The sequence below is a fragment of the Rhodamnia argentea genome, chromosome 6 (assembly GCF_020921035.1).
Source record: "Rhodamnia argentea isolate NSW1041297 chromosome 6, ASM2092103v1, whole genome shotgun sequence".
Classification (NCBI taxonomy): domain Eukaryota; kingdom Viridiplantae; phylum Streptophyta; class Magnoliopsida; order Myrtales; family Myrtaceae; genus Rhodamnia; species Rhodamnia argentea.
Window position 1 is genome coordinate 30,221,115 of NC_063155.1, and position 69,874 is coordinate 30,290,988.

Below are 69,874 nucleotides of genomic sequence, written 5' to 3' on the forward strand. Positions count from 1 at the left end.
AGGTAAGTAATTTATTTTTTTCTTCCTAAATTGCCCCCACATATAATTTTTTGTTCCACTTTTGCCCCGAAAAACTATTCATCTTCTTCCCAACGCCTAGACGTTTTCCTGTGCTCACTGGTTCTCGTTCAAGGCGAGGTCACTTGTTGCCAAGGTTGAGATCGAGGGTCACGACGGCCGTCAAGCCGTTGTCTTCGCCGGAGCTATTGCCTTGGTTTGATTTGGTGCGAGTCGAGGTTGAGATCGAGCATCGAGCGACCCAAATCTGGTTCTTTAACCGCAGATCCGCAAACCCCAGCTTCACCTCACTCCGCATCGCGCATCCGCGACGCCACCTCACCCGAGGTCGCGTGACTCCGGCATCTCATCCCTTAAGGTCAATCTACCCCGACGGCCCCGACACGGGGTCGTGATGTCGTTGATGGGCCTTGCCTAGGTTTTGTGAAACTTCATTGACCTTCGTCGCCCGGGCTTCCCCGAGCTTCAACGGGAGTTGCGACAACCTCTGTCGCCTCGCTTGGCAGGCGGTGGCCTACGGTCGGCGATCTCCTCCGGCGGCGATCACTTCTGGCCGACGGATCTCCTTTGGCTGCCTTCGTGCCTCCTCTGCCATGTGCTTTGCAGAATATTCATGAAAATGGGTTATCCAAACACCATTAGCTTTCACCAAACGCACCTTCGCTAAAAGATCCTTGGAAAAATGACTATGCATTTTCCAAAAGTGGAACCAAACGCAGCCATCATACACTTGCAAAGTGGAAATTTTACCTACTATGACTGACGAAGGTCTTTCGAGTTCCAAGCCAAAAGTATCATGCGACACTTTGTATTATTGCACGACTTCTTGTCAGTTCTGTCGTACTTAAGACCAATCATCGCATATTCTTTTTAATATTATTTGACATTTTGCCAAAGAAAGTCGATACTTACGCATCTTTCTTTGTCAAAAAAGAAAAATGGCATGCAATTGAATTAACCAGCCTATCATGTAGTCGCCAACCGAAATTGACTTGAAGTCTACCTTCCTCAACTACCACCCCTTAGTTCCTTATGAATTTTTTTCTTCCCCAGAGAGAGGGAATACAGAGAGAACTTACATGGACATCCCTCCATCATACCGAGGAGTTGCTTCCCCTGTCTTTCTTTAAGCCTTTTAAGGTCTTGCTCGGGAACCACGTAGCTTTCTTTGTCAAAAAAGAAAAATGGCATGCAATTGAATTACCCATACTTCGTCCGTATTTAGCATTGGTTCCTATGTACGCGCTACGCTGACGTTTCTATTATTTTTAATTTTTGGTGGATTAATAATTTTGACGAACTACGAATAAATGGAAAATGAACAACAAATTAAAAGACCTAGGTGCGAGCATGGTCCGAATTGGTCCGGTTGCCTCGGGAGCCGTGGATAGGAACCATGATCTCGATTCTCAATTTTCGAAATTGGAGATCGGATCGGAGGTCGCTGGAATCGGACCGGTCCGGTCCCATTTTCGGGCGGTTCAATGGATCCGGTAAAATGAAAATTAAAAGTAAAGCATCACAAGACTCGGTAAAATTAAAATAAAATTAAAAATTAAAAATTTATTGGTCCGAGTAGGCGGTCTATTGTTCCGGTTCCCCCTACAATAAGGAGCCGAATCACCCGAATACCGATTCCACCTTAAGAAATCGGGGACCGGACCGCTTACATTCCGAACAAAATCAAACCCGTGGGTCCAGTCTGGGCGGTTTTCGATCTGGTGGATCCATTTAGCTCACACCTAAAAAGAACTGCTCGAATTCAGTCAAAACTCCGCGTACTCATGGATGGAAAATTTTTTTTTTTCCAAATGATAAAAGAAAATCAACAAAACAAAAATTCGAGTTGAAGGAAACTTTCGCCAAACAATCTCCCATTTGCTCTCTTCCTTCAATCCCTCCCTTATTCACCAGAGATGAACCTCCTCTCACTCGTCACCAAGAGAAATTCAGAAGTCCGCGATCAGATCGCCGTCAAAGCTCTTCTCCGGCCGCCCTGCAGCCTCCGGCGAGGGCAGTATCACGGACTCCCTCTGCGCGTGGAGCAACCGCTCCAACCTCTTGTCGCTCACGTCGAACGACGTGGCGAGCTCGGGCCCGCCCATGGCCCGGAGCACCGAGTTGCTGCCCGCCAGGAACTGCGGCCTATTCCTGTGGGCCGAGGTCGTGAAGCCGAAGAACTCGAGGGGCCCGCTCTTGGAGGAGATTTGGCAGAAGGGGAAGTATCTCGGGATCCAGAACACATCGCCTTCCTTCACCCTCGCATTCAGCGCCGACGACCCATTGGGGTACCCGATCTGGATCGTGCCGGAGCCACTCAAGACGATACCGTACTCCGTCGCGGTCGGATTCACGTGCGGCGCCATCATGGAGCCCTACGGAATTTGATTCCAGGACCAATATAAAAGTCTCGTAAGCTACGAAAAGTAATGGAAACTTGGACGGATCAATATCCAATTTTGCTCAAGACCTTCTCTTAGGTTCATTTACTTACCGCGGACAAATTAACGAGATAGATGCCGATTCCGGAGTGCCTGAGAGGCTTGTAGTCGGACTCATCAAGCGCCACGCTCCATCCGTAATCGTTCCTGAAATCGGGGCTCCGGTCGTAGAGATTGCACGAGTCCGGCGCTTGGTGATGTCCCCACTCATCTCCACTCTCCGGCCTCCGGCGTCCCAACACCAATTCGATCGACTTCCTCCACGACCACTTGGTTCGCCCTTCCTCGCCCTCGTCCTCGTTCTCTCGAACTGCTTTCTGGAGACGCCTCAGCCTGTCTTGCTCCTCCAAGTCCATGAACTTGGACCACGGGCTCGGCTGGTGCGAATCGCTCATGTGCACGATCGGACCTTCTCTTTCCCTGGACAATATCTCCTCCACTTCTCCCCTGGAAACCTGAAACAGACACCGCATTCGTAACTAAGGTTGCACGGTATCACGTAAAAACCTCGAAAAGCCGAGCAATTTCTTCAACAGGACTGGCATAATTGTCTGCTCACATTGAATGCCGTGGCCAGTGTCTGCGGATCGAATCCAGTGAGTATCGATGCAGGGTTCGGCCCTCCCCCGAGGAAGAAAGACTGCTAAATCGCAACAACAACGGGTTAGAAAACGCTAATTGAACCACGTTGTTTCGGTCTCCACGAATGACTTTCGGACAAATCACCTGGAAATTCCTCATTGGCAAGTTCTCAGATGCGTCGACGTCAATGCTGCAAAAGACATGGAGCCTCTGTGTCTCTCCGGTGTTCACCAAGTAGAACGCGGAGCCGGCTGGAAGTCTATACACGTCCCCCTTTCGTAGACTTCTCTCGACGGGGTCGGTTCTGTATGTCGTCCCGATTCTTGCTTCTCCTGCAAGCAATCGAACCGAGCCTTCCGAATCATGCCCGTCGCAATCCAAAATGACAGTGACCCCCACATGCAGTAATGAATTGACAAGAATTTCGCAATCTCATCAACGATAAAATTGCACTTAAGACTTACCTTCGCGGACAAAGAGGATCAAGCTCGAATCGGTATACTGAGGGATGAATAGAGAGCAAGGTTCCATGGCAATGAGGCCGATGCGTGTGGTCCTCTCGCCACTCCGCCGGCTTCTGAAGCTCCTCAGAACCCTCATCTCGCCGGCGTCCGTGTGCACCACTCGCTTCCAGTCCCGCAGCAGGAACATATCCTCTCCTCTCTCCTCCCTCTCTTCTCTCTCTTCCCTCTCGCTCCTCCAGTCACCTCCTCCTTCCTCCTCCTCCTTGTAGTGGTGGCGGTGGCGGAGGTGGTGGTGGTGATGACGAGCAGCTGCGCTCGTTAGGCCATAGCATAGCACGGCGATCAGGAGCAGAAGGTTCACTTTCGTTCTCATTGTTGGGTCGCTCTGTCCTCACTCGATCAGTCCACCGCTCGCTTGCCCGCTCGCGCACCAGTTCGCTCTGCGGTTTCTTGCAGTGAAACTTTTGGTAGCGAGCTGGAACGTATATATGATGGGGAGAGCGAGAAAATCAAGGTTTGTGCTGCTTGGAATGGAGACACGTCTGTCATCTGGTGAGAAATATACGACGATCGGTTTCTGACATGGACGAAGTCTTTGCTCTCCATGCGCGCATACAGTTTCCACCTTTCTCTTTCCGCTGCTCCGCTCCTCCGCTCCCTTTTCTCTCCTCTTCGCCACTCGACTTATCGACGGACGGGCCTCAAAGAATTGGGCCTGCGAATCCGTACCCGAACCCGTTTATGATACAAAAAGATTGCTGATCGGAGCGGGTAGAGACAGGCAGTTTCTCGACGAACGGGGCCAGAGCCGAGAGATTAAAAGATTCTCCGGAAGAAACACGAATTCTACTTCTGGTGACTGCGATGTCATGAAGGGCAGGCACCTTTAAACCCAAAAAGAAACAAAAGACATAAAAGAACGAAGACATCTCGAGAGCCTTTATATTTTTAGATCGTCGTATCTTTCAACCCTTTTACTCTTGAAAAGATAACATCTACCTATAGGCTGATCAACCTCTCTTCTATAGATCATCAAATAATACTAAATATGCGAAGACCCGATAATTTCTCTAAGAACGAGGCAAATCTAATTTACGGTGATTTGAGACAAATTATGCCGTTATGTCCATGCCTCTTGCCTTACAAAATTTTGATATACAAATAGCTGCAGAAAATGGTATAGTCATGCCGTAAACTAATTATGTAACAACTTACTTCCGATAAGTTAGAAAACGAATAGAAAAACTATGATTTCAGCTCACTTCATAATTTATTTAGTGGATTATTAACTGTCGAATAGATAATAGATGAGAGAACTTGGTAATAAAAAAATTTCTCCGGCATTAGAAGTGGGTGTTGTAATTGCTCAAACTTCATGCCCGGAATTTTCGTACCTTCAAAGTTAAAACCCTCGAATTGTATGTGTGAATACAGCCGCCCAGGCATGATCTAATTTTTTGTAAATGAGTTCCCCGTTTCGTCTGAAATTGGAGAAAAAGGAAAAGAACAATCGAAGTGGTCGCAACTTAACAAGTCAGCTCAAGGCGAAAAGCCGAAAGAACCCCCAACTAGTGGCCCAAACAACGGGATGCGCGTGGGGGTACAACGGGGATTTCGCCATCAAACTTCAAAACCACTTCTCCTCCTCCAGAGAAGAAGCCACGAGCTCAAACCTTTCCCGACCCCCGCACGAAACGCCCAACTTCCCGGCGATTCCAACGGTCACTCCCTCCACGACGCGGGACTCCCACTCAAGCTCGTTCGCTCGGAAAATGACCGATTCGTCATCCGAGCCCGCGCCCTATAAAGTCCACGAGAACCGCATCCACGCCACTCCTCCCGAAGAAATCCCAATCGAGATCGTGAGCGACGACGAGATGGCGCTCCTCGAAAACGCCTTAGCCGCCGCAGCCGGCGCCCGTGTTTCTCTCGCCGGAAAAGCTCTGTTCCCTCCTGGGTTTCACAGAAATGTGAGGTCCATTAAGACCATTTCGGCCCTCTCCAAGAGAAGGCCGTCCGGTGGCTCGGAAACCGACTTCGAGGACTTCGTGAATTGTCACGGTGGTTCGACGGAGAAGGATGGGAATGGAGAGGCTCGGTCGTTCTTGGACCGGTTCAGGAGAAAGAAGGGCCTGTCTGTCACTGATATTACCAGCACGGTACTTTTCGAAATGTCCCCTTTCTTTCCGATTCAGAGGTTACAATCTCGTGTCCTGTCATGTAGGCGTTCTTGTAGCTAATTTGTGCCACAGTCAAAAAAATGCCTCGGGTTTTACTTTGTATAATGTATACTTATTGGGACGAAATTCACTGGCTGTTTCTAGTTAGTTGTCTCATGTTTGTGCCAGTATGAGCACTGTCTCGACATGTTTGTGTAGTCTCTGTGTCACGGCTGTTGTTTCAATGTATTTAAGGTCATGACTGCTCGCAACTTAAAATGTCAGCGTACAGTTAATATGGCGACATGTCGGTTTAGGTTGCAGGGAGATGGATATGGATTATGAGGTTGTCCACTCTTGACTGAAAACGACAGTTGCAATCGTCTGCTTATTAGTTGTCTGCATATCCTGCCGTGCGTTGTGGCTATGAAAGGCTGAGTTGATTTCTTTTACAGTTCAAATAATGTATTGAATGGCTGGGTTTTTTATCTGACTATATCGTCGTTACATCTACTGAAGCTAAACGCATGACTCTCCTAATTATGGATGTTGAATTGTGTTGGTTTCATTGATTTCTTGTGCATAAATGGCAGGAATGGTGTGAAAAGCAGATGAAGTTTGATCTCCTTTTTGGGAAGAGGAGAACTACAAAAGCGATGAAAGCAGGTAGCGCTCGCCATGAGAAGCTTGAACAAGAGGTATGTGTCTTAGGTTGCTTCCTCTATTTGCATGCGGAAAAGATGCTTGGACTTTTGTTGATTTTTGGAACTCAGCCACAAGCAGATGCAACATCACCTCGAGTTTGATGAAATTTTATTCGATAAAATTATCCGATATTGAATTATTGTCTATTTGCAGGTTGTTAGAAAGGTTAAAGTTCACGTAATATCTGTTGAAGATAGGTGGGCTACGAGATTCATGAACTTTATAATAGGTGCACATCAACTGTTGCTCGATGGGTTAACTCGTGAACTGCCAATGTGAGTCCATGTGCCTGCATATCTCTTTCCCTCTCGGGCTCCTCTTTTTTGGTTGTTTTGACAAGCTATAGCTGCTGCATCTTTAACTAATTTAGCTACGCTGAAGAACATTGGCCTCTTTTATACACTGTCAAGAAAATGGTTTATTAGAAGAGGTAAGCGCCACAATCAGTTTGTTTGCTTATTGTACTTAGTTTTTGCAAATAGAAAAGCCTAAAAGAGGTCCAAGAATGTGCAATATCTGTTATAGAGTGAACTATGAACATCAGATATATTTCGTTGACTTTTAATTGAGTGAGTAGGCAGTGCATCGCTCTGATCACCAATTTCGACGATACCGAATGTTAAGAGTAGCCAAATTGGGTTTACCCAGATCACAACCAAGGTTGAAATGGTAGCGATGACTATGTGATAGCTTCATTAACTTCTAGGACGTCCAATATTTCATGGTTGAACTAATCTGCAGCTGTATAGTACATCTGTTTGCCTCGAAAAACAATAGTATTGCGTTGGGAGAACCCAAATGGCTTTAACTTAGTTTTACATGTTAAAATTAACGAAGATTTCTGTGTTGGGTCTTTGAATTATGATCTTGTGCATCTATCTACTCCTTGCTAATGGGTAATCGTTGCTTATATTTTCAGAATATGCTTTTTAGAAGGTATTTGGATGGTGGGAGTGATTGATGAGGTTCGAATGCCTGTCTGTGGAACTGAGAGAAACCCGATACTGGTGGACATCAAAACTCGTGTCCGAAATTCACTTCCAGCTGAACCACAGAGAAGAAATGGAAGGTGGGTATCTAGAGGAATTACGAATGAATCCATTTGAATTTTCTATGCAAGTGTGGAAAGCTCCCTTGCCTTGGTGTTTAAAGTTGAAGTCCATCAAACACCTTCTTTCTACTAATATTTGCAGGTTTCAGTTGATGTGCTACAAGCATATGTGGGATAAATCAGTGGGCAAGAAGTTCCCCACTAAACAATTCTTTGATTATTATAAATTGAACCCTCGTCATATTTTATCGGAAGATATCAGGGAGAATGCTGCTAATGCAGGTCTTCCTGCAGAGGTGAAGAATCCTTTTACCTCTATTAGTTACTTCCAATTTGCAGAAAGTTCGTCTTTATCCTTCTGACTGATGCATGATGTGCTTTTGTTAATGCTTTGTTTCTTAATACATTAAGATATTTTCCAAGTGAAATCCCATGGATATTGAGGTTCCACAAGCGATACTTCCTTTTCAGATCGAGAATTTTTTGCAGAACACTTTTCACTCTGCTTAGCCCCTCCCCTCCCCCAAAAAAAAACCTAAGGGTTCCTTTGCAAGGTTTGTCCACGGAGTGAAGATATCAAATGGGATACATCAAATTAGCATGCTCATCCTTTAACGATTTAAATGCATGTTAAGATGGTAAGAGGCGCCTTCAGTTTTTAGGGGATTCACTGACCTTGCAATGATGCAACTTTCTCTGAAAAGGTGCGGGCAGCATCCGGTTGGGTTTGTCTATTGATTTATGTTGCGGGGACAATAATCAGTAGGATGGAAACACAAAGAACTTATTCATATTAGGAACACTTCCTTTGCACAACGTGTTAAGAACTTCGACTCGATCACTTTTCCCCTTTAGAGATCATTTTCTGTTTGGTTTTCTTGCAGAACCTTGATGAGATATTGACATACTACAGGAACACATGTTCAATGCTACCCGTGGCTGACAGTCAGCTGTTACTGAGGTATGTAGGGTGTTGAATTCGTATTATTTCCCTCGCTTGATTGACGATGTATGCGTTTTGAAGTTAACACTCTAGTAAAGTCTATTAGGTTGCACTGCACTGTTAGAATTGCATAAGAGATAGACTTCAGGACTGAGAAAATGATGCCAACCTTATGCCCTGTTTAACTGATTCAGTGTGTTTCTCTGAAGTTAGTGTAATGAACTGGCAGAATTTACTTGAGTTTTCACCTTTGAATATTCTTTCTTTGCATGAGTTTTCACACTGCGCGCCCACAGTTGCCCATTGAGATTGTTTTTCCACCTTATAGAGGCCTCCGACTTTTGGATAGCTGGAAAGTTTCACTTCATGCCGAAGCCTCTATAATACTTCTCCCTGAGAGGTGCCTCGCTGCAAAGTTGAGCAGCATAGAGATGATGATCTTAGTTATTATTTCAACTCTACATACAACTAGACTTCCCTTAATCTGCATTATCAATTTTTTCCCGCACATGGCCAAGACTCTTATCTGACCTATATTAAGCAGGTATGAACTACAAAAAGATCATTCAGTGCTTGGCGAAGATCAGTTCGCGTACGATCAAGACTGGGTTGAGGATGAAATCAGGACTTGTCTCGAGTTCTGGCATGGTGAACGGGAAGCAACTTACCCTCCCGAGCAGGAGCGGTGGAAATGCAGCTTCTGTGAATATGCTTCGGTGTGTCCTGTGAGGGACATCGGTGATGCGACGACTTCTCAATCTGTAGATTCCCGTCAGGGCAGTACATAAAGCTCAAAGAAGAATTATAGTTCTGTTGTGCCAGGTTCCCTAGAGAGAGGCTGCTTTTTTCGAGCTTCTTTGTGCCATGCCTGCTTGTTGGATTCAGTCTTAAAGTCGCTTTCCGAGCTTTGTTGTTAATTTAGAAATTGCTTGTATTTATCGTGTAATGATCAGTCGATTGTTGTTGTTCAATTTTTTTAATTTGTTTATTGAGTGGTAGTTCTTTATTCGGGATACGAAGGTCATTCATTACTCTTCCCCGATCCAATTTATCGAGTATTGTTAAGGTCGAATCGAGAAAATGTTCGCCACCCGACACTTTTAGCTTTATCTCTGCACCAACTAGACCCGCCTTTTTTTTCCGTAAGCATCAACTTATTGATTTGTCTCTAAACTTCTCTGTCATGTTGAGTTTAAATTCAAAAACATGAAAGATAATATTATTAAAGAAAGTGTATTTTGTCACTCCGAAACTTTGAAATCTTATAAATCAAATATTGAAAAATATATAAATCAAACGTGTTTCTCAAATATAAAAAATTCTTTCCGCAACGAAAATCACTTAATTGTTTGAGACAATGAAGGTATTTCAAACCTTTTTTTGAAATAAAGTCGCTTCAACTTCTTATTTGAGAAAATGAAAGCATTTCGAATTTTTATTTGAAATTTCTCCTTAAAAAAAGGCATGTTCAGAAATGTTCGAATTTTTGTATACTAACCAAATTTTCAAGTAGCTAACTATGAGAAATCAATAATTTTTTTAAAGGGGATAGTAACTTTTCCAATAAAGAAGTAAGCATACGATATCAACAACTAATTAACATGTTTAAACACTACTAACCATTAATAAAAAGGATAGTTGTGACAGGTACGATAATAAGAATAATTGTAACATAATATGTATAAAGTCCAATGTTTTTATTTTTATTTTTTGGGGTCGCTTGAAAGCCGGTGGAGGATACGGCGACGCTGCTCTTCCGTCAGCAGCAATCGCGACGGCCGGAATTGTCGATCCTCGAAACCTTCTCGCGTCGCCGTCTTTGCACACCACTAGGGTTCCGGCGAAGCTCCTCTTTTACCAGGGTGAGATCCGTTCTCGCTTCAGTTGCCCCAATCAGAGTCTCGATCTCTGGTTTTTCAGTTTCACATTTGCATTTTGCTGCTAGTTCTGTCTGATGAAAGTTGATAAGCTTAGCTCTTTCTCTGTTTCGGCTGCTTCGGCTTATACTGTGGAACTGTACTGTGTTGTTCCTTAGTTTGTGCTTAACTTGTCCTCGGATTCCGCGTACACGAGACTTAGTGGCTTATGCGGTTGTGCGCGTATTGTGTGCAAACGATGTTCGGATGCGAGCGTTCTGTGTGTAATTTTCAGATTGTGCTTCTTACAGAAATCCAATCTGTGGCCCTCTGCCTAACATTGAAGCTGGCAGACGAACTCGCCTGACCGGCGTTCTCATAGTCATCCATTCAGTGATTGAATGCATGTCCGGCGCTTGAATGAGCAACCGAGGCTTCCTTGGGTAGGAAGTGGATGGAAGATGCTCTCTTGTCTTCTTTTTCTTGGGGTATGGCCTGAACAGTCGATCGAACCCTTTGCGGATTGTTTTGGTGTAAACACAGCCCTTCGGCATTGATGAAGGGTAGGATCATCCATGTACTACAAAGATCATTCAGTTGAGAAGGAAGCTGAATCCCAATGCTTATGTTTTCTGATGCCTGAAATTAAATTCGGTTTCCCCCTTTTCCTTTTCCTTTTTTTTTGTTTTTATAAATTCGTAGGCATTACTGTGTGAGACACCGTGGATAGATATCTGAGCGCTCCTTTCTGTGGCATCTGCAAAATTGTCCTTAATAAATATGACTGCCGTTGAAAAACTCTCTCGGTTAAATTTCCCTAAAACCTTGACTTACTATCTGCATCCTGTTTCGTCCCCAGCTACCCAACACTATAATGCTTCCTATCATCTATCCTCTCTCTATAATTCATCCAAGTGTATGCACAATTTGACGCAAACACACGCCAACCTTTGTTGGAGAAATTTTCTAAGTGGTTTGCATCGCACCTTTGCCCAATTTTCCTTGTACTCCTTATATTCATCTGAAACCCCGTCAAGATCTTTCAGAAGGAGAGCTAGTAAAAGATTAAAAGCCAAGAGCAGACCTAGGCTTGATGAAGCCCAATTTAGACGGGTGCTTTCCCAACTCCCACCCAGATTTTCATCTGAAGAACTTTGCAATGTCATCACTCTCCAGGAGGATCCTCTAATTTGCTTGGAGCTTTTCAACTGGGCTTCTCAACAGCCTAGGTTCAGACATGATGCTTCCACTTATCATATCACGATAAAGAAGCTCGGGGTCGCAAAAATGTACGAGGAAATGGATGATGTTGTTAATCAAGTATTAGCTGTTCGTCATATTGGGACCGAGCCTCTTTACAACTCCATCATATACTTTTTCACCGAGGCAAGGAAGCTGACTAGAGCAGTCAATATATTTAAGCATATGAAGAACTGCATGAAGTTGGATTGTAGGCCTTCAATCAGGACTTACAATCTTCTATTTGCAGCATTTTTGAGCAGGGGAAGGAATTCTTATGTTAATCATGTGTACATGGAGACCATAAGAGGCCTCTTTAAGCAAATGATCAGTGATGTTATTGAACCAGACATCTTTACTTTGAATTGCATGATAAAAGGTTATGTGCTATCCCTTCACGTGAATGATGCTTTGAGAATATTCCATCAGATGGGTGTGGTTTACAAGTGTCAGCCAAACTCCTTCTCATACAATTATTTAATTCATGGATTATGTGCCCAAGGCAGGACAATAAATGCGAGGGAGCTGTGTAATGAAATGAAGGAAAAAGGGCATACCCCTAGCAGTAAGTCGTATAATTCACTAGTGAATGCTTTGGTTTTGGGTGCTGAAATTGAGGATGCAGTGGGTTTTTTGTGGGAGATGATTGAAAAGCAGATATCAGTCGATTTTATCACCTATAGGACAATCCTTGATGAGATATGCCGACGAGGAAGGGTAGAAGAGGCTATGATGTTGCTGAAGGACCTGAAAGAGAAGGATGTTCTGGATGTGTATACTTATAGGAACCTTCAATGTCTGTTTGAAGATGATTTTGGACATTCAGATCATAGAAACGTATTCAGGTAGTAATGTCATTAGCTCTTCCATCCATCTATTTCATTTCATGATATTTATGTCATATTATCAGGGAGAAATACCTTGTCTTTCTAATGAAGGTTGATGGCTGGATAGTTCCTTAAATCACTCTTTAGTCCTAAGATGAGAAGATCTCAATTTCTTTTGGTCTCTATTGCCATTTTGTTGTACTATTCCTGGAATATTCATTTGAATGGGCATACTGCACAGCTGCACATTTACGTTTGCCCCATGTTCCTTCTGGTTTTGATTAAATAACCAAAGATAGCACTTGGATAACCAGATCAAGATGTTAACTAAATTAAGTGCAGAATTTGCTTTTAAACTATTACATCTGGTGAACCATTCAAAGACTATGACAAATCCTTTTGCACCTTTCCATCTATTCAATTATTTTGTCTTATAAAGCACGGATACGATGAAGAACAAAATAAGATCATTTCTAACCATTTCTCTGAGCCCATATATTTGGTGCATGGTGAGAGTAATTGATCTGGCAATTATCTTTAAATCAGAGCATCGCTTTCTTTCTGTATGTGCTTATCTGTGTATGTATTGATGTCTGCAGGAGTTAAATTATATATCCCGCTCTCTTCCTTCTGTGCTGATTTGTTAGAAGATTAAGCTGCAATTCACTTCCATTATCCGGGAAAAGAGCAGAGTGTGCCTATATGATCAACATGTCAATTCTTAGGCATGTTAATATTCTTTGTTCTTTGAGGTGCTTCTCATCATCTGGACCCCAAATACTGAGGACCGGAGATATCTTAAGGCAGAGTAGAATATTCTCCAGTGAAGACATTATTGATTATTCAAAAGTGAGCCACGATTCAAATCCTCTTCATTTTGATGCTGAAGTAGCTCGGAATTCAGGATTTGAAGATCGACCTGTCCATGGGATGCTTGTTGCTGCATTATTCCCACGAATTATTGCCTCTCGCTTCGTAAGCCTATTTCAATACCTTTTTTTTACTTTACTTTCTTCTTTTGATTATTCATGATACTTGTCGTTGGATACTAGAGGAATCTTTAGTCATGGAACAATATGCATATATAGTGGCAGAGTAACTGCTTCTTTAGCTCTAAAAAGCCGAGGCGGATCCATGTATTCTACTCATATGCTGATGGAGAAAATCTGGTAACAGGTGGTCATTGTGGCTTTTAAGTTGTCATTTTCACTAGATTCTCCTCAAGTAATGCTTCAGGTGCCATCTCAGTCGTTGGATGTGCCTTGTTTTTACCAAAGCCAATGGTTAAAATGCAGCGGCCCAAAGCATTTCATAGTTGTTCCGAAAGATGACTATCAAAGTAATATAGCCCAGAAGATTCTCTTCAACATCTTTGCATTGAGTACAATAATGCCTGAATTTGATGAAAGGTTTATGTGCTCTCATCTGAGATACCTTTGTTGCTTTCATGTATTGCTGATACATAGCCTGGAGCGATCTATGTGTCCCAAAGCTTGCAATTCAAGTGGCCTGTCAATGTCGGAGATGAGGTTGTGGGTGAAGTACAGGCTGTTAACATCAGAGAAACCAAGAAAAAATATTTGTATGTCAAGTTACTTTATTAAATTGCTCTATCCTTGTGAAGCCGGGAGTAACTCAGGAAAGATTACATCATGCAGGGTAAAGTTCTTGACAAAATGTTTCAAAAGCGGTGAGCTTCTAGTCATCGATGGGGAGGCCGTAGCGATTTTACCTTCACTTGCCTTGGGTTAAATCTCACTATTTTGGCTGCTATGAGGAGGTAGCTTGTAGCTGAATGATGTTGATCGGAGACATGAGCAATCAACCCGATGTTGAAACTACTTTATAGACCGCGATAACCTGCGGAGGCTTTTGTCATGGTTTTATCCGTAAAGACATTCTAGTTTTGCAATGTTAATTTTTGCAATGTTGAACAAGTCAGTCTTGTACTCCTCCCTTTCATTTTCTTTTTGCGCATGTTCACTTTCCAATGAAGACATCCTAGTTTCCCATACCCATCTACGTTTTCCATCATTTAAATGCCGGATTTATTCAGTATGGGAAATGCATAGCTCTCCATCCACGAAAAAAAACTTGTCACGGAGATCAAGATATGCGTACGCTTGAACTAATTCAGACTATTAGGTCTGATGGCACGAGGTTGATACTGCTTGAAAGAGAGTTCTGAACTATCTGAAGCAGCACGAAGAAGCAATTTTATTTCATTAATTCCAAAAGGAGACTCTAATTAAGTCGATAAATACAACGATACATTCACAGATTTACTAATTTCGTCCCCATTTGCTTCAGAATATACAAAACGAGAATATTTACCTAACAGCCGACCTGTGCAAAGTCTCTCGGGGGAGTCAAAATTTTGGTGAGAATGTCCCCTCCATCACGTAGTGAGGGAATTGAACTTGCCTACAAGAATTGGAGCGGACCAGATATGGTAACAGGAGGATCAATTTCTACTTGCGTAGCCTTCCCCTCAGAAAGCAAGGAGGGTAAAGCGTTGGCCTCCTTGGGTGGAACCCCCTCTGCTGTCCATATAGTCACATGCGGCCACTCGTTCTTCGAGGTCATGACTTCCCCGTCGACAGATCCGAGGCGAACTTCAAATGCAGCCGATCTGTTGTTGAAGAGCAAAGCTGTAAGATCCACAGGGACATCTCGATTGAGGTAGAGGCCGTAGCTAGCTACAGCTGTAACGCCATGACTTCTCTTGTGAGCAAGAGTGACATGAGCCTTCTGGAGGCTGCTGTGTAAGTGCTTGTCTCGCAGGAAGGTTTCTGCGTTAGGATACTTCTCAGCCAACTGCTTGGAGTGACCATGGAGATGACAAAAAAAAAAAAAATTAATATACAAGATTCGCGTAAGGTTAAGAAAGACGAGGCATATAGCCAAGGGTGCTTGGCAAATGCTTTGTCCCACTTACGTCATTAAGAAGATTTTGTATATGTGTTACGGGTAAAATGACAGCAGCGAAAACAATTGTTCCTAGCTTCCTTTTCTCAGTACTAGGCGCTGTGTAATCACCTCTGGCCACTTCCTTCAATTGTTCCAATACTTGCTTAACGACGAAGTCAAATGGCATCTGGACAAGTGACATCGTAGGAAAAAACATGTTTCACTGTTGAGAAGTGGAACTGAGAGAGGATGTGACGGGACAAGAGAGTATGCTGACCTGAATAGAGTTGAGATAATCGGCATTGCTAAGTAACGTTTCGCGCAATTGTTTTTCCCAGTTAGACCACTCCTTTGCATAGGATCCTTTGTTGGACTCCAATCTACATATGCCAAACGTGTAAATTCACCAAATCAAATCAAAGAGAGACGAATGCATAACCAGTCAGTCAGTACACCAAAACTGACTTATCTCTTGGAAAAAACATTGAGACTGTTCACGCAGATGCAGAAATGCTAGTAACAAGGCTCCACTAGTTCTTTATACAATTTAGTCCACCAATGCCCAAAAATGAGCATCAGAGATGTGAGCATGCTTGTTCAAAAGAAGAATTACACTATATCGATATAGCGGACTGCAACTTCTATAACCACGAAACAACTACAAAGGAGCACAGTATAAAATGAATACAGCCATCTATGGTTAAGCAGAGCAGTAGAAAGGTCTAACCTCCCGTGCCTCATTGTATGAAGCTTGTATAAATTAAGTCCCTCCTCCAAAACTGATTTGACCGGACCAGGTAGAGGACTCCTGCATAAGCAAAGCAAAATGCAGCATCGATTTAACTTTCTGGCAAGAGCTAGAGAATGTCCGCTAACTTTACATGGTAAACATTTCTGAGGTGCGAAGAACATAAGTTCCCAGACTGTCGACCCCCCACTTTCACATCATCAACCAACTCGCCCACCCCTCTCTCTACTGAAGAAAAAAGAATCTGACCATGCAACAAATCCCCGCCGTGGTAATCGTCCCTCTAAGTGTTCTTACATAATTATGCTATCCCACATGAATCCTATGTAACTACATGAAGATTTATAACAATTGTAACTTCTGTCAATATCGTGTAACCTTATTTGTGCAACCCCCTGCACTTATTTTCAAGTGTTAGCAACAAAAATGATCCTATGATAAGACAAGAAAAATATGTGTCCTAGTCAGTAGGGAGATTTCATCCCGTGTACGTTACTCGCGTTTGGCTTACTGCACGTGATCACAGTTACAGACATTGTGCTTAAAATGCACCGAGGAATCATTTTACCTGTCAGATTTCAGCAAGGGCATCTTCACAATTGAGCCAAATCGTTCAACTAGTTCACTCTCAAACTCTTCACGATTCTGAAGCATATCAACACAGATCAGCGAATACTTCAAACAGTCTCATTGACAAAGAAAAAGCAGGATCATACCTTGCCCTCATAAAGGTGGTAAAACAGTAGAAGCACATATCCAGCATTTGGAGATGCCTTGTCAAGATTACCCTAAATTGAAAAGCATCAAATAATGCATCATTAAAAGATGATAAAGGGTAACTAACCTTTGAAGCGCTTTAAAAAGTTACAAATTCTTACCGGATGATTAACCCGCTGAAGCACACGGAACATGAACACAGCTAATGCATCAAGAGAAAATGGATTCAAATCAGTACCTGCAAGAAACCATGATTAATTCTTTTGAGAACAGCAGTGATAGAGAACTGAAACCGAGGTCAAATAATTCATATCTCCCCATACGCTTGAAAAAAAATAACTCAAAGGCAAGTTTGCAAACAAGTCATCTGCATCATGCACGGCATCCACAACCTAACATGCAAGATTGCACAAACTACACGTAGCACAATCTACATTGGCAATTATAACAGCTTACTAGAGTGGGCATGAAGAGATAAATGAAGAGACGACAAGAACAAAGCAGTAGAAATTATCCAAGTCCCACATTAATCACCAGTCAATCTAATGAAGGAACTGGAGTGCAAAAAAAGGACATTTGAGACTATGGTGAAAATGTTCCAATGAAGCTCTAATTCTTCCAGTTAACGTAACCATGGAACTATGCAGAAGAATCACATTGCCGTCAATTCCTTAATGGAAACTACAAAGTAACTAAAAGAGCAAATGTATTAAGTAGAAAGCTTCAGATTCCTCTTATGAGGTATGATCAACCTAGAAAAATGCAGGCACATTACTTGTGCAAATGGATTTGAAGAGAACTCCTGATTCCTGAAGAGCCAAGATGACCACGGGCATTTTCTAGGCCATTTTTAAGGAAAATAAAAAGTCCATCAATAACAAAATTATCTTCAATTAAGGCTCCATTTGTTTCGCGGAAAATGAATGATTTGGAAAACATTTTCCTAGAAATGATCCTCTGTATCGCTTGAAATAATTAGCCAATAAAAAGTGTTTTCATTATCAACAACAATATATGTCTAAAACATTTTGTGGATGAAGAAAATATTTTTCGTTTATTTTTTTTTTGTATAAAAGGGATCGTTTTCAGGAAAATGATTTCCCAATCATTAGTTTTCCATGAAACAAATGGAGCATAAGCAGCAAAATAGTCCAGGAAACCTGTCTTTCATATACAGGCAACACCAAGAAATCACCGTGCTTCAAATGCTAAAATGAGGGTGTAAAGGGAAAAAAAAATTTCTTTACAGCTAGTAAGGAGCAAAAAGAAGTCACATGGAGCTTTACTTTAGCCAGAAGGAGGTATGTTATAAGCTACACTACATTTATGGATTTGGTAACAACAAAAAGTGTATAATGCTGACTCCTCATTAGGACATTTGTACTGTTGATCTGAAGAACCAATCACAATGTTTTAGAGAGCAGATACTGTCAGGTAACATCCAGAAATTTCAAACAGCTCCATAGATATTGAAGTGTTTATCTAGAGAGAAAGCACAACCTTCAGAATCGGGTACAACTGGAACTGCTGATGCTTTGGTGCTCCTGCACATATGCTCAATCTGAAACAGCAAAACAAAATGGCCATATTGAGACATGTATTTTTCCATCGTTAATGGGGTTTTTGAGAGAGAAATTTGAAGCATGTGCCATCAGATGCGCAGCATCATCTTTTTGAAAACGTTCAGCAAACATCACTGTCATTACCCCCAACTTTATTCAATGATCTGGCCAAAGAGATTCATGACTCATTCAGTTGACTGACTCATGTTGCCACCAAATAAAATGCCAAATGAGCTTATATAACCAGATATTCCCCTGAAGGTTAGTTTAAAAGAAACCAAGACAATTTTTTGATGAAATTGAGGCAGTTTAATTCACTTTTGCTAGCTACTGCAACCTAGATTAGCACAAATAAGTTCCTTCAGTTTTAATTGTTCCAGATTCGTAGGAACACCTGCTATCTGCGATCTGGGCAGTTCAACCGCGATCACAGTACGTATGCAATTTGGATCACCAGTTTTAGAGATCTGGATACCCCACAGAGCCGCTAGAAGTTAGAGTGCTTCTCGGCTTGCCTATGGCTTACCCATTTGGTCTTTTATGGTTAAGAAGAAGGAGGAAAAATTTCTCTACTCAAGCCACGGGTCCAACAATTCCCAAAGTTGTGACTTTTTGACCCCCTTACTCAAGACAAGCTCCTACAAATAAACCCTATGCCCAAAGTATCTAAATTATATAGCCAACTTATTGAGTAAGACATGAGGTAGCACAAATCAACGAGAAGAGGCCTGAATTATATCTTTTACCTAGTTGAGACTGTGCAAACTTTTTTAGCCCAAGCATAAAAAGGAATTAGAAAAAGAGTGAATATGATTATGTGTCAAGGTATGTGCAGTTTATTGGACATACCACCTAAGGCGAACCACAATCCCTACTAACGAACCAACTGAGCCTACCCCTCAAACTGCAAACCTAAGAAACAAGCGGTCAGTGTAACCGAATCCGTACCACGTACCATAAGAAACCTCAATCTAGGTAACATTGAACTTGACTCACATTTTGATGCTCAAAACTCTACTCAAACTAAATCGAGTATTAAATTTCCAGCTAAAGTTCATCTCTAAATAGAAAATTGAGATATTCGAATTCGATTTGATTACAACAAAATTATAAATGAACTCGAGCAAGCCAAAACATTTTCCCTTAAATATATGAGTGTGTGTGTGTGTGTGTGGATATACTATTATTCGAAGGATATAGGAGTCTATTTATACTACTAGATACCTCTGATAAAATAATAAAAGCTTGATTAGGTTAGCGAGCTTTCTAGAACTGGTTTTTCGCGCGCTTTAGTTCGACCGCAATCAAACGAGTCAATCTTGAGTAATCATTGAAGCAGGAAGTATTTGCCAGCAGCTTGACTCAGTTTTGACCCTAGCATATATTCGCACGGTACCTATAACTGCGGAGCTCGTCATTGTTAATGGAAAGGAAGTCTATTTTTCACCCTAGTTTTCTTTAGAAGCTAGCAATAAGTGAAATCGACTTCAATATGCTGACTCGGTAGAAAATGAAGAAAAGATCCAAACTAGACTAAATAATCATAATCTAAGGGAAAACAGAAAGAAAATCACCTGTCTCCAAACTTCTTCATTTGGAGCATTCTTGTCTGCTAGCATTATAGACTGGGGTTTTCTCCTGCGTTCATCAGCAACTTTCTGCCAATACTTCCCTACACATATGCCAATACAGAGAAACAAACTCTCAAAAACAAAAAAAAGGTATCAGGAAAAAAAAAGGTATGCATCCGTATATTGTTTTGCAGTAAGATTCTTTCGTCATGAATTGTTTTGGCAAGAGCACATGAACATTTTAAGGGGAAGTATGGTGTACAACAAGGATTGGAGATTGATGATGATTTGAATAGAACACAGTAAGCCTACACGCCGCAACAATTTATGCTTGAAGCTTGAACTTCTGTCAAATAAACAAATTGTCAACCAAAGAAACACCACAAATAGCAGAGCAAAATGGAGGACCAAGCCAACTAATAAAACCTGAGCAGTCAAATCTTCTTTCAGTTGAGTTAATGTCCCCGGACAGGTACTATTTTCCACTTGAAAAATCCTCTTGCAATGCTACTTATTATACTGTGTCATCAGCAAAAACGCTAGTGCTTCGTCTTCTGGTACCAAGAGCTAAAGATCCAAATGTCTTCCAGGTTTAATGATACTATGCCAAGATCACACTTTCTTTGTCGCTCAAGACTTACAAAAAAGATAGGTTGTCCTAATTTTGCTGGGTTTCGGCGAACAGGCCTAGTCCTTCATTATTTCACAGGGCCAGATGGGCACAGATATGGAGTCGCCGAGGGGCCATTCTTTATTTTACCTCAAGGCAATGGACACATTGCAAAAGGTAAACAGCCAAAACTAAACCGAAAAAAGCATTTAAAGAAGCATTAGTTTGATGACATCTCAACAATGTTCGATACCTTTAATAAGGTCACCCATTAGACTATGGACTGGCCGATCATCCCCAAGACCACCTGGGGCACTCAATAGTTCCTTGCACAGGGCCGACTTAGCACAACCAGGTATTCCTGAGATATGAGAAATCAAAACATAGTGACCACATCTGAAGTAGCAAATTATCCACAAGAAGAATTATAAGATGAGAATTTTTGGAAACCTATTTATGTTTGCTCAAACCAATAACTAATTGATATTAGTTATTTAAAAAGAAAGAAATAACAAAGTGGTGCTGCAACTAAGACGAAAAAAGATTTTGCAGAAACTGGACATAAAAGAAACTTGTGAGAACTAGAGTCTTGAGATTAGATTGAATCTGATTGTTAAAAGAGGCTAGCATTTCATAACATTTTGTGCTAAAGCAGCGTGCTTTTGCTATAATAGTATGCCTTAACAAAGAAGAGTAAGGTACTGTTATTAAGATAAACACCAAATAGTTCTGCCAACCCATTCACCAATGAAAACAGAACAATAGATGTATAACTGGCTGCAGACTCAATTCAGCTGTTGTGTGACCAAAAGTACATAAAACTCTTGTTATGGAGGATTCTTCGAAATTCTTTGTGAGATTCTTTCAAAATAGAGGATACGATTACCAACGGAAGCAAAATGCTGCTCAAGTGACTACACACACATCACATAAGCAGCAAAGACAACACACCTGGAAAAAATACAATTAAACCATGATCCTTCAGAATGGAGTCTCTAGCAGAAGGACTGGAACTTGGTGGTGCTACTTCTCGATCAGTTTCCAGATCACCTTCTTCATCCCTGCCTCCTTCAATAATGGCAAGAAAATCTTCGGCCCTCACAAAATTTCCAGCTGATCCTATTAAAGCTTGATTCTCCAAACTGCGTTTTGCGTACTGTTCTAGAAAAGGTTCAGCCTCACTGAGGTATGTTGATGATGATAACTGTTTATTTCCACACTTTCTTCGGATATAAACGGCCCTGAAGATCACTAAATGTGAGAAATCCAAATCAAAGAGATCCTAAAAAAAGTTGCTGAAAATTTACCATTCATCTAACATCTTGCTGAGTTGTCTCTGTTTTCCAGGTGAAGTACCCCATATCGTCATCTGTCTGTAGTGTCAAAATAGGACATTGTTTGGTAAACATGCTTGAACGAAATTAATTGTTAAGTATCTTACTCAATTTGATGATAACAAAACTACGTGCTTTTGATACCAGTGATATTCTTGCTCACTGGGATGACACTTCTATGGACAGTCCTTACCATACTGATAAATAATCAGTTGATTAATCGATATCTACAATCATATTGCAATCAAGTGTAATTTGTCAAATGCGCATTAGCTATCTAGCCATGTCCCAAGCACTTGTTCTTCACTGTATGGAGCAGTGCTCTCCACATACTTTTAAGACACCATTATTCAAGAACATTGCGCTTACCTTTGGTAGTAGGCCTTATATGGAGCTGGACCCTCCTTAAAAAGTATGGACAAACCATTGCGAATCAAAAACGTCCGGAGCTGCAGAAAAATTTCGGAATGATGAGTGTGAGATTGTATTTCAGCTATTTGCATATTAGATTACTTCTCCATCACTGTGCACAAGCAACGGATAATCACAAATCTTCGTTTCTGTAAACAAGCTACAATGGTCGGAATGCAATACCAAACATATGGCCCCAGTACTAGTTCAAAGCCACCTAAAAATTCTCAATCAAATACACACTTGACTCTGAAAATTTGTATCTTGTCCACATAAAGGTGCCCGAAATGTTTTTACTTCGATCAAAGCAGATACTCAATTAGAAACCAGAGAAAAAATATGGGAGCATTTGACTTTGTAACCTCATAAAATTGGTGAATTCAGCAATGTCAACGATATCCTCTATTGCAGTGTAGAAGTTGGTCTAGAAACCAAGTTGGAGTCAGTAGCGTGTTGAACTTAATCGAATTCAAGCCTCATTGCACTCTTAGTTGAGTTTTAAAAATATTAGTGTCTCACAATAACCAAGCTTACAAGCATAATCTCATTTTTCAATTCTGCATACATTGATATCGAAGTTCAAATTCACTGTTTCTGGTTAACTTGAGGATAGGGTACAATCATCTGCTGGATAATGCATCTGAGTGTAGTTGAGCTTGAGCATGTACAGAAACTCCTTGAGCCAAGCCTCAAATTACTCAACTAAGTAACAAGTGCTGACCATCGAGTCAATTCTGAGTTCGAGAGGTGCTAAGTAGACCAAATTCACCCGATACAGCTCAATCTTGACCACCCCCACAACTGAGAGCAGCTTTCTAAATGTGAAGGTACAGAATCTACTAAGCATCCGTTGCTTCAGCAACAGACTAAGTTCTAAAATGATAAGAGAGTACCACTTTGGCATAGAGATGAGACTTGGCGGCATATTCGTTTTTGAGAAGGGTCGCTATAAATAAATTCCCTATTGAAAACAGGGGATATCTACTAGTAAACTTCAACTTGGATTATATGCTATCTGCTGGCATATCATAAGTTCATATGCTTCCCTAACCCTTGCATATAGGGGCCTCGCACACTACCATTTTCATATGTTTCCCATGTAGAAGGAAACACAAACTAGACGAAAAAAGTAAAGCCACCTCAATTTCCTCAACGCCTCTTGAAAGCTACTCTAAGATAACTAACCATTATGATTTGCAACCAGATACAGCTAAAGGTAAAGACAATTCTCAGTAGTCTTGTGCAAGAACAAGGCGTACCTTGTAGGTTAGGAATTTCAGTTTTATCATTAAGTTCGCATCATCATCGGCCAAACTATCCTTTGGGGATGCAGCAATACCATTAGCATTTTCTACAATATCCAGATTGCTATTTGCAATTTCAGCGGCTCGTTCTTTATTTTCCTTGAACAAATTAATGTCGACAAAAAAACCTGCAAGATATAGCAGAATTCATGATTAACTTCTCATCGACAGATCTTTCAAGTACATAATACTTATGAGTTAGGGCATATGGTAAAACAAGAAAGGTAATGCATGTATTGAAATAGCATGTTCTTACCTCTATATAGGGGCCACAATCCAGGCTTAGACCTGAAGATCATTATTCACAATATTACACATACAAAATATTTATAAAAAAAAAAATCCATCAACCGAGAGAAGGAAGGTAGGTTTGAACTTGACCTCATCTCTTTTTGATATCTGCGGAAAGCTGAATCACTGCGAACATGAATGACCATTTTGTAGAAAAGATTCTCACTTGATATAGAGTTGATTTTGTGGAAATTGTGATAGCATTTAAATGCAGCTGGGAAGCGTCTTTCTCTCATTAAACGAATCATTTCCTGGTTTGCCAGAAGTATAAATGTCACCAAACAAGAAAGGATATTTTGCTGCAGAGACAATTCATTTGACTGCAAAGTTTCACCTGCAGCTTGGTAGTAGAGTAGTCAGCAGGCCGTGATTGCAAAAATTTTGCCACAACAGATCTGTCTGCATTTCTTGAATGGTTATCGGCTCTTTCATCCCCAAGCCAGTCTGAATGGTCAGGACAAAAGGACGTACCCACACTCTTGAGGAGTGCTTTCAATTGCTGCCATTAAATTTGGGTAGTAAAAAGAATCATCAATCCGATCACATTATCAATGTCACCTAAGTGACAGTGCTTCAGGAATATAGTGCTTACAGTATACTAATACTTGGACAAATTCAATCTCACCTGTTTCTCATCTGTCCTATTTGCCGCACAAATTTCTCTAAGGCTGGGTCCCAGATCAAGATGATCTGACATAAGAAGCAAAATGAAAATAAAACAAGAATACTATTGAAATTACGCAATGTTCTGTTGACTTCAGCAACAATCGAAAAAGACTGCATTTGGATATAATTTGAACAAACATGACTGCAACTTTACACAATAATATGTCAAGAGAACAAGACTGGGTACCTCCTTCGTTTGGTGGAGGGGGGAAGTCCTTCAAGACTTCTTCCATATGTTTTGAACTCTCCGGGCTTACAATTCGAGCCACGAGACCCTCTAAGATTTCACCTTGCACATTGATATGATCTTTTGACCCTGCACAGAAAATCCAAGTCACCATTAGTTCCCCAAGGAGAAAAACATCAACTGGAGTGATTAAATTTTAAGATCCAAATGAATGTTCTCTCTAATAAAGGACAATTATAACTTTAGAAGTCTAATATATATAATTGCTTCTGCAATCACAAAAGGAAAAAGACATGTAGGTGAAAAAAGCTTTGCTGTACCCAAGAGTGGTGAAGCTTAAATCATGTACAATCGCAACAACATCAACGTGCTCTTCAGCAATTTACCTGGTACAGAAATATCTGCAACTTCATCAAGAGCCATACATACAGGTGTTGCTGTTCCTTCTTCAGATAAAGCATCATAGGCAGCGAAAAAGGATGTCACTGATTTCCTAAAATAGAAAAAATTTGTTTGGCAACCCAAATTAGCAGACAAGAACTTATGACAATCGATGCCTGAGTTTAAAGAATTGGACAACCAATCAAAGGCAGAAGAGAGAGGAAGCTTAAGAATAATTAGGATTTCGATTTCTTTAAGTATGTGCTTTTTGTCTAATTTCAACTCAGATGTATTTCTAATTTTTGAGTTGATTTCTTCCGCATCATTTTATTTTACTTGTTTCATCAGTTCACTGACCCAATCAAATAGTAAGTTCCCAAATCATCTTTTTCTTATTTATTATTTTGCTTTCTCATAAAGATACATGCTACTTTCTTATTTCATTAGACCACCAATTCAATTGAATGATAAGTTTGACTAAAGAATTCAAGATTCCTTTCTTGTAAGTGTGCTTTTTTTGACTAATTCCAATATTAATTGCATCCTCTGAATCTTTGCCACATCAATTTTCACACATCGGTTTTTTCTTATTTCATTGGCTCAATAATAATTGAGCAATAAGTTCACAGTAAGTTGAATTGGAGATTACTTGTTTTCTGTAAGTATGTACTTATTGTATAGTTCCAATTTAAATGTATTTCTGAACTAGTAATCTATTTCTTCCGCATCATCTTCTTTTCCTCGTTTCATTAGTTCACCAATAAATCGAATAGTAAGTTCATTAATCATTTTTTTCCCTTGATCTGAATATCTACTTGCACCTAATTGTATGCAGAGTCAGTCAGTGAAAAGAATCCTATAAGCCATAAAATGCACATTACAAATTCTCCACTTTAAGGAGAAATGCCCTCCTAACATTATCAAGACACTTTCGTTCAAAAGTAGTACACTTACCTTAGGGAGTAGGTCTTGACATTTTTTGAAGTATCAATAATGCTTTCTTTTTTAAAAACTAAATGGGAACAATCTATCAGATGTACCAAGGGGTACAACTACTACATGAAAAATAGGAAGAAAGCGAATGTAGAAAGTCATAGAGGTTTGTTCAGTAACCAAAAAAACCCAAAGTGACTGCCCCCTATTTTCATTTACTTCGAAAGAATCACACTTTCAAAGGCCTTCAAGTTTCTCCCCCTCCAAATAAGCCAAAAAAATTGCTGGAGAAAAAGAACTAACTATAGATCTTCTCTCTGTCTGAGTCCAGGACAACTGACTTCAGCTATTGTCCACTATCACAGGCGTGCACTTACACTGCATCTATCTACAAGGTGATACCTCGTCTTTGAAGAATCTGTTGTTAGAATTTCTAACCCCCAGTTATCCATATAACTTTTACCTCATCAGTACACAAAGTAATAGTCAGTTTAAGTACCACATAAAAATGGATATTTCACATGATATGAAGCTCACGTCAAGAGTTTGAATCTCGCACTCCCTCCTATTGTTAGTCCATGTGTTCTAGTCTATAGCTATCTAGTGGCATATCCTATCTCTCCTGCGTAAGGTCCATTTACAAGCAAAAGGGAGTCTTAAGAAACATGCTAACATTCATTGCTAACCCATTTTCAAAAAGTTCAAACTATGGCGGAAAACAGTCATTTCAACTCTATACAAGATAATGTAGTTTTTTTAGGAAACTCTATACAAGATAATGTAGTTTTTTTAGGAAAAACTTTTGCTGAGTGCAAATTATTACTACAATCAACCAGGCAAGAAGATAGTATGTGTTGAAGGTAGGATAAATTATTCAATCGATAATAATTTAACCAAAAGGCATGGCTCGTGCAACTTAGCTACATACCTTGTTGAGAGCAACCATACATGGTTGGTAGGGAGACGCCATTTTCGACAAAACGCAATAATTTCAGGAGTGGAGTAGAATTTAGGCTTGCCACTTCCCAATTCGGTGACCGCGGTAACTACAACTGTTGAAGTAACAAGAATGGTTTGACAAAATAATCAACTTTTCATACTTTCCTACATTGATGAATGTTGAGAATAGACATAATGACCAAAACAAACTTCCCCATCTGTGTAAGAAAGATTAATGAGAGACTAACAATAACAAGAAAGAACTTTACTAGAAAGTGATATAAGGTACAGATCAAGCAAACAAGCCAACGCGAAGTCAAGTTCTTCATGATGAAACAGTAAGAAAAAATAACTCTTGTTTAACCATTTATTTTGGAGAATTTTCTCAATAGGAATAGACGTAGATACTTCACTATTCTATCTAAAAGAGCTATCCTTGCAAACACTACTTTCATAATATGATCAACATATTTGCGCAGACATGATGTAACAGAAAGACATGAAATGGAACTTTTCAATAAGATTTGAGACTATAGCAACGGGCAGATAACAGAAAGTATAACTCATGGGCAGTCAATCTCTAAACATCAACCATAACCACAAGAAAAATGTAAAACATTTTCAGCCTTCGCTGACTGTGTGACTCCAAGAACGGAAGGACACTCATAGTAGAAATAAGAAAACACGCATACAATCAATCAACCAGGTATTCATTATCAGATTTTCAAGTTTCCAAATATAGAATACATACTTCCTAACAAAGAACCTCAAAGTAGAAAAGGAGCAAAAATGATACCGTAATCTTCTCGGGGTCGCTGCCCGTGGTCACCCAAAACAGCTGTTACCAGCTCCATAGAAATACACATCTTGTTTTCCTGGAATTATCAAAGAGAAAGCTGTTGGAAAAGGTAAAGCATACTATAAAAAATTCAACTCGATATCATGTGCCAATGCTGAACAGCACAGAACAGTCAGAATGCTAATTTCCATATTACAGGATACTCGTGAACTTGAGTGGTTGCTTGTTTACACCAGCAAAGCATTTCATTTCACATATGTCTATATGCGCACGACTGTATTTGCAGTGCGCACAGTAGTGTGTGCGTGCGAGCTCTGAGAGAGAAAGTTGAATCATTTCCATATTAGGATCCATTTATTTCAACTTCTTAACTACTTATAACATTCCACCAAAATGAAAAGTAATATTTTAAATTAAAAACTATGTAATTTCCACAAAGATGAATTAAGATACTTAAAGATATGAAATTCTCAATATAAAATAAAGGGAAGTCAAACTATCAACCCTTAAAAGTTTAAGCTCCAAATCAAAACCCCCCCAAAAGAACAACCCAATCACCTAATTGGTGAGAATCATAGCACTTGAATCTCTAACACTTCTTTCTCTCACTTATGCAAGTTTAAGGTCCCTATTGATTCTCTCCCAATTGGTTGGACCGTAGGTGCAATGATTTACTTCACGGGCAAAGTCTCCGGTAGCCACCACAAAAGCTTGACCTGAAGATTAAGTTCAAAGCAGCCCAATTGGGTAGAACATACACACAAAAAGAAATAGAAAGGGGAAAATGACCTCGCATTCAATGAGTTATATCCCAACAAAATGGTAGTAACGATGTACACCGATTTTTATATGCCCGTGGAAATTACATGGGAAAAGACTTAAATTTGGAATTCTAGATATTGGTTGAACATCAAGGAGAATAGAAATGCCATTGACAGCTAATGTTAGAGTGAAATAACCACTCACCTCCAGAAAGGCATTGAACTCAGCTTGCATTTTTCCTGCTTCCATACCCCATGACTCCCGAAAAATGTGGCCCAGGACAAAAACTCCCACAGCAGTGTATCTGTAACAGGAACATCTACTAAGTACTCAATGCAATGTGCCATAGACACTGAAAGCTTTCCAGCTTACATATTTCCAAAGCTGTTCTTGGCATATGCTCCACCCTCATGACCGGCATACATGAAGAGAGAACCTGAATGCTTGAGGGAAACCTGCATGGGTGTAACTTAACCCAGGTCAAAAAACAACATGATCTACCTCACTCGGCAGTTATCTAAAGAAATTACTTATTTTGCCCATGCAATAGGGAAAGATTGGCAAACTATCGACTTCATCAAATATCCGGGACATATAAGTTAACGATCTTTGCCAAATACAAATATGTATTGCTACTAGGAGAAAACATGGAGCTAGAAAGGGGGCGTACCTCTACTGTTGCCAGGCCTTTCGACACCATCTCAATCATCCTTGTCCTAATCTGAATAAATGAAAACACATGATTAGATAGAAAAGATGCCAAGCTGGTTTTCCATTAACAGAGACGAAATGGCTAAAGGAGCAGGAAACTGTTATAGACGTTCTTGTGTGCTAGATAACTTATCAGAAGTTCGTACCACCCTTAACAGCTGAACAAAGCGTACGTCCTGAGAAAACAAAATAATAAGAGACTGTCTGGGAAAAAGAGTACCTCCTGATCAGACTTCTCATTTTCAAACTTGGGATAGAAGGTAGCTCTAATTTGGGCACTTGTATACGTAGAGTTATCCACGGAGAAACCTTCCAAAGAATTTGTCCTGTACAACTTACTCAAACCCAGGGAGATTTCTTGTGCCACACTGGAGCCAGAGCTATTCTCTTGCACCTCCGCCACTCCTTTATCGGCAGTCTTACTTTCAGTGTCCACTTGTAAGGGTCCACTAGCTGTTCCATAGGCTCTGGGCTTCCAGATTGCTTCCTCACCTTGGAAAGGAGTATGATGGTTTTCCAATCGAATGCCGCCCAATTGGGCGGCATGAACATCTCCACTTGACTCCGCAATATCCAACCCTCCGAGTCTGCCAGTAACGGCTTCAACTGTCAATCCACTATTGCTTTCCGGAGCTGTTATGGAACGGTTTTTCTCTTTCAACTTCTGCTCTCCATGCCGACCCCTTCTCTGTATGATGACAACATCCAAATAATACATTTATCAAATCATCCTAGATGAGGGAATCATTTACATGGTCGAAGCCGTAATGCTGATAACACGTAAACCTCTCCATTTTTCTTTAACTTGCACAAATGAAAAACATAGAGTAAAGGGAATGATGAAAAATGAATATCAAAACTTCTCTACTTCGGGCCAAAGCTGATAATCGAAAACCTAACATTAACGGACAAGTATTGCACAAAACATTTGAAGAAGAAACTCAAACGCGTGAAAGGGGGCACTCGCAAATCATCCAAAGCACTGGATAGACACCGCAAGCGCGTGACACAAGTTCACCGAGTGCAACGACGCACGCTCGACAACAGACCACCACCACCGGTGAAGAGGAAGGCAACACCAGCGCAGGGGACGAACCTGATGGCGAGGCATGACCGAGCGATGGACGGAGGCGGAAGGGATGAAGGCGAGAGAGCGAGCGAGGGTTTTGCGAGGATTGAGGGAGCGATGCAAGGCGAAGGTTCTGGACAGCAACGCCTCCGACATAGAAGAGTGGCAGAGGAGTGTTGGATTGAAGGCACAGAGTATCCTCTGTGACGCCGACATCCAAAGAGTAGGTGCGTTGGCGCATCCAGAAACAATCACAGAGAGGTAGACACAGAGCGCGCGCGCGCGCTACGGTGTCGTCGTCATCTCACACAAGGCGATATGCAGTGACCTTCGGCTCTTCGTCGTGCACATACTCCAGCACCGGCGACTGGCTTATAGCTCTCGGAGTGCGCCACGGAAAAAAGAAATGGCCCGAAAACGCAGACCGGCCCGACTTTTCGGGCTTCAACGGGCGCGAAAAGGCCGGACCGGCCCCGATTTTTTCACCTGGGCCGCCTCTCCTTCCCTCCAATCTATGAAGCACCGACACGTGAAGAAGGCAACCGCGTCGGTGTCGGACACGCATCGGACACGGACACGCGTCCGACACGCTCCGATACGCGTCCGACACGCGGTCAACGCGTGTCGGAGATCTGACACGGAGTCAACGCCAGTGACACGCTCGGGACACGCGAGTCGGAGAGGAAGGAGGGCGTGAAAAGTACTGATCTGGAGCCATGACAGAGATGAAGGAGAGAGCCGGCGACCGCAAGTCGGTGGAGAAGGAGTGCGGGGAAAGCGCGGATCTGGAGGAGAAGACAGAGTGCAGAGTTGTAGGTAGAAGCAGATGCAGCGACGAGTAGAAAGCGAGCCAGCGCCAGAGCGAGCAGAGAGCGAACGCCGGAGGAGAGACGAGGCAGCTAAAATCACGGAGGTCGTCGTCGTCGTCGCCGTCGCCGTCGCCGTCGCCGTCGCCGTCGCCGTCGCCGTCGCTTGCTTCGCGAGACAGAGAGGTAGGGGCGACGCAAGATGAGACAGAGCGCTGGGAAGACACAGGATGAGAAGAGAAGATGAGAGAGGAGAGAGAGCGTTAGCGTGGGGAACGAGATATTTCCAAAAAGTAAAGAGAGAGTGGGGGAGGGGGGAGAGGGGGGCAACACAAAATCAGAGAGAGGGGAGAGATCGTTGGGAAAACGCAAGATGAGAAGATGAAGATGAGAGAGCCATTGACGTGGGGAAGACGAAAGGTGACGGGAGAGAGTGAGAGAGCGTTCAGTCTGTGTCTCATCAAGTCATTTCGGGAAGCATCCTTCGGTCAAGTGATTCATTTTTCTTTTTTATTTTATTATCTTTTTTTCTTGATTGGCTGAGCTTAAATTACGGGCTGAATTACAGTGGAAATTTATTTTTTATTTTTTGTAAATTCTCTATTTCTATAAAATGTCATAAAAATAATAAATTATCTTTGTATATAAAAAAAATATTCTTTTAATATACGACGTGTCCTAACGTGTCGGAATTCTCTATTTTTTTGAGAAAGAGCGTGTCGGCATGTCGTGTCGTGTCGTGTCGTGTTCCGTGTCCTGTGTCGTGTCCGTGCTACATAGCTCGTTACCACGGCACCTCGCGCCACCGTGCGGAGAAACTATCGGCCACAGCTGTGCCAAGTCAGCAACAAAAAATCTCCATTGGCTGATCGACACGTGTCCGGTGGGCCACATGTCGCTCTCCCCTTCTCACTCGCTCTCTCTCATCCATAAACACCCTCCCCTCTCTCTTCTCCGCATCGACGAGGGCCAGCTCGTCCCGCGAGGTCCTGGGTGAGGATGGTCTAGGCGATGGCCATGCGGACGTTGCAGACCCCGACGACGGCGATATTGGTGGGCGCTTGGAGGGCGACGGCAGCGGCGTGTGCTAAATCGGCTTGAAGAAGCCTCGGATCAGGTCCAAGAACGTCTCTCTTCTCTCCGTCGCTCTTGTCCTAGACGCGGCACAACGACCCTTTCTTGTCTTTCTCTCTTTCTGCGGGTTCACGAACCAAGAACGAACGCCCCACAAGCCCACTCGGCAGATTCTTCTGCGAATTTTCCCGGAAAATCAAAACCCGGAACACCCATCTCAAATTCCAGGAACTATCCGTTGCCTTTTCTGTCTCGTGTCCACTCGAAAATATCTCCAAATTCATCATTTTAACCTGTTTGACTTGATGGAATACAATTTTATCGTTACCAACCTCGCCCCCACACATATTACTAAAGCGCATCTATGTCTATGCCAAAATATTTAACTTACTTTACGTTGTTCATTAGAATACGTAATTAAGAAAATAAAACTGGTTGGTAAATAAAAGAAAAAAGCATACAAAAACCTAAAAGATTCAAATGCACCTAAAGAACTAGAAAATATGCATGTATAGCGACGAGACACACATAAAACTATCAAAAAATTCTGTTACATTTGAGCCAATTCAACCCAAAACTTTTCAATTTTGTCAATATAATTTTAAATATTTTGACGATTTATCAATTTATTCTGTTTGATCAATTTTGATTTGAAATCAATGACGTGGATATCGGTCGTCTTACATGACATGATTGGCACTGACGTAGATAATTTTTATGATTTTTTCGAAAATGTCATGATTTTTTTTTATACTCATTTTATTTTTCTTTTCTTTTTATTTATGTATTTTCCTTTTTTCTCTTCTAAGCCAGGCGAGGGCCGGTGGTTGACCCTTGGCGAACTTCCTAGAAAAAGAGAGGCAAAGAAAGGAAGAAAGAAAGAAAAATAAAAATTATAAAATTATAGCACATTCAATGAAAAGTTCTCGATTTTTCGGATGGGTTTGAAATAGGTTAGTTCTCAACCCTTTAATACCCATAAAATCGTTAGGCATTTATTTCTTGGACTCACTTAAGCATGTTTTAAATATTAAGGTTATCCATTAATGACATGCACCATTAAATATGGGTTAAAATGAGGGTTCTATACCTATTTTGCACCTATTAATTAATATGATTGCAAGATATAGGGAATTAAGTGTAGCATAAGTTAATTATATCGATATAAATTTGTACGATGATCTTAAATTGGAAATATCAAAATATTTACAACATTCATTTATATATGAAGTAAACTAAAAATGCAAATTTGTCCTGCTTTCTTTAGTCTAGTGCTCATTTAAGATCTAATTGAAGTTCGATAAGTTAGGAAGTGACAAATTACCTAACCGATTCGTTACTCGTTTCGTTAAGCTTTTCTACAATTTCCATTACTTTTCCTGTTATTTTCGCAAATGCATTGTAAAGGAAGAGCTTGTTAGTTAGGTTGTGCTTGTTTTACGAAAAAGGAATGATCTGGAAAATGTTTTATTAGAAATTATCGCTTGTATCGTTTAAAAATAATATAAGATACTTTCATTATCGATAACAATTTATGTCTAAATATTTACGAAGGATTAAATTTTTTTTCATTCATTTTTGTAAACGATACCAAATGATTATTTGTATGAAAATATTTTATAAATTATTTATTTTTCGCGAAACAAACGGAACATTAATATCATTTGTTTTTATTTCCCTTTGAACCTAATATTTTGAGTTTTTTTTTAATAAGATCTCTTTATGTATTTATGGTTTTTTTTCACCATCGTGACTTACGCAATTTAATTAAAAAACCTAGAACTCCATATTTATTGTCAAAATTGTCTTTGAAGTTTTCCCACTCCGCTATTACTTTTCTCGCTAGGCTTGAAGCCATCTATGTAACTCTCACATATTGTTCTCCTTAATGAGTGAAATATTTCTTTCAAAAAAAAAAAAAAAAAAAAACACCATCCCACATTAGGTGTATAAATAAGAAAAAATTAGGGTGAAATTGAAATTAAATCTAAAGTTAGCGGTTTTTTTTATGGGACAAAAAATAAAATTTACAGTAAAATTGAGACTATACTTAAAGTTGAAATTTTTTTATGAGATAAAAGGTTGAATCAAGATAAAAGTTAAAGTTAAGAGGTTTTCAGGCATTATGCCCAATTCTATTACATAATAACATCTATCACATTACAATTTTATTTCATTACTACAGCCATATAGGTTATAAAGACACTTTTATAGACCTATAAGCTCCTGTAGATGAAAAGACCAAGACTATAAAGCGAAAAACGGGTTTTTGATATTCGGGCTTCGGCTCAGGCCTAGAACATTCGTTGACACGACTTCTTTCCTAAAAGCAAAAGAAATGGAAAAACTTTAAATGCATACGTATAATGACTTTTCAAATTCTTCACTCCAGGATTGAACGAGTTCAAACTCTCCATCACACTACCGAACCGCTTCAGCCATAGTACTCCATCTAGTCTTTGAATATCCCCACGTCTGTCTCGCTCTCTCGTGGCATTTTCAACACCGTCATTTGCCAAGCAAAAAGGAACCATCTCCTGGTCGTCTCCATGAACCAGCAAGTTTCTTCCAAGCTATCTCGGAAATCTTCCATCTCTTCTCCGTTTCTTGCGTTCTCTCTCCATGCTCCACGAGCTTTTCAGCTTACCTGCTGATTCTCTCACGGGATGCTTCGAGTCTCGACATTCATTTCAAAGCCAACTTTACCTCAAAGTAATGCAGGAAGCATGTGCTTTACTCACTCATCATTTACAATGTGTATGCTCGCAAATTGAATTGCTCGATCATAATTTCAATGTATTTGTCCAGCAAAAGAGATGAAAAAACAGAAAACACCCAACCGTAACTATACAAGTCAAGATTTGCCATTATGAGCAGATAATATCCAGTCAGAAAAAAGGCAAGTATTGACAAAATAAATATTATAAGTATGCTGTTCAGATCAAATAATCCTCATCCGAGTCAGTATACCATTCTTCATCTTCTTCATCATCGTCGTCGTCGTCGTCGTCAAAATCCCTGTCGTCATCATACAAAATATTGTCTTCCTCCCACAGCGGACAAGAACATGTAGGTTTTTTATCCTTCCACTCTGCACCACAATTGTAGCAAAACTCATAACCACATCTGCAAGGAGGCAATGCTAAGTAAGAACTTTGTAGTTTGTAAAAGAGGACTGACGAAAGATATAGAAGATAAAGAGCAAACAGCAAACTTGAATTATCTTTTTGCAGCACTATCTAAACAGTATGCGCACTCAAAATTTCAGCGGCAATTAATCAGAACCTAAACCATCCAACTCCAACACAAATCTTGGAAAAATAAAGCACGTTGAGGCTGATATATATCAACGGAAGCAGAAAGAAAGTTTGAATTAAGCGGCCTGACCATTGCCAATCGCCCAAGCCAATTTCATGAAGCATTTTCATTTTGGTCAGAAATTTCATGAAGCATTTACTAGTTAGCAAAAAGAAAGTTTTGCCAATTTCGAGCACATGGGATACTGCATGACTCATTTATTAGTTGTTAGCAAAAGAAAAATATTAATTAGCGCTACCACGTCGGCCCTTCTAATATCTGTATGTACTGGCGTGTAAAGCCTTCTGCCTCTATCTACCTACTCAGGGGTAATCTAGCAACAGACTGCTGCAAACTTAGAATAATATTAAGATGAATATTTCACCCCATGACTACAATAAGCACTCTATCAAGAGCAGTTCCACTCCAACTCAAGTAAAGACCATGATCATGGGACTCTTGTTCTCAATATGAAATTCTAATTCAGAGAGAAGAGAAGAAGGGGCTTGGGAGGTTAATGACAGGGCCCCTTCCAGGAGGTCATCAGTTCAAACTGCCACTGCAACATTTCTCTTGTCTTCAAGAAGGTCAAAGATCCACTCAAACATGTTGACCGGTCAAACCGGGTCAACATAAGGCCTGACCAGTCAAACCGGGTCAACATAAGGCCTGACCGGTTCGTGACCATTCCAGTCACTGGAACATAGTCCGATTCTTCATTCAACAGGTTGAACCAGCCTATGTCGTCCAATTTTATAAGTGTTGTTTTCTACATCCATAGTCCCTACTTCTAATACTTGCGTGTAATAACAAAAGCATGAACATGACCACTGAAGCTCCAATCCCATAGATTAGCAGAAAATAGATTTCACCAATAAGCAATAAACCTAAGGCATTAAACTATAGAGCAACAGAGCTTGCCATTATGCATATCAACTAGAAGACACCCCAGGTAAAGATCAGCTCAACTGGGCAGGTCACCCGTGGGAATTAAGTACCTGCAAGTCATGTGGTAACAGCCTTCAGAAAGTTCGATCATGTGATTGCATTTGATACATTGACGCCATAGATTCCTGGAAGCAAGAGACTTCAGCTTTGCATCTTCAGCAGGAGGATGAGGATGCAATTTTTTATAGGCCAAGCATGTCAAACTACTATGCCAAGGAACCTTGCAATTGATACAGAAGAGTCCATGACATTTTATGCATTTCCTAGCTCCGGATCTTGCAGCACCTGCACCAGAAGTGATTGAGCTTTCTGAAACTTCACTTTTTGACATCAATGCAGAGCACGTCGGATAAGGGCAATATATTTTCTCTGTAACAGGGATTGAGGCTTCCTTTAACCGCTGGGTCATCATCTCAATCAGTTTGGGTGTCAAAAATTTACTGCAGCTGCTGACATTAAGATCAGATTTACATCCCTCGTGAGGACATCTTGGCACCATACCGTGAAGCAACTTCACCTCTACATGCTGTCTCATGCAAGACAAGCAATAGCGGTGCAAGCATCCATCAATTGCAAATATCTGACTAACATCAGTATCTTCTAAACAGATTACACAGGTCTCCTTCGGATTCTTGCTGGCAACACTGTCTACACGCCTCACAATCTGGGAAGTTATCGCATCTCTTGCAAGTTTAAAGGCAAACTTGAACTCATTTCGTGCTACCAACAAGAAATTGCACTGATCGAATTTTCTTCTAAGAAGAGTTGCTTGCTCAACTAATGCCGCAACCTTGCGCTGCTTCGGCATCCATCTACGAGTAATCTACATTGCAACGTCAACCACATTAGTGACTAGACTGTATACTTACGACGAATGGAACCAGATACTAATGTAGGAGGTTAACAAAATTATTTCTGCTTAGATTCATGAAGGCACCTTCATAAACAACGCAAACAACCAAAATGTCAAATCAGGACATTTATGTTCATGATTATTTAGGTAAAGCCATATGATTTGAACCTTCAGTAATTGCAAAACAAAGACTTGAATAATTTGAAGTAGGGTCAGAAGTCATGATAATGTACCATCTTTGCCATCTGCTATCTGCTACGTGCCTATATAAATAACTCAAATGTGAAGGTTTATTTATCTCCATCATATAATCAGATGTTGCTTCAGCTAAAGAAGAAGTTGGTACAAGTTCCCGAAGATGCGGTATGATTATAAGCTAGATAGACTAGTTGCGCCTGGAAACATACCTGTAACCTCATCAAAAAACAACCAGACCCAACAGATCAAGCAAATGGCACAGGTACGTTTTCAGACTGCGCTCATCTTGATAAACGTTTCGCATTTTCACGCAACCAACGAGAGAAGGTAGACTAATACAGGTCGATAAGAAGGGAAGAATTCAACTTTGGTAATCCTCTATAAAGAAAACTAAAACAGACACCGCCCTCAAACCAATGTAAAGAGTGAATGGGGGCCAAAACAAACAATTCAAGTACGGAAATAAATGACTGAATTAAGAGAAACGCAGAAACTGGAGACAGAGAAACTCACGAACTGGAAAAGCGGAAAGTAATCGCAGTAAAACACAATCCTCTTCAACTCCAACGCCACAGCAGCATTAAGGCCTTCAACCAACGCCTTGGCCTCAACCACGACCTTGCTCTTGCTCGTCCCGGGCCCAACCAATGGCTTCCTCACTTCGAATATCAAATTCCCCTTAAAATCACAAACCGCAATCCCGACCCCCGCGAAAACGGAATTGCATTTCTGCCCCTCGACCGTCTCGTCACTCACCAAACCCTTGCAATACAAACTAAACACATCAACGACCTCGCCGCCGCCGCCGCCGAAATCCTTGGAACAGCCCTCGCCAAAAGGTCGCTCGAACTCATCTCCCCAGTCGCCCCAGTCATCGTCGGGGATGGTCATGATCTCGGTGGCGACCTTCTGATCATGGATCCGACGGTGGAGATCTTCCCTGACGCGCCTCGCCTCGGCCTCGCTCAACTCGCGGTCCTTGAACTCTCGCTGGAACCTGGAAAGCTCGTCGGATTGGAGGGAGACGAAGGAGGGGGAGACGACGTCGTCGGGCGGGGCTAGGGTTTGGGACGGGGGTGAGGAGGAGGAGGGGGGGAGAGAGAGGGAAGCGGCTAAGGCTTCCTCGAGCTGGAGGCGGTAAGCGAGGTCGAGGTCCGATTCCAGGGCTTGGGCGGCCATCAGCTCGCGGTGTTGCTCGTCGACGAGGGAACGGAGGTCGTCGTCGATGGAGGAGCGGGAGCCCATGTATGGAGTGGGGAAGTGACAGTGATCGGATTGTGATCGGCGTGCTTTTGGGGGCGGTACGGAAACGTGATTCTGAATTGTCGGAGTCAGACTGTGATTTGTCTCTTTTGTCCCTAACATCACACTATTTTCCCATATATGTTTGCCCCTGCTTTTGGTAGGTAATGTAAAAGTCAAGATAAGACAATATTTATCATGTTTTATTTGGTTATGACCCTAGATAGACAGATAGAACCTCTACAAAAATATCTCATGAAGAGATAACGAAGGTGGATAGAATTTCTTATATCCATGGTATAAAAGCTATTTTTTGGAATAGCAGAGTTCTTAAATTATCAAAAAAAATTATGATTAACTATAACTAACACCAATATGAAAAGGAAAATTCCAAATAAATAAAATAACAGCAATTTTTTTCATTTTCATTTAATCATATTTCATTTATGTTTTTGAACTTGTATTATCTCATATGGTATATTATGTATGTATAAAATAGTATCTATACTTATAACATACTTTAGGTCTATTAATATAGTTCGTTATTTGAAAAACAAAAGGATGGAAGGGAATAAAAAAAATACTAAAAGGAAAAATAAAAAATAACTGAAAATGAAATCGAATATCCCAATGTTTAAATTAAGAAATTCAAATTTAAAACGATCTTTTTAATTCTCAATTAATGAGGGGCAATGAAAATTCTTAAAAAAAGAAAAAAGAAAAACCTAAGTCTCTGTTCCTTCTTTATATCTCTAGTTCATGATGAAGTTTCATGACTCATTCGTAATATTTTGGTTCACGTCAAAACTTCACGAAAATAGCGAGAGAGTTCAAACTATTCCTCCTTTGCAAAACTATGGTTCATGTTAAAAGTTTACGAACGTAGATAGATAATCAAAACTCATTCTTCTCTATAGTTCCGTGGTTCAAGTTGAAGTTTCACAAAAATCACAAGAGAATTGAAACACTGTACATTTTGAAAACGTGAAGGTGAATGATCGTATTTTCCCTCATTTACTAGCGTGGGCATTTGTTGGTATGTCTACCTTGTTGAGGTTGTTGTACCCCATTTACATTTCTTTCATAGTTGAGTCCTTGGCTCTAGAATGTTGCAATAAGCTCGTTTGCTCTTTGAAATTTAAATTGTACATTAATTGTATATTAGTTGACGGAGGTTGTGTTGTTTGTGCATTTGTGATTTCTTTAACAATGAATTATAAGACAATCATGAGACATTCTTACTATCTCTATTTGTGCATTAAACTGGTACAACATACATACCAAACAATGAATATGATAATATGTAAAAAAATCCCCATTTATTATTCCTCACTGGGATATGATATGGCAAAATCTCTAAATTTCATATCTTATGCTATCAACATCCCAATCACATAGTGTCGTGGCCTAATCTAAAAAAAAATCAAGCTAATAGATTATTGAGCATTCGGGACGGGCTTTGCTCGGACCCTCCCAAGATTATACTAAATCGCTCCGGGATATGTCGAATTCGATATTAGTGTGAACAAGTGGCATGTGCATGTGTACATGCAAAAGGAGTCACCATCGATCTTTGAAGAAGGTAGACTGAAAACCTCATCGAGCCGTCGGGAGATGCCATTCGATTTTACGCAACCAAAGATTGAGGGTCGGGTTACGTTGGTGTTTCCACTAAAGCCCTTTCGGTACCGGAATTGAGTGTTTGTTTCTATACGTGCTCTTGCATGAGTGAATCTGTCCCATCAATCACAATTAAGGCATATAATGTGTGCAATCAAGGAGTCAACATACAAAGATAAATCGCATCCAACGACCCGAGTAAAGCTCTAGGGGCTTAGAGAAATGTCAAATTAGGGTTTGAATAAAAAACTTGCACGATTTACCCATAGGTGTAAAACCGTCATTTTTCTGGGGTCCCAAAGTCAAAACTGGGAAAATAAGGTCACCATAGCCATTTCCAATTTTTTGTGATTTTTCTGGAAATTTTTCCAATATTTTATTGTTTTATTATTTTTTAAATATTTTTTAATTCCGAAAAATAATCCGGACCGGGTCAGTAGGCCCGGCCCACTCGACTAGAGCCGGACTCGGGCCTTAAGGGCCCAAGCTAGTCTGAGAAGACGAGACTCAGTGGGCTTGATTCAAATTCATTTTTTTTTAATGTCTTTAATTTTAAGAAAGGCTCAATTACAAAGCCCAATTGTGGTCAGATTTCAAGCTAAACCCACACGCCGGCCCAAACACAAATATCAGACCGATATTCGGCCCTTGCTATTTCGAAAATCCTTTTATAATTAAAAAAAAAAACATTTTAACTAGCCTATTTAGTTAGCTAACCAAAATTAAGATCCTAACAAACTAACAAATCTCATCCTTCCTTGTCATACTTTCCGTTCCCATTTTCTATTTTTTTTTTTCACAATTTCGGTTCTGTTTCGATTATCCCTTTCTTTATATATATTCCCTCTTATTTCGTTTTTTCTCCCCTACGTCGTCTTCTTCGTACGTCTCCTTCACCGAGAGTTATGCAACCAAGAGCTTCAGCAGAGTGATCCTTCAACGACGCGACCTCGTCAGCAAAATTTTTATCCTACGACCGCCGACGCCGACGACGAAACGTCATTTGGCGGCCGTCGGTCCACCATTCCGGGGGAGATTCGACGGTGTTCGGCCAGGTCTGCAGTAGGGCGGCGGCGGCGGCGACGACAACCAGTGGACCTCCTAGAGCTTCGACGAAGTTGGACCGAAGCTCAGACGAGCGGGAAATGCTCGCAAACAGTGGTGGTGGACCGGCCAAGTATTCTGCCGAATGGAGCTCGGCCGGAGCTTGGTGAAGCCAGTACTGCTCTCTATCCTACCTCTCTGCCCTTGTGCGAATGGAAGACCATCTCTCTCCACGAGCTCCCCTCCTGTGACGCCCTCTCTCGCGCTCCCCACCAACTCCCCTCTGTGAACGAACTCCCTCTTGAAGCTCATCTTTGCCCCTAATGGAGGTCTCCCCTCTCAAGACCAGTGGAGTCAGCCGCGGCCCCCTCTCGTAAACTTTTTTTTCTCTTTCTTGTCCTGAAGCCTCTCGACTGGTCGGGGAACGCAACTGCCCGGGACTTCCCCCTTCAAATGTCAGAAAACTCAGCCACTCCATCCTGGTACTTGGCCCTTCAAGTCTGCCATTTTTTCCTCTTTTTTGTGCTCTTTAGGCCCCGAGGAAGCAGCTGGAGCTAGGGGGGGAAACGTTGAGCTCGTTTTGGGCCTTTTCTCTCTTCGATGTTCTTACCGGGCAAAAGGGAGCGTCACTCCTTCTGCTTCTGTCACCCTGCTGCAGCTGTCTTTTTTTCTTTTTCTTTTTCTGTGTCAAACGGGTCAGGTTGGGTCGGGTTTGACCGGCCCAATCCGGCTCGAAAATGTCTCGATTCGATGTCCATTTGACCAATCCTCGTGAGACTGATTCGACTAGAATGCGATTAAGGGTATCTAAATCAAATGTCATAGCAGGTTTGGAACGAGAAAAACGCTAAAGAGGACTCAAATGATTTTTATTTTTTATTTTTAAAGTGGTCGAAGTGAAAAGGGAATTAAAAGAAAAACAGTAGTTACTTTTTTCATATTTTCCTAACCTCGTCCGATGTTTTCTTTGATTTTTGGTTATTTTTTAAACGAAAAGAAATTCCCAAAATACTAAAGAAGTACGAGAAATGGTTTTTTGCTCAAAATTTGCTCCTCATGCTTGGCCAATGTTTCAAAGTTGATTTTTGAATTTTATGAGTATTTATTGATTTTTTATTAATTTTTTTTTAAATTGATTAAAAATCTTGTGTCAACAAATAGGAGTGTCAATTTTTTCCTCTCACGGGCAAATAAGAAGTTAACTTGTTGCTCTTGTTTGTAGGAAATTGGTTTTATTTATAAGGATAAAGCTTGACTGAAAATTTTATATTATTACAAATTATTCGATTAGGTTGATGAACTTTCATTCCATATGTTTGAATCCCTAAATTATATATTTATTTGTATGAATTAGTTCTTCCGTTATGATAAGAAGGAAAATACGAACATCGACAGGAAAATACGAACATCGATCGACCCATCGCGGCGATCCGTGATTATATGTTGAGTTGATAAAATATTAAAGATTTTTTAGAATAAAAAGACAAAACCAGAGAGAGAAAGCAATAGAAGAAGAGGCGGCGCTGGTGGTAAGGGCCACGAGCACTCACAGGCTACCCTCGAGTGTGCGACTCCGGCTAGGGGAGAGATCGCTTGGCATCCTCGGGACTTTTAAAAACACTCGACATTTTAAAAATTAAAATAACACAAGAAAATTAGTCAAAAATTAAAAATAAGCAAATTTTTAGTAAAAGAGAAGCATTAAGGCTATGCATAATGGACTAATCGAATCGAGATCCACCCGAACTAGATCGAAACAGTTGGTTGAGTCCGATTCCCAGGGGTTTTGATTCGGTTCCCGGCTCTAGGGGGAATCGGACCTAAAAAAAAATTCCTAAATATAAACCAATACCTAAACCTAAGATGCTTAGGAGGCTTAGTATGACTTTCTAGTTTAGCAAGAACGCGATGTAATTAGTTCGAGGTGGGCCCGTAAATATGTCATAACGATAAAATTTTAACACAAAATCACAAGAAATGTGATCGATCCAATGATTGGACTGTCCAAGAACCAAACGGACCGGTCAATGCGGTTCGAGAATGTCTAGTCCGGTTTCCGGTCCTTAAAACTTGAAATCGATCTTCCATTTCGGTTCCCTGTTCCAGTGTAGGACCATATCGAATTGGGATCACGCGACCCGGGTAGTCGTTAGCCTCGCTCAACTCTTGCCGGGTGACGTGTGGATCACATGATTTCGACAGTGCTTTGACTTTGCTTTTAGATCTACATTGTCTGCGAAAAAACACATTTTTTCTCTCTTAAAATTTAACTATTTTTATTTTTGTTATTAATTCCCATTCTACTTTAGTCATTTTCTTGTCTTTTTTCTTTTTTCTTTTTAATTCCACAGCAGTAGTTCGTCAAGTTTCGTCCATAATTTCGACGAAAGGGCCATGTTAACAAAAAAAACATATATGCATAGCTTAGGAAGCTAATTGCCCAAAAAAATAAATAAATTAGAGACCTGATTGAACAAATCGAACAAAATTCAAGTATCTCAAGTGCCTTTTCTCCTTTTATCATTTCCTATGCTGTAGCTTTTGAGTAAAGCATTTACGAGTAGATTACAAATATTAGGATTATTTTTTTTAACGGTTATATTATCTAAGAACTATTTTTCTTACAAACAGAAATAATGATCACAATGAGCGTGCATCTTAAAAGTAATTAATTAGTTAAATATACACACGTCAAGATGCGAAGCTTGCATAGGAGAAATGAAGAGTTGATTGTTAGATTGACTTTCTTATCGAGCCTAAGAAGTCAACTCTAAGTCAAATTTTATAAAAAGAACATGTAAAAATTGCAAATAAGTGTCAATTCATTATAGACATATAGAATTAAGAGTTGAAATTTTAAATTTCCATAAAATGATCAGATATTGACTTTTTCGATCTAACCGGAGATTTTGACATTCGATCGAAAAATAAAATAAAAAATCAATAATTTTTAATCGTTTTTTGGATTCGACTTCTTCTAGACATATGATTTAGGGACAATAGCAATAAAAAATCTCGGGTCCGGTTTCATCAATTTTGAATGAGGACATTTTGAAGAGACGGTCAACACTCGGGAATAAGCTTGGATCGATGGTTGACTTCTTCCGGTAAAGTCACCTTGCGCATTTTTTCAAATTAAGCCTAATACTATCACTTGCAATGCAATTTAGACATTCAAGAATAATTTCTAAAAAAAAAAAAAGGTTGAGCAGTCACGAGGACTCGGGTCAACCCGGTTTGGCCGAAGTTGTCCCGGCCCACCTAACTTGGCCCATTAAGGCAGAGAGTCCAACCCATGAAGCCCACACACTGAAATCGAGGGGCCTTTCCCCTCTTCAAATTAAAATTACAAAAATGCCATCCACTGTCGACTAAAAATCATTTGTCGACAGCTCAAGCGGTCTTTCTTGTGAAATTGGAAAATAAAATAAAATTGAAACGAACAGAAAACAAAGCCCGTTAAATGAACAAAGCCCTTCACCGGACCGATCCATCTCGTCACACCCAGTATTTTCGGCCCAAAAAAGCCCATTCCAGGTTTATTTTCTCAGCCCATTTTAATGGACTCAAGGCCCATCCAAATTGAAAAGAGGCTTGGCCCTCTCTCTCTCTCTCTCTCTCACTTACTTTTCTCTGATCGACATCCACAAGATCTGCTCTCGATTGAAATTCTTTTTGGAGGCTTTCCGATTTTCTCGGTCGTTTCTGAAAGTCGTATGGCGTAGCTCTTCGTCGCCGGCCTCGGTTTCAAGGTCTCGCCGATGTCCTCTGCTTGTCTCTGCTTTGCGATCCACGAAACTCGAATCGGTCCGTCGTCGGTGCCAAGCGACAATACTCGTAGAGACGTTTTCGGAACCTTCTATCATTGATTTGATAGCTCTTGCCTATTGGAAACTGTTGACACGTGAATTTTAGTCAATAATTCGAGCGTTTTTTTTTTTTTTTTGGTAAGGAAATAATTCGAGTGTCCATTCTTGCAAAAGAACAAAAATAAAAATAGCAAGAATAATAAAAACAAATAAGTATATGAAGAACAAGCAAATCATTAAGCGAAAAATAAAAAGGCTCCGAGCACCTCAATTGAGGCTGGTGAGGGCCAGCCACCCTCTCCCAAGGGCGGTGACCTTCGCCAATCCCTCCTGCGATGGGTGACAACGGTAGCGGCGCCCAACTCTAAAGCTTAAGCTGATAAATGGAGGGAGATAACATGAATATAAAAAAACGTATAGAACCCATTGTCAAGCGATGTGAGACAACAACTTCAACACCCCCTCTCACGTGCAAGCCGGATTACGAGTGGACCAATAAAACGAATTTGCTCCATGTGAGATTTTAGTGAAATTAATTCGGGTCCATTATCATCAGCACTCGATTTTCTCTTCTTTATTTTTTTTCTATTATTTTGGGCCTTAACGATGACCATTGAACGGGTTCTGCTGCGCACAACATTCAGATCAACCGGGCTAGAAAGCACATTCCTTAATTGACTAGAATAAAACGTCCATGGCTCACCGGCCGCCGACTGAAGAGGTTCATGGCTTCGAACAAGTGGTCCCTGTTTACGTACTTAATTTGTCAAATTCGGGCGTATTAGACTCTAAAGTTATCATTTCGGATTTTCCTTCGCGGGAAAAAATGTCGGAAAACATAATTTTCATCTGATTAACATAGGGACATCAAATTCAAGACGATGTGTCGATTGGTGGCGGTCGTGACGAAAACGGGACATTAGTCACGCACATGCAAAAATCCTGATCTTCCCCTACAAATTCCCAGCGGAACAACTTTGCCTTGGATTTATTAGGCAAAATTCAAGCCTATACCCATGTGCAGCCCCCACCTCAAAGTCGACAACGACAAAGCCGACTTCCTCCCTCCAGTCTCGATTAGATAGTTACTAGACATTCGTTTCATTCGAACACGGAATCCGCCGCATGATCGGCACGTTTTTTCGCCCCCCGACTTTTCCAAGTGAGTCGATGGACAGAAATCGGCTCGGCACTCACATGTACCGCGCTCACACCGAGATCGATTTCGCCGACAAGTCGAGAAAAATCTCGGCGGCATCGAAGAAAAGCGCGACGAGTTGCGCAAAAACTCCTGTCCTTCGTGAGGAGCGTGCCTTCCGTGCTTTCGAACTCCTCCGAAGAAAATTATGCCTCGATATGTTTTCCACCTTTCACTTCGCGAAGAAAAAATTGCTTTTCCAATGTTGGTCAAGGGCAATCGAACTGGGGTCAAGCTCAATTTCGTGTCCGAGTGTCTTTTCTTTCTAACGGTTCTAGCCCGAGCCAGTTTTCTGCTTAGACTTGTTGACCGCCCCCTGACTATTCTTACGCTGTTAGGTAGCGACCGGTGGAAATGTTTGTCTCATTTAACAACTTCGATTTGGCATTGGCCGGCTGAATCTAAATGAAGAAAATTGAGGATCGCGATGGCGGAAGGAGTCGGCTCGATCCTCGACCAGAAATCGCCGCCGAACTTTCGTATCTTGTCGGACACAGAAGTCGTGTGTTTTCGTCAGAAGAGAAATGTGATTTCCCTAAGTTTAGAAAAAAAAAAAAGAGGTAAGATGGACCGTCGAGAAAATGGAGAGAATGATGGAATTTCTAACCACCAAAGTTCATCTCTTCCCCAAAGCTGACTCAGCCAAAAACGTGGGGTGCTGTCTAGATGCGCGGACCGTAGCATATAAAAGTGTAGACATAAGGTACAGATGCGACATGGTTTGGCCCAAAAGAAGTACAAACTATGGATGCCTATCAAAGTTGGTTCCTTTCTTTAACCCCCCCAACCTTTTTCTTATTAAATTAATCATTGATCGATGAATTGAGTGAATAAATGTTTAAATTGACATGCCTTACGTTCTATTGTTAAATTACAGCGCATCCAATTTGAGGTGTTTTTAGAGGAGATATCGGTCATTCACAAACAGTATACGTAGGTACGACGATTTGCGTGGATTCATCGAGCGAAAAATCGATAATTTCCTTTTTTTGTTTGTTACTCTTGCTTTGGATGTGAATGTTGTGGAGAGTGATGTAGACCTAGCCCTCCCAGTAGAATGAGAGAGCTAAGAAGTAGATTAATAGTGGTGCTACGTCAAAATTTTCTTCTCCACATTGAGATCGGGGAGAAGTACCAAATATTACATTTATGCCAATTAGGTAGATCTTTCAAAGGGGCGAGTCGGGTCTTAGACTCATAAATGGTTCCACCCAAGTCACTTCTAAACCTTACGATTGTACCGATCAAGTCCTAAATCTTTTGACAATTTGTCAATATAGACCATCCGGTCAATTTTATATGGAAATCACTGGCATAAACGCTTGCCATCCTACGTGGCAAGATTGGCGATGACATGAACCATTTTCATAATTTTTTTTAATCTTTTGTTATTTTGTATTCGTTTTTTCTTTACAAATTTGGCCCTATCACCAGCCATGGGCAAGGGCGATGGGCCCTCTCCCAAATCTAGGCTAGGACCGACACGCTCGCTTGTTGGTTGATGAGAGCGTTGTGATTCTTGCCTAGACCTCGTCGGCCCACAATTAGGAAGAGAAAGAAAGAAAAGTAATAATAAATTCAATTTAAAAAAAAATAAATTATTCACGTCGGCGTTGGTTGTATCACATAAGACGGCTGGTATCCATGTTGGCACTATATTGATAATCGTAAAAAATTTAGGATTCAATTGATATAATTAAAAAATTTAGATATGAATTAATACAAATACAAAAGGTTTAGGAACTTTTTGATAGTTTTCTCAAGAGATTGCGATGAAAAGATGGAAAAATAACAGAATTTTTTGGCTTTGCCGTGGCAGCCTTCTTGGTTACGTCCTTATCATCCTCGTGGTTGTGGATTGGTGGTGTTACTGTTATGTATGGAATTTCTTGTAAACGAAATTAGTGCACAGATTGTTATACAAAAATATAATTAAAGTAGAGTACGATACATTTTGATAGAAGCGTAAGATGATTTTAACTCTTAGAGATTATCTTGACTATCATTAATTATAAAAGCCTGTTGTGATGCTAAAATACAAAGTATTTATTTAAAAAAATTGTTTAAATTCTTAAATTTTTATTTTTTCAAAAAATTTCAATTTATTTTGTTTTTCATGAAAAATAAATTGACAAATTACAAATCAATAAAAATTGTAAAAATTATCTTCGTCGGGGCTGGTCGTCCTGGTTGTGTCACGTAGGACGACCGACATCCATGTTATTAATTTTCAGCAAAAATTAGCCGGAAGAACTAAATTGACAAATCATTAATAAACCTGGCACAAATAAAAGGTTCAAGATTGAATTGGACGTTGTACAATAGGTTTCAAATTTTTTGGACGATTTTCCCGTTGGCCATGGCCACCATCAATGTGTTGTGGTTTACATCTCCTTGCACATAGCCTCTCAATCGCAACCGAAAGTCACATTCTCATAATTGACCTTAAACAACCTTCGATCCAACGTCGCCAAGGCCTGTGACCCTCCAAATTGAGGTCGAGAGCGAAGGTCGGAGGTCGGGACGTTAGGCCAATGACAAATGACATAAAGCGATATCGTGTTTGGGTTATTGTCTTGCATAGGAATGATTTTGGAGTGCATGAGCATGACCCCATTAATAATTTGTGTTTATCCAAGTATTCAGAACAAGGGTTGATTCCTAAAGATAAGAATGATAGGGATGCATAGTGGTTTTGCCTTTATTTTAATAATAGAGTGGTCCTCTCTTTCCACATTGATAGCCATCTTTAAATCTTTTTTGGCTTTCAATGCATTTTCACTTTGAAAATGCCCTGAGATATTCGTTGACAAAAACGATCCTTCAATCATGATAGCGAGGACGCCGCAACCGATAGGAGAATTTTGCACAAGGGAATTGATTATGTAAAAGTCCTTGTTGATTACTATGCTAATAGTATATTTTTGGCCACCAAAAAAAACAATTAATTAAAAATTAATGTTCTTTTAAGAATTTATGACTCGTAATATACTGTTATTCTCACAGTTATCCAAAAACTATTATGATGACACGGTCATTTGAAAAACAAGCATTGGTTGTATCATACTTTTTCACCAAATAAGTAGAAATTTTTCTCCTTTCGATTAAGGATCAACGCCACCATTTCGTTTTAAAAATGGCGAATCATTTTTTCTCTTTCATTCCAGTATATTTCTGAAGACGTTGGTAGGTGTTAAAAACTATCATTTACCATTGTTCTTTTTTTTTTTTTTAAGTTTATCAAATTTCGTTATCATTTATGAATTTTTGTTTTACAAAGTCCAGGGGAGATCGACAATAGTAAGCCTTAGACTAAACTTATCAACATAACTAGTTGAATCCATTTTCACTGAAAAACATAGTCACTAATTATGAAACAACTTGGATACATTAATTGCTTCACCTTATACCACATCCATCACCCTCAAACGCACACCTCCACGGCACTCTTCTTGTCAAAGAAGGCTGTCTTCGTGTTGGGATTCCTTGTTAAGTAACCGCTATGTCGCAAACTGTTTTCTTTTATGAGTAACTAAATCAGTGCACATATGTCGTGGTCAGCAGCCGATGTGACGAAAGAAAATGGCTAGACATTCCTTACAAATATAGCAATGCTAATTTTACCGCTTTAAAGCAGGATTCCTTGGCAGTTAAGCTGAAGTATTAAATAAACTTACCTAGGGAACATCGAAGTCTGTGGGGAAAGACGAAAAGTCGATCATCTTAAGAGTCCAAAACAACGACTTGCCGTTTCATACTCGCTCATACTTTATAGTGTGATCACTTACTGATGCTGAAGACTTTCACAATATGCAAATCGAAGTGTGATCAACTTTGGAATGCGCTGGATCTGATTTGATATGTTTTGAGCTCGAGTTCTGAGTGCCAAGATAAAAATATTTTTCGAATTTAATCACGTTGAGATTAAATTTGAGCCCTTCTCTAATAATTTAATTTATTTAGAACCATCAGTTTACTCATTTTTTACACGCTATTCTTATCCTAGTCTTTTATTCGATAACATTAAGGTTAAAAGTTCGACCTAAGGATGTTAAATATTCTTGTAACATAACTCGCGATGCACTTTATCTTTTTGGGACAAGTGCACCATAAGTGTCATAACTTTCGTACGACGCTCATTTGAATGCTATCATTTTTTCTTTGGACCATTTGAGTGCAATAACTTCTAAAAACGTTTATTTTATGCCATAACTTTGAATTGATCACTTGAATACCATAATTATATGATGGGAAGTTTGAATTAGAATGCTTAGGACAAGACAAATTTGACTCGCATCCATGCAACTCGAGATTTTTCGCAGTATGAAAGCCGATGCCGCGTCTTATGAGACAACGGAAACTCACCCAAAACCTAACAAGTCAAAAACGGGTTGCTTTCTTCTTGTTTCAGTTGCTTTACCAGTTAACACATTCGCCAGGAAATGAGAAAAAGATCAGGTGATTGTGCTCAGCTGAGCGTGTGGGACAATGCGAACCTACCTTACCTTTTTAACTCGTGAAGCCAGGCCATGGCATCGACACAGAAAGCTGAGTAGATTTCCTTTCTGCACAGCCTGTATTTTCCAAAAGCAGTGTTTCAGTTCCCATTACAACGGGTGTCTCCATTTTTAGAATCTAGAATTCGTTTCATACGCCGATACCATTTTCTCGTGTGTGATTTGCCCGCGCTATCTTAAAGGCGTAAAGCCTCGTACTAATCTTGTAACGGCCCGATTCGATGAGGATGGGGCGTGATCATCGGGGCATAAGGACCAAGACAAGAAGCGACTCCGGACAGGTTTATAGAATGACGAAAGGGACAACAATGAATCAATTGCACACTGAATCAGGGGAAAACGATTCTGGAAAATGTATGTGAAAACTGAAATTTACTCCCTTTTGACGTAACGGTAAGCTTTGCATTTGAATTCTAAAGTTAAGCGTGTTTATATTAGAGCATTATCAGGATGGGTGACATCCTGAGAGAGTGTTTGCCTTTACGTGAATTGACAAAATCGCGAGACTCGATATGAAATAGGTTAAAATAGATAATTTCAAGCGAGTTAATCTGGAGATGTCATAAATACCGGAGAGTGCGAACTAGTGGTCCTCTACCCACTACATGCACGTGGTCTACATTGACTTGCTATCTGTGACTTCCGCTTCCGTGATTGATCGGTGGCACGTCAGAATAATCAAATCAAGGGCTCTTCTTTCCGTTCTGATCCATTGAGAGACCTGGTCGGATTTGAACCTCATCCCGAACTAAATTCTTTTATTTTTTAATTGTATCTTCGTCTCTACTGTACCTCGCTGCGACGTTTGATAGTTTACTATAGCAGTTATGCTGGAGATGTCTGCTGGAGGTGTGATAATTCTCCACTAGGGCAAAATGTTGCCATGGACCCCGGAGACTACCGAGTGCCCCCTGTGGTCTAATCACCAACTGATCCTTGGAAAATTCAGCACCAATGTTGAAGTCAAAGGGACAAAGTTTGTTACATATTCTCTCGTATTTGACGATTCTAGGTCTTGGTTGCTACAGTGGCTACGTGGATAACGTTGGACGACGACTTCTCCTTAAGCAAATGTTGATATCTCTAAAATAAAGCCAAACCAATAATTTACGGTTTCAATTAAAGGAAACTCCAGCAATTAAAGGAGGGAAAATCATAAAAAAAAAGTCATAAACTTATTGCACTTATGTCAATTCAATCCTACACTTTTCAATTATGTTAATTGAGTAATAAATCTTGCCATGTTTTGTTAATTGAGTCTATCCGATTAATTTTGATCGAAAATCACCGACGTGATGGTCTAGTCGGCGCCGTTCATCCTATGTGACGTACTTGCGTTGACTTGGACAAATTTTTAATTTTTTTTTTAATTTTTCCTTTCATTATTACCGTTGGCTGGAGTGGTCTGATGAGGTCGCCCTTGCTGGCCATGATCAAGTGAGGCCTAGACGAGGGTCTCCCTTGTCGGCCACAGGTGCTGCCACCCTTGATGGCCATAAGCAAGGGCTGCCCTCACTGGCCACTAGCAAGGCCTGCCCTTTCCAGGTGACCCTCACTATCACTAGGTCAAAGAAAAAGTAAAGAAAAGAAGAGAAAGGAAAACAGAAAAAAAAAAATGTAAAGAAATTCAAAAAAATATTCAAATATAATGTCCATGTCAGCACGACTGTACCTTGTAAGACAGTCAGCGTTCACGTCAGCATTTTCCAATCAAAATTAGCAGATAGACTCAATTAACAAAACGTGAAAATATTTAGGACTCAAGTGGTACCATTAAAAGGTTTGTGGCTGAATTGACACAAATACAATAAATTTAGCACTTTTTTTTGTGATAATTTTTCCTTGAAAGAGGATATATATAGACAACATCCTCTTCTTCAAAGTATATTCTCCGCATTAATTTCGCAATCAGGAGGCATTGCACATGCCCTTGTTTGACTGCTTTTGCGGCAGCCATAGGCACACAGATTGGAAATCAGTGAAAAATTCATGGCTTGAGACTGCCCGGATCGACGGGTATGATCTTAGGAAATCCCCGAAAAGAAGCGTGAATTTTAATTTCATCCTCGTAATACTCGAGATAGATGGACAAACTTCGTTGCCCAGACAAGTTTTCACATTATCCATTTAAGTACGTTCATCTCATCATCACAGAGATCACAAGATCTCTTGAGAGTCTAATATAAATAGGATGTTTTCACATTTACGTAAGACTATAACGAATTCACCGCCTTTTCTAGGGCTAACTCGAAGCATGCCTAGTGCACATATCTAGATCACAACAATGTCTGCGATTTCATTGCCTCGACCACGAATGAATGTCATATTCGAAGTTGCTTTCTTATGGAAAAAGAATAAGTTTTGCAAGAATGCGGCCGATGTATATTGCACATGAACGGTCACACACCCGTGCGACAGTCACATGACCTAATGGACTATAGCGGATAATCATTCCATCCATAATAAATTAAAGGCGGCTAAGTCAAATTAATCCCTTTTAACATTATAACAGAGATGGGGCACATTACTTTAGTCTTAGCATAGGATCCACAAGAGTAGAATTGGAGAAACCGCATGCATGGGGCATACCCGCAACTAATAAAACCTAACCTTATCTGAAGCAAAGCAATAATTTAGTTGCTGGTGGTTCACCAGCAAACCAATCCATTATCTTGTCCAAAGCCCGATATGATGTTGCACTGGTCTCTACAGAAAACCAAAGGAAGACCTGCTCATTAAGCAACACAATTTAAATAATGTCGACGTCGGCGTATATAGATACTTCAATATACCCAATTCTCATATCCAAGACATAAAGTTAGATATGTTAGTGTAGTTAATTCTTGCATGCACGTAATTTACAGAGTGACTGATCATGCATTAAGATAGGGAAAATTGTCCAAAAAGCCATAAACCTATTGTGTTTCCGTCAATTCAGTCCTAAACATTTTAAGTCCGACAATTAAGTCTTAAACATTTTCACGTTTTTTCAATTGAGTCCATCCGATCAATTTTGATTGGAAATCACCGATGTGAACGTCAATCGTTCTATGTGGCACGACCGGCACCGATTTTTTTTTTTGGATTTATTTATCTATTTTCTTTTTTCTTTTCTTCTCTTTTCGTTCTTTGTTATTTCTTTGTTGTAGCTGGCAAGGGTCATCGGGCCCTTGCCCAGTGGTCGGCGAGTGCTCGACAGCCACAGTAGAAAAAAAAAAAAAAGGAAAAGAGAACAAAAGGAAGAAAAGAAAATAGAAAAGTAAAACAATTATTAAAAAATTTATTTGAAAAATATCAAAAAATTATTAAAAATTTCCCACATTAGCGTCGGACGTGCTACATAGTACATCTAACATCCACGTTAATGATTTCAGACCAAAATTGCTCGGATGAACTCAATTGACAAAATGTGAAAATGTTTAGGATTCAATTGACACAATTAAATGATTTACGACTGAATTGGCAAAAGTGTGACATGTTTAAGACTTGCTGGACAATTTTGCCCATCAAGATGTGCTAATGTTAAATATGGTTGAGAACATCGCACAAACTCGTCTAGACGTGCCACCAATTGATAACGAATGTTAGATTTGTGCCTATGTTCTTGAATGATCTATTTACCTTATATTTTCGATACAAGAATACGATATGCAACTCTCGTCTCCAAATGGACATTTTGAGAATCACGTGAACATGGCATCAACAAGTTTCCGTCCAAGGCTGCTGAGATTCACCAAGAGAAACGAAAGTCAAGGTTAAAGTGAACATATGAAAGTGGTTGTGTACTGAGTGCTCATGGTGGGATGGGAGTAGTGGATGATAACGGTTGACTTTTCGGGGGCGATTTAAAAAAGCGGTTCGACAGAGGAGGATGAACAAAAACGGGTCAAAGAGAATCAATGTGTTCCCTGCCAAGCACGGACATATAATGGCATGTTGGGTACGAGATTATGAGAGGTTGTTCGCATTTAAGGGAAAAAAACTAGTTACCGACAGTGGACAATTTGCCGTTGACTTGTCACCTCTCCCCCATAGGACAATCAAACACCTCACGTGAAGTGTACATGTTTCAATAACGTCTATGAGTTTTTTGATTAAAAGAATCGTTTAAAAAGTTGGGGTGAGCGGTTCTAGAATCGGTCTAGACTCTACCTGAAATCTATAACCAACCCTTTGAAATCGGTTCCCTAATTTTTGAAACCCGAAACTTATATTGCATTATCAAAAACCTGAAACCTATCATATCGAACGTTCCAAGATTGATCCAACATCTACCCGGATATTAAATCTATTATTAATTAAACAATTCGAGTGAATTATCACTTTTAATGATCACTACTTGTTACTTCAATCTACTGGCTACAACTCATATTTAAACACAAAAAGAACGCGAAACATTAATAAATTAAAAATCTCAGTCGTGATTATCGTCGAAAATAGAAGCTCGAACAAGTGGTTCCAAACTACATACTCATCATTGCACAACATGGAACATGGTAGGTGTTGGAAAAAGTAATGGAATGTAGTAACAATGTGGTCGGACTTTGAGGCGTGTAATCACTCTCTTTTAGGATCAATTTGCCCCACAAAGTTGCTATAGGTTTCTAGCAAATTCCCTTCAGGATACAACAAAGTCGCGATGAGATTCTTGGATAGCAATTCCAGTAAATCTCCAAAAACTCTCTACGAAACAATGAAGATTGGCTGTCTCTCTTTTGAAGGAAAATGAAAGAATAAAAGTTGTTCCCAGAAATTGAACAGAATTGTCCTTTATATAATACTAATGGAACACACCTCTTGGTGTCCAGACTGCCCATGTACGAACGCATCTATTCAAGTCCGAAACATCGCACTTATTTATGTCCGTAACATCACACCAATTCATGTCCGAAACATTACCATTCGGACATGACTATTCGTGAGTGATAACAATCATTCGAACACAACCGTTCGTAAATGACAACCGCCATTCGGACGCATCTGTTCATGTCCGAACAGTCATGATTAATAATATAGAATATAAATATAAAAAAAAATTGATTTCGGACGCGTCTAATAATCGCACAATCACACGCGGGTATAGTGGGGTCTAGCCCACTTGCCCATTTCTTTATTCTGAAAAACTATTGTGGCCTTCTAACTAATAAAGAGACTTAGACCCTTCTTTCTATCCTATGTGGGACTGAAAAGGCAGCTTTTGTTTTAACAAACAAACTTCAACAGTAGGAACACGGCAGGATTGCGCGAAGACAGGGAACAAAAACAAAACATAAAATCTAGTTCTAGGTTTGGAACGTATTCGTCCGAACCGGTTCCTTAATTTCTGAAACCCGAAACCGGACCTCCGATTCTATCTTGAAATCATGCTCACCCATCACTGGGAAGACATTATGTGCACTTTACATACTGGTCTCTTTCCATCCATCGGCATAAACTTTTCGTTAGATTTTCTAACCTCATAACAGAGACCCTCCGTGCACTGTCCCAGAAAGAAAAAAAGAAAGGAGCCTCTCCACGTGATTTACTCGCTCTTCCGAAACGCGTTTGAGAGAACAGCCGATTGGAAGCGTCATCCATCATTTCGGTTGCGTCGCTTTAAGAGGGGCACTTCATCACCGCTCGCGACATGTGCGAGCGGCCATCATCATGTGCGGTGGGGTTCTTCATTTGACGATTGCCCCGACGGAGAACGCTGTCCTCTGCATCGCCATCGAGGAAAGGAGCCAGTTTCTCCCATGCGGAATGTCGCTAGACTTCCTTCTTTTTTGCGACCGCAATTCAACCACGAAGGTCCCAACTTTCCCACGACAACGACAGTGAAAAACGCGTCGCGTTGGGAAAATCGAGTACCCAAACGACAGTCCGTAGCGGACGACGACAACAATAATTTAAGATGGCAGTTATGTTTTCCCCTAGAAACCAAGACTTCCGTCCTCAGGAACACCAACTAAAAATATCCAGTTCATTATTTTTTTAGTAACATCTATATTCTCGACATACATTACGCGTTTGGGAGAATCGCATCATTCGTTATCTAAGGGCAAGATTCGCGAGCAATTATGCTTAATTTTAATTAATTTAGTGATATTTTATGTAACGTAGAAGATATGTCATGTTTATTTCTAAGTAAGTATGACTGCTGAGAGAAATATTAACAGTATTTAGAAGACCAAGTGATGTACAAGAAAAAATTACCAAAAAAATCTTAAACCTATGGCAATTGTGTCAATTTAGCCCTAAATTTTTTTTATCTATTAAGTTCTAAATCTTTTGCATTTGTGCTAATTAAATCCATTTGGTTGGCTGGCGCTAACTTAGACTATGTTTAATGATATTTTAATATTTGTTGAATGTTCTAATTATTTTTATTATTTTTATATTATTATTATTTTTTTGTTAGGGCCGACAAGGGCTGCGGATGGCAAGGACTTGCCGGCCTTTGGGTGAGGGTCGCAAGCCCTCGCTTGCAGCTGGGCGACGACCACAACCCTTGCCGCCCCTAGTGAGGTCTCGCGGCCCTTGCCTAGTGGACGGTGGCCTCTTGCCGGCCCTCACAAAAAAAGAACAGAAAAAATAATTAATACATTTGAAAATTATTAAAACACTATTAAAAAAATGTCTATGTCGGCACCGGTGGAACCAAGTTAGTGTTGGCCAGTCAAATGGATTAAATTGGCATGAATGTCAAAGGTTTAGGACTTAATTGAAAAAAAAGTTTATGACTGAATTGACATAATTGCAATAAATTTAGAATTTTGGGGTAATTTTCCCCAACATATAAGTTTGTTCGTGTATTTGATGTCCTTGTGCGCCTTCTCTTAATCCGCCTATGTACTTTGCCTATATTCAAGTTTTAATCGCGAGAGAATTTGGAATTACAGCCGAAAAGAGGGAGAGAGAGAGAGAGAGAGAGAGAGAGATTGATCTAGATTGCACAATATGTTGACTCTTCTGGCCAGCAATGATATGGTCAAAAGCTGATTAGACAAGAGAATTTGTCATGATAATAATGCATCAAATTTAACTTTAAGAAATCATCATAGTGGTAGGTCACCAGAAAGTGGCTCGAGATTCAATAATTAGAATTTCCCCCTCTCCAACATTACATCGACACATCTCTGTCAGGAGGAACAGGACCCTATCTACTTTGTCAAGCTTTTTAACAAAGCGATCAATTTGATCCTAACTAACTTCCTCCTCCTCTCCCTCTCAAATTCTTCTGTTCATACCTTTAAATATAGGCTAATTTCTCTAGTACACTTAGTAAACCCCTGTACCTAACTAGGAAATAACTCCGAATTAGCTTTATTCGTCTCTCCTTCTCTTCTTGAGCTATATTTTAGCCACATGAGTTAGGAGAATTTCGATAGGAAACATCCTCAAAGATTTCTAGGAGCTAAAAAGGACTGGCCATATCATTGTAACCGTTGAAAAACCCCCAAAAGGTTCGATCCGATCATGTCCAAAGGGGCTCCCACATGGACCCCATGGCGTTGGTCTCGTCCAGGAATGGGCTTGTGTTGTTGCTGGTTGGGTAGATGGCTGGACTGGCGACGATTAGATTGTCGACGAATTGTTGCGCGGGCGGCTGAGAGGCCGACTGAGCCATCTCCATGCACAGTAGGGCCACTAGATTGGTTTGCTGGTGCTGCATGGTGAGGATCTCGGCTTGGGCCTTGGCCAGTTGAGCCTGGAGCTCGCTCACTTGCTTCTGGAGCTGGCAGATCGCGCCTGCACAGCCGTAGACGGGGTCTCTAATCCTCGCCCCGGCCTCGTACACCATGCTACTCACCGCGTCGGCTCGCTGCGATTCTGGAAGGTCCTGATAAAAATCAAGATTGATCAGTATCAACATGAGTAATCCATAGAAAAAGAGTTTCAAGACGTAATACCATTGGCAATTCTTATACTTGCGATAAAGTATGTTAAAAATTCATACAGCATTATCTTTGATTTTTGACACGGTCAATATATACCGAAATTACCCCGGCAAATTCACAAAATTTCCATTGCATGGCCTTTTCAACTCCTTTGTTTCACATGCATAGATGAAATTGTTGTATGACTCGGTACATCTTCCCGAAGTCTATTAAAACGCGGTTGAATTGGGAGGCCCCCCAACCAGATCGAACGGTTGTACGGATGTCCCTGAATCACACATCCTATTCCTAGCTACCATCTTACGTCGTGTATTGCAGCCACCAGCAGTTGCCCACTTTCTTGGACGTTTCCTCCGTAAGAGGAACAGTATAACATAGCGCATCACCATGGCTTTGTCGGGAGGTTGACCAACCAATACGATAACCAAAGGGGCAATGCAGAAATTTCTCCCTAATAGCTCGAATGCCTTTCACACGTTGGACACTAGGGAAAAAGAACACAATCTTTTGGAAGGGGGCCCAAGCGAGTGATTCAAGTCCCCACCGGCACGTTCATCGACTTGTCACGTTCTTTGCTCTCCCATTTGCGTCACGGAAGCTAAGTCCACACATCGAAATCGCCTTTCGTTTTTTACATCAAGGTTATTCCGCACACAGAGATCGACAAGAGCTTATCGTGGAAAAAATGATTTGAGTTTATCCAGGCGAAGGTGATGATCATGCGATCTCCGACGTCGGATCCCATTCTTTCGTTCAGCATACGCAAACTCGAACCACGAAAAAAGAAGAGCGAATAATGGTACCGTACCTGCAAGAGCTTGATGATGTTGCTCGCCCCGAAGACGCGATGAGCGATGGTGAACTTGGCGGGCTCGGTGGGAGGGAAATAGGGCGCCAGCACGCACTTCTCGACGGCGCACCTTCTTCTCAGGATCTTGCAGGCCGCGCAAGGGCTTATTATGACCGGCGTCGGAGGAGGCGGCGGAGGAGAAGATGATGAAGTGGGCGAGAGAGACTGCGGAGAAGAGGTGGTCGTGGAGCTTGTGTTGGTGTTTCCGTTCGTGACGCTTGCGTCCGAAACCTCCATATCTTGCACAGCCATCAAGTTGGTTCCAAACACAAACAGACACAACAACGTAGTAACCTTAGAGCGAGAGAGAGAGAGAGAGAGAGAGAGAGAGAGAGAGATTCCAAACACAAACAGACACAACAACGTAGTAACCTTAGAGAGAAAAGAGAGAGAGAGAGAGATCCCAAGTGGGGTTGGTTTAGTTCTTGAGTAGATGAGAGAGCGTGGGCATATATAGAGAAGGAGCTGACGTCATGTTGCGCAATAGAAAAGATCAATTTCTTTATTTTACTGTCTTTTTAGTTTTCAGGTCACGCAAACCCCGCCTTCTTTTTAACTTGAAAGTCCTTCTAATGTGTTTACTTCCGTGGAATAAATTTAAATACGCTTATAAAATATTATTATTTTAAAAATTTAACAATTTTTGAAATCATACCATGCGCATGGCGACAGGTTCGCTCTAGAAATCAACTTATGCTCATAAGTTAATTTTTTTACTTCTAGAGAGAAGTAAAAAAAAAATTATTTCTTAAAATGGCTCCGAAACTACTCCCGGAGCAAAAAAAAAAAAAAATCCACCAGTAGAAAAACGAAACTGCGTAATCAAATGGATTTCTATTCCAAAAACACTTATGAAGCGGAAATTCTACTTCATAAGTGTTGTTATGCGCTCGTAACTATTCAATTGATCACGATGAATGTGAGGGCCACATAAAAAATTCTTATTTTATTTTATGTTTGTCCCCTAAAGTCTGCTTGAAGAGTATAGACACTAGTGTAGATTATGAGAATCACTAGGTTGGAAAACCAAGCCAAGGGTTTTCTAGAAAATTAATGTACTTTTCCGAAAATAGGCAAAAAAAAAAAAAAAGCGGGCCAAAAGTCATGGAGAATGACATTCTGCCAATTCCCAGTGCAGACCTCTTTCTCTGCCTCTCCTATTTTCCTCTCTTCTTCAATTCGATTTGCCCTCGTCGCACGTCTCAAGAAAACAAAGAAGAGAAAAGGACCGAGGCGTTGGGTCTAATCAAGCATATTAACTTTGAGTCGAAAGAAATTTTCCGACAGACTTAGCACATGCATTGAATGAACACGACGAACCCAGCACATGCATTGAAAGAACACGAAACTTCAAATCTGATGAGGCTCACGTGAACTTGCACGAGATTTGACATTTTTTATGATACAAATTTATTTTACTGTTAGGTTCGCTAAGTAATAGCTTAGCTTATGGATAGAAGAATTACTTGACCCTTTATTTTTTTCCTGACAATCTTTTATTTTTCTACTTTTTAATGGTATGGCTTAACTTTTTACAACAAATAATTTGACAATACTACAATTCATATGTAAACAAGTGGAATCCAAGCACAAGACAATTGTTCACATTCTATGTATATATATTGGCATATATCTTTAGTGTAATTACGACGTCATTATATGTCATTTTATTTGGCCACGTGTACGATTAGACCTAAGTATTTTCTTGGCTGGACAACGATTGATGCACAGGCAACGCCCATTTACTTTTCTTCTGCACGACATGTTTTTCGTACTTCTGCTTCCATTTTCCAACATTGTGATCGGTCCTTTGTGCAAACTATCTGTTAAACCCCGTCCATTACGACCAGTAAGATCGAGAACTTTCTTGTAGGAAATGAAAGCCTTATACAATGACGAGCAAAACTCTCTCCTAAATTAATCAACGCTCCCCCAATTTTCTTGGATTACAACTGACCAAGTACGACAAAAAAAATCTTGAAAATGAGAGAAACCCTAATAGGAAAAGGAGGGGGAAAAGGTCCAAAAAAAAACAAAAAAAAGAGGTGACAATATCTCTTAGTGCAATGTTGACAAATTGGCATCATTGACTAGACACTGAAACAGAGTTTCATTTAGCGGTCTCTCTTGGATTCGCTCCATCCGATGCATTCTTGGAGACTTAAGTACATATCCACCATTCATTTTTAGTCATCCTCGGTTGTGGCCGGTCCTATATAGACTAAGTTTTGTCGATTTGTCGACCTAAATTCAGACACGCATCTCCAAAGGCCGAAAAATATCCGAATTGTCCATGGTTTTGAATTGAAATGCAATCCAATGCTAAAAATGTTCCCCAACTTATATACTCCGTTCTTGGTCATGTCTCGTAATCCCATGTGGGCACATTAAATCGATTTTCTTACTCAATTGAAAGGAAACACGTGCTGTAATGGGCACTATCTTGGCCCCCGGTGAATCGGAAGAAGTTAGGCTACTGAACACAGGCCAAGAAGTGCCTTAAGGTCAATAAACCCCAAGCCTCGGTTCGCTTCAAGGAAGGGATTGTGACAATTGTAGCTCATACAAATATAAATTATTGGATCCCTAAGAGGTGTGGCAAATCACCTTTCGAAATAAGGAATCAATATTTACCGTAAAAAGAATTCGAGATTGTTCATTGTAACTTTACACATATAGAGTCCAAGTGCCCAGGGAAGATTTATTCTGATTGATAGGCTCGTTCGGCATTTATTGGTGTACTTGAGATGCTAGCTATGGACCCTGCAAAACTATTGTGAATGACTGTGTCAACACTAGGGAAGATAGCACTTTGCATGGGTCTCCTTCCTTTCCTTCCAAATGGAGTAAACAATAGCATTGCAAGCCATTCTCTTCTCGGGTTTCGCTAGTATAACAATCTTTGGGTAAATGTGAAAGTGACAGCATATCGTAAGCTTCAAATTTTTGAAAAAGTGGGCTTCACAATAATTTTTAACCATTTTTTATGGCTCAAAACATGCTGTTAATCTTACAATAGATTAAGAAAGGTCACATAATCATCTCTCTTTGTAAAATCACAGCAAAGGGCTTCTTCTCCTTCAATGCTGCTTCATCCCAACCATTCACAGTCTCAATTCCTGCCACACCAAAGATGCAATCTGCTCCCTCCTTCTTCAGACAAGACGCTATCAGAACCTGCGCACGTTAAGGTTATGCCCCACGATGGCGAGCAGGGCCATAACACCACACGATGAGCAGGAGGAGCACCATCGATTCTTTTGCTCGCACGTACGAGACAAACGATTGTATCCACACCAACCACCACCCGTGTCCATCATGTCCACAACCACTCGAGAAAAAGGAAAAATTGCTGAATGCGGACACATCTTCTTTGACCTTCATAGCGGCAGTTCCCAATCAAAAACTAAACTTACCTGATTCATCCCTGGACACGAGGTCGGGATCTTCGACATTCAAATCAAGTACGCAAATACTTTAATAATTAACAAGCAATTCGGACACGCTTATCTATCAGTTCGTGGTACGCCTTCCTTCACCGCGATCTTTCGGTCCATTAATTGAAAAAAAAGATTAGTTATCTTCTTAAACTACTTGATGAGTAAGCACGAAGAGAGAAAAAGATAGATGGAGATTATATGAGGGTTTAAGGGCGAAGGTGGGGTTAAGGTTGGTGGAGAGCTGGTACCTCGTTGCGCACATGTAGTGAAAGAAACCTCTTTAGCAACTCCATCCACGCAAAATTAATAATAAACGATGTGTGGATGAAATGATTTGCGGGTAAAAATCAGTTAAGACTAATGTTCCAAATTCTCAGATTATCATCCGAAGCAATTAGATTCGTTCAAGAGCAAGTACCCGATCCCGTCGTAATATTCTGGATCCCTATAATTTAATTTACCATCATCAAATTGTGTCATGATGATTCATATCAATTGCACTATAAGAGAAAGCTCACATACAAAAACATAATACGCCTAGCAATTAAATTTCGTTACTAATCCGTGCTTTTAAATTGGAAATCACAGTGATGAAATTTATTTCACTGAAAATGAATCAGGAATGATCAGGAAATTAGTTTGAGATTGAAATATTTTCACCGGAGCGTAATACAGTATGTGTTTTATGCATATGCAATTCTAGTCGCTTTGAAAAAAAACGCGTAGTTTTCCTAACATATAGTAAACGTGGGGGAGGCGGAAATTTCACTAAAAATCACGTATCTACTTACTTTTATACAGAACAATTGAGTATTTTACTAATAAAGATCTTGATTGAGAATATACATGTGATTCCCCCCCCCCTTTTTTTTTGGAGTTACTAACCTAACAGATCTGTCAGTTATTTCTGACTACGCGATCTCTCAATCAATGAGTGTTTTTTGCAAAACACGCAATGATGTTATGTGAATCTATGGTTGATATTGTACTATCATTAACGGTATTGTCAGAAAAGCATTTTTCTTTTTTTGTTTTTTCTAGTCGAATAGTGACAAAGGGACTTTTTCCAATTCCACCTTCCAACAAGAAACGCAATGGTGAAAAACATTCCAAGTCCATCCAAATGTAAAAGGTCCAATTTCGTCTTTCTCTTCTTTTCCACTGCGTTGAAACTTCCAAATGCGGGGTGAACAAGTTTCCCCGCTCCCGTCTCTTTATAAAAATTCCCAAACTCCAACTTTTCGGTGGAAGTAGTTAAACTTGTACTCTTGCCCCCACTGACATCCTCTCTCTTTTCCTCGTATGTTATTTTGCGTGTGGACCCTTCCTTTTGAAATCAACCCACTTTTACTCAATCGTTTACTCATTATACTCGTGGAAATCGGATCGTCCGAAGACCCGTTTCGTGCTCTCCGTGCGGAGAGGACCGATTCGCAATGTAAACACAAGAATCGCTCGGGCTTCACTTCCTGCCCGGCGCCCATAGACAGGAAAGACTCGTTTCTCACGTAAAAGGAGTCCACAATGGTAAGCTGGTAGCACTTTCACACAATCGTTTATTCATTATACTCGCGAAATCGGATCATCCAAAGACCCCTTTTATGTTCTACACATGGAGAGAGCCGATTCGCAATGCAAACATGAGAATCGCTCGACTTCCCTTCCCGCCCATACATAGGAAAGACATGTTTCTCATGCATGTCAGACCTTTGATGTCTTAGGAAATGATATTGTGAATGAAATAACATAATAAATCGACTAATATTCATTTTTAATTGCAGTCACAGATTAAATACAGCGGGCGAGATGCGCGACATGGAAGAAAAGGTGGAAGTTGATAAGGAAAAAAAAAACAATAAGAACCGATGAGCAATTGCACGGTCTTTTGTTTTTTCATCTTAGTCAATGTTGAATCGATGACCCATGTAATGTATAATGTATAAAGTAAGTAGAATTCATTGGATTTTTACAAAAGAAAAAAAAGAAAACAACTTTGCTGACAAATCTATATTTTTTGTTTGGTCAAAAGAGTCCTCCGATTACTAGAGGCCAAAGCTAGGGAAGCGAGATACCCCGGTAATCTTAGCCGATGGATAATTGACAATTTCATATTTTTGTTTGCTGACAGTGCCGTAGCTAACGCGTTCAGCATGCCGCCTGAGATGGCTCACCACGCTAGCTACGATTGTTTTTTATCATAAAACCTTATATTGTATATATTAAACATTATGATAAACAATTCAAGAAACGAAAGTGAAAGCTGGTGGATTGGGCACGGCGTGATGCTAACCCTATCTTTTCCCCTTAAAAAACTGGCAGATAAGAAGAAAAATGGAGGGCGAATTTTCTACCATGTTGAAGACTATATGACTTCACGTTCGATAGTGCGATGTCTTGGAATTTTCAGTTTGTCTTGGAAGTCGAAGTCCGCCGGAATGTAACGCCACATCAAATCCTATGGGATTAATCTGAACGGGCCAGTTGAACAACTTATGACCAATGCTTTTTGCAGATAAGCATAAATTGCGTGGGATTTTATGATACTACTATCAACTGTTCTAAGAACTTAACTTATTAGATGAAACAGAATATATTAATTCAGTCTTAAAACTTTTATATTTTGCCAATTTAGTCTTATTGGTCAGAAATCGCTAACGTGGATGCCGGCCGTTCTACGCGGCACCATGAACGCTAACGTGTATTTATTTTTTTTCCCTTTTTGGCTTATGCTGACCCACGGGTGAGAGTCGGCGGAGGATGGCGACCCCCACAGGACCTTAGACGGGGGCTGCGAAGCCCTCACGGCGATGGGCCATGGCAAAGGCATCGCAGGCCTCGCCCGCCCTCATTGTGGCCAGATTTGGCCTTGCTCGCAGCCGCAAGGGCTTAGCGACCATCGTCCAAGGTCCAGCGAGGGTCGCCAACCCTAAACCGAGAAAAATAAAGGAAAGAAAAAGGATTAAAAAATTCAAAAAAAATTATTTGTCCATGATTTAGGACTTTTTCGATAATTTTCCCGAATTTTGACCTAAGCCTATGCGTGGAAATATGAAGTTAAAGAGGCAAATGGGGGCCTAAAAATATTTGAACTCGGGACCTCTTGCTTTGATATCATGTGAGGTTTTGTGTGATCACCGCCGACTGTTTTAAAATTTTAAGGTGTTAGATGAGGCATGATTCTATTATTTAAATATTCCAACAAACTAAAAGATTAAGAATTAGACAGACATTTGATGAACGGCTTCTTTCTATGGCCAGCCTCAAGTAGTCATCATCATCATCTTCTTCTTCTTCTAGATCTCTCTCTTTCGATCTCGCTGTAGCTTCCAAATTTCTTACTGTTTCATTTTCTCCTCAAAAACCCCACACGGTTTTAGCCCAAGGTCTCATCTCTCTCTCTCTCTCTCTCTCTCTGCCAGTTTCCCACTAAGGACCTCTTGCAACAGCAGCAGCGGCGAGGACTCCAGCTAAGGATGAACTGAATGATTGGAAATTGAATGCCTTGGAAAAAATTCCTCGCAGAATTTTCTTTGCCGATGACTAGGATGAATTTAGCGTACACGGTGTCATGAGTGCAAGGGAGAATACAAAGCCCCACGTGGTCAAGCCCTTCCCCCATCCCTCGTGTTAACGTCAGAGCTCCAGAAGTGGCAAGCATGCCATCACGTTCAGTAACATGCTTCCTTACCGGAAATGAATCCTGCCGATTTCCGTCAGTGGCATCGGAATTTCAATTTGCGACACTTGTCCAATTCCTTAAGAGAGATGGAATAGCACGTGGTCCAACGTCTGCATCTACATTCCCCAAAAGTTTGGTGCGCGCTTGAATGAGCTTTTAACACGTTGTGCCACCAGAAGAAAACAAGTTGAAGTCTTCAAACGACAGTGGATCGCAACTGGCGTCGTTTCGGTAACTCTAGAATGACGATCCTATCGTTCCGCGCGGACCAAACGCTTAATAAGAGCAATTCAAACAGTCGCTTCGTAAAAGCGTGCCTCTTCACGTTGATTAGCTCTCGGGATCTTCTTCTTTACCAGATGCAGGATTGGACGTTGCGCCCGAGATCCTAGAAACAAATGGATTATTGGTTTTGAAATGCACGCTCGGTCCCAAACACTGCCTCATGTATCCGGGATAGAACATTAAAGATGCGCATGGGAACAGGCTTTTGGAAGTAAATTTCTACTTCAAAAGTACTTCTAGAGTAGAAATCCATTTAATAACGTAACCTCTAAAGTAGAAATTTATTTAGTAAAAGTTTTTACCTATGAAAGAAATTTTTTCTCAAATGAATTTTTTTACTTTTGAAGTTGTTTTTTCTCAATTTGAGAAGTTAAAAAAAATTAATTTTCTACTCAAGAAGTACTTCTCGCCTCACTCTCTTTTCGACCACGCTCGCCTTTACCAACCTCCGCCACCGCCCACCATCGCCTGTGACCCTCGCCACCAACCACCGACCACCACCGGTCGCCGCCCATCACTTGCTATCACCCATGGCATCCACCCATCGCCCACCGCAAACCTTCGCTTGTCGACGCCCACTCGCCCTCGACTACTGCCACTTGCCACCCACCGCCGATCTCTGCTGGTTGCCACCCATTGCCACCCACCACCACCGACATCCGTTGGCCACGATCGTCGCCCTACGCAACCAACCTCCAACCACCACCGACCACCGCCGCCAACCGTCAACCACCGCACCACCCGCCACCGAGTCACCATCTCCGCCACTTGGAGTAAAAAATAAATAATATTTTTATTTTTAAAAAGTAAATAATATTTTTTAATAATGAAAATTATTTTTAAAATAAAATTAAAAATCTAAAAAATGAAGTAGAAATTTTCAACCTCTGATAATAATTTTTCATAGAAGATTTTGTGTTAATAATGTTTTATAAGTGAAAATTTCAACCGTTACCAAACGAATTTCTCTGATAAGAAATCAACTTATGGAACATAAGTAAAAAAAATCACTTCTGGCCAAAAGTTGATTTCTGAAGTATAAGTATTGCCATGAACACCCTAAGTTGTCGTGAGAACTTTGAAATGATTAAATTGAATGAGTATTTAGATAGCCGGATCTTTGCGCTCGAGCCCTTTAGTCATAAAAAGAGGGGGGGGGAAGGAGAACGTATACGAACAGAATGAGTTATTATCGCAATACGCAAAAAAAAAAAAAAAAAAAAAAAAAGGCCATGAGACGTGAAGTTCTTGAACAGAACCACACAACCAATTCCTAGAAATGGCTCAAATTCCTGGCCCAAAAGTGTTACAAGAATAGATGGGCCACGTTCATTGTGGAGATTGGATTGATTCGGATGCGGGACTTTAGGCCCTCTCCATGACTTTTGTGGACCGAAAAGTAACGACGCTGTACATCATTCGAAGGCCACAAGGGCCGACGTCTCTTTTCCAGGGCTTGATAGCTGATACGATGTCAACTTGAAAGACCGAGAGATGTAAATGGACCGGGCTTAAGCTTGGACCGGTTTTGTACTGTTTCTTTTTCGTTTCCCCCCCCCCGCCCCACACAACCACGAGCCCAAACGTGTACCCGAGAGGTCAGATTCGACGGCACGACTGCAACGAATCATATGCCTAGGTTGTCGTTATCAAAGCGTCGAGAATGTCGATCCTTAAGTGTAAGGTTGCGCACGGTAACACTTCTAAAAGTGGATTCCTACTCCAGAAGTGCTTTTGGAGCAGAAATTCGTTTGATAATTTAGGCTGCGTATGGTAACGTTTACGTTCCCGGAACAACTTTTAGAACAGAAACATTTTTTTTCTGTTTCTATTCCAAAGAACGATTTTTTGGAACAAAAACGCGTTTGGTAACTGCAAAAAAAATATGTTCCCGGAATAAAAAAAGAACAGAAACACGTTTGGTAATCGCATAAAATTTTCGTTCTTGAACAAAAAAGAAGAAGAAAAGAAATGTGTTTGGTAAGCGCAAAAAAATTGTTCCTAATTTTTTTCATTTAATTAAGGGTACTATATATATTAAAATTAAAATGCATTTATCTTTTTAACTTACTAAATCAAATTAAATCGCATTTGTTCAATTTACTAAATCAAATTGGACCAATATATGTATAAGTAATTTATGCATGATTTATCAAATGATGATATGGACGAGATCAACTATAAAAAAAAAAAAACTAAAAGAGAAGACGAATTGAAATTAGACAACGAGAACATCAAATATGTTTTATATAGATAGGAAAAATTACAATTATGAGTTACATGTAAATGTTCCCAAGTAGTTAAAAATATGATTACCTTTAAATGGAGACCCTAGAAAAATATTAATTGCGCTTTGAGTGAAATCGAGGACTAAAATGAAAAATATTTGTGCATTTAGGTCTTTTAGTCCAATTGTGCAATTTTTCCAAACATGAAGACTAAAATGAGATGCAAGGTATCCAAATCTCATGTCATGACTCTAAAAGTAAAAATTTTGGCTAAAATGATTTAAAATGAAATTTTTTAGTCAATTTAGGATTATATTCAATGAAGAGGCATGTGGTCCCAAACTGAATTTTTTTTAATTTAAGAGACAAAAATGAAAAGGGAATTAAAATAAGAATGTGGACTATTTTTGCACTTCTTTTTTTTACCACAAATACTATTTTTCCTTATTTTCAGCTATTTTTATAATTAAAATAAATCTGCAAAATGTCAAATATTACAAAAAATATTTTTTGTTTAAAATTGGTTGCTAAGGCTAGGCCAAAGCTTCTAAGGTTGATTTTGTAATTTTATGATTTTTTTTTTCATATTTTTAATTAATTTTTTAAAATAAAATGATTAAAAATCCAATGTCAACATCATGCAAGAACAAAAGAGAAAAAAGTGTGTTCAAAAACAAAATTGTTCCCAATTGTTTTTAAAAAATGTTTCAAACATG

The 69,874-nt window shown here is 40.4% G+C and overlaps 7 protein-coding genes across 7 annotated transcripts; 3 read left to right on the plus strand and 4 right to left on the minus strand.

The window, feature by feature from the left end:
- Positions 1-1,803: 1,803 nt before the first annotated feature.
- On the minus strand, positions 1,804-4,086 carry LOC115752197 (vicilin-like seed storage protein At2g28490). Its single transcript, XM_030690272.2, has 5 exons — positions 3,506-4,086; positions 3,186-3,373; positions 3,019-3,099; positions 2,513-2,914; positions 1,804-2,393 (listed from the first exon to the last, which is right to left on the minus strand). The coding sequence occupies exons 1-5, from the start codon at positions 3,876-3,878 to the stop codon at positions 1,968-1,970; spliced, it is 1,470 nt and encodes a 489-aa protein (XP_030546132.1). The 5' UTR covers positions 3,879-4,086; the 3' UTR covers positions 1,804-1,967.
- A 1,073-nt stretch (positions 4,087-5,159) lies between these two features.
- Positions 5,160-9,297, plus strand: LOC115752164 (exonuclease V, chloroplastic). The gene is made up of 7 exons (XM_030690212.2): positions 5,160-5,664; positions 6,258-6,362; positions 6,523-6,644; positions 7,289-7,438; positions 7,563-7,716; positions 8,305-8,381; positions 8,908-9,297. The coding sequence occupies exons 1-7, from the start codon at positions 5,278-5,280 to the stop codon at positions 9,149-9,151; spliced, it is 1,239 nt and encodes a 412-aa protein (XP_030546072.1). The 5' UTR covers positions 5,160-5,277; the 3' UTR covers positions 9,152-9,297.
- A 788-nt stretch (positions 9,298-10,085) lies between these two features.
- Positions 10,086-13,021, plus strand: LOC115752244 (pentatricopeptide repeat-containing protein At2g27800, mitochondrial). Its single transcript, XM_030690339.2, has 3 exons — positions 10,086-10,225; positions 10,531-12,303; positions 12,885-13,021. Exons 2-3 carry the CDS (start codon positions 11,000-11,002, stop codon positions 12,889-12,891), a joined length of 1,311 nt encoding a protein of 436 aa, XP_030546199.1. The 5' UTR covers positions 10,086-10,225; positions 10,531-10,999; the 3' UTR covers positions 12,892-13,021.
- On the plus strand, positions 12,988-14,236 carry LOC115752245 ((R)-specific enoyl-CoA hydratase). Its single transcript, XM_030690340.2, has 3 exons — positions 12,988-13,260; positions 13,752-13,867; positions 13,944-14,236. The coding sequence occupies exons 1-3, from the start codon at positions 12,988-12,990 to the stop codon at positions 14,035-14,037; spliced, it is 483 nt and encodes a 160-aa protein (XP_030546200.1). The 3' UTR covers positions 14,038-14,236.
- Positions 14,237-14,482: 246 nt separating this feature from the next.
- Positions 14,483-30,674, minus strand: LOC115752226 (tRNA ligase 1). Its single transcript, XM_030690324.2, has 27 exons — positions 30,218-30,674; positions 29,342-29,809; positions 29,081-29,131; positions 28,783-28,865; positions 28,615-28,714; positions 27,646-27,724; positions 26,839-26,962; positions 24,983-25,089; positions 24,597-24,725; positions 24,369-24,433; positions 24,078-24,242; positions 23,834-23,994; positions 23,709-23,740; positions 23,408-23,580; positions 22,107-22,186; positions 21,711-21,776; positions 21,355-21,644; positions 20,657-20,764; positions 19,797-19,894; positions 18,161-18,221; positions 16,822-16,898; positions 16,660-16,731; positions 16,512-16,588; positions 15,923-16,003; positions 15,473-15,575; positions 15,224-15,382; positions 14,483-15,102 (listed from the first exon to the last, which is right to left on the minus strand). Exons 1-27 carry the CDS (start codon positions 30,404-30,406, stop codon positions 14,710-14,712), a joined length of 3,591 nt encoding a protein of 1,196 aa, XP_030546184.2. The 5' UTR covers positions 30,407-30,674; the 3' UTR covers positions 14,483-14,709.
- Positions 30,675-34,834: 4,160 nt separating this feature from the next.
- LOC115752227 (E3 ubiquitin-protein ligase RSL1-like) lies at positions 34,835-38,680 on the minus strand. Its single transcript, XM_030690325.2, has 3 exons — positions 37,880-38,680; positions 36,366-37,138; positions 34,835-35,196 (listed from the first exon to the last, which is right to left on the minus strand). The coding sequence occupies exons 1-3, from the start codon at positions 38,609-38,611 to the stop codon at positions 35,007-35,009; spliced, it is 1,695 nt and encodes a 564-aa protein (XP_030546185.2). The 5' UTR covers positions 38,612-38,680; the 3' UTR covers positions 34,835-35,006.
- A 19,156-nt stretch (positions 38,681-57,836) lies between these two features.
- On the minus strand, positions 57,837-59,864 carry LOC115752230 (LOB domain-containing protein 1). The gene is made up of 2 exons (XM_030690329.2): positions 59,485-59,864; positions 57,837-58,618 (listed from the first exon to the last, which is right to left on the minus strand). The coding sequence occupies exons 1-2, from the start codon at positions 59,776-59,778 to the stop codon at positions 58,253-58,255; spliced, it is 660 nt and encodes a 219-aa protein (XP_030546189.1). The 5' UTR covers positions 59,779-59,864; the 3' UTR covers positions 57,837-58,252.
- Positions 59,865-69,874: the final 10,010 nt, after the last annotated feature.

Bases quoted from the DNA above. Each gene is read 5' to 3' on its own strand.
- LOC115752197 (XM_030690272.2), bottom strand. From the start codon at position 3,878: ATGAGAACGAAAGTGAACCTTCTGCTCCTGATCGCCGTGCTATGCTAT. The intron at 3,100-3,185 runs GTGATTTGTCCG...GCGATTTAGCAG, and splicing joins TGCCAATGAGGAATTTCCAG to TCTTTCTTCCTCGGGGGAGG. The intron at 2,394-2,512 runs GTAAGTAAATGA...CAAATTCCGTAG, and splicing joins ATCTCGTTAATTTGTCCGCG to GGCTCCATGATGGCGCCGCA.
- LOC115752164 (XM_030690212.2), top strand. From the start codon at position 5,278: ATGACCGATTCGTCATCCGAGCCCGCGCCCTATAAAGTCCACGAGAAC. The intron at 6,645-7,288 runs GTGAGTCCATGT...TTATATTTTCAG, and splicing joins TTAACTCGTGAACTGCCAAT to AATATGCTTTTTAGAAGGTA. The intron at 7,717-8,304 runs GTGAAGAATCCT...GTTTTCTTGCAG, and splicing joins ATGCAGGTCTTCCTGCAGAG to AACCTTGATGAGATATTGAC.
- LOC115752244 (XM_030690339.2), top strand. From the start codon at position 11,000: ATGACTGCCGTTGAAAAACTCTCTCGGTTAAATTTCCCTAAAACCTTG.
- LOC115752245 (XM_030690340.2), top strand. From the start codon at position 12,988: ATGATCAACATGTCAATTCTTAGGCATGTTAATATTCTTTGTTCTTTG. The intron at 13,261-13,751 runs GTAAGCCTATTT...GCTGATACATAG, and splicing joins GAATTATTGCCTCTCGCTTC to CCTGGAGCGATCTATGTGTC. The intron at 13,868-13,943 runs GTATGTCAAGTT...TACATCATGCAG, and splicing joins GAAACCAAGAAAAAATATTT to GGTAAAGTTCTTGACAAAAT.
- LOC115752226 (XM_030690324.2), bottom strand. From the start codon at position 30,406: ATGTCGGCGTCACAGAGGATACTCTGTGCCTTCAATCCAACACTCCTC. The intron at 24,243-24,368 runs GTGAGATTGAAT...ATTTAATGGCAG, and splicing joins ATAGGACAGATGAGAAACAG to CAATTGAAAGCACTCCTCAA. The intron at 23,995-24,077 runs GTGAAACTTTGC...CTGGCAAACCAG, and splicing joins ACTCTACTACCAAGCTGCAG to GAAATGATTCGTTTAATGAG.
- LOC115752227 (XM_030690325.2), bottom strand. From the start codon at position 38,611: ATGGGCTCCCGCTCCTCCATCGACGACGACCTCCGTTCCCTCGTCGAC. The intron at 37,139-37,879 runs GTGAGTTTCTCT...GTTGCAATGTAG, and splicing joins ACTTTCCGCTTTTCCAGTTC to ATTACTCGTAGATGGATGCC. The intron at 35,197-36,365 runs GTACTTAATTCC...GCCTCCTTGCAG, and splicing joins TGTTACCACATGACTTGCAG to ATGTGGTTATGAGTTTTGCT.
- LOC115752230 (XM_030690329.2), bottom strand. From the start codon at position 59,778: ATGGCTGTGCAAGATATGGAGGTTTCGGACGCAAGCGTCACGAACGGA. The intron at 58,619-59,484 runs GTACGGTACCAT...GATTTTTATCAG, and splicing joins ACATCATCAAGCTCTTGCAG to GACCTTCCAGAATCGCAGCG.